The sequence below is a fragment of the Rhododendron vialii genome, chromosome 10a (assembly GCF_030253575.1).
Source record: "Rhododendron vialii isolate Sample 1 chromosome 10a, ASM3025357v1".
Classification (NCBI taxonomy): Eukaryota; Viridiplantae; Streptophyta; class Magnoliopsida; order Ericales; family Ericaceae; genus Rhododendron; species Rhododendron vialii.
This window is the reverse complement of record NC_080566.1, coordinates 21365978-21438066: the sequence shown is the minus strand read 5'-3', so window position 1 is coordinate 21438066 and position 72089 is coordinate 21365978.

Sequence of the window (72089 nt, the reverse complement as noted above, 5' to 3'; positions counted from 1 at the left end):
CGGTACCAAACCACACCAAAACGGTACAATACCTTACGAGTCCTTCGTTACGGAACCAAACCACAACAAAACGGTGGAATACCGAACGTGTACATCCATACGGTACCAAACCACTCCAAAACGGTACAATACCTTACGAGTCCTTCGTTACGGTACCAAACCACACCAAAACGGTGCAATACCGTACGAGTACATCCATACGGTACCAAACCACACCAAAACGGTACAATACCTTACGAGTTCTTCGTTATGGTACCAAACCACACCAAAACGGTGCAATACCGTACGAGTACATCCATACGGTACCAAACCACACCAAAACGATGCAATACCGTACGAGTACATCCATACGGTACCAAACCACACCAAAACGGTACAATACCTTACGAGTCCTTCGTTACGGTACCCAACCACACCAAAACGGTGCAATACCGTACGAGTACATCCATACGGTACCAAACCCCAACAAAACGTTGCAATACCGTACGAGTACATACATACAGTTCCAAACCACAACAAAACGGTACAATACCTTGCGAGTCCTTCGTTACAGTTCCAAACCACACCAAAACGGTGCAATACCGTACGAGTACATCCATACGGTCCCCAACTACACCAAAACGGTGCAATACCGTGCGAGTACATCCATACGGTACAAAACCACGACAAAATGGAACAATACCGTACGAGTACATCCATACAGTACCAAACCACACCAACACGGTACAATACCTTACGAGTCCTTCGTTACGGTACCAAACCACACCAAAACGGTGCAATATCGTACGAGTACGTCCATACGGTACCAAACCACAACAAAACGGTGAAATACCGTACGAGTACATCCATACGGTACCAAACCACACCAAAACGGTACAATACCTTACGAGTCCTTCGTTACGGTACCAAACCACAACGAAACGGTGGAATACCGAACGTGTACATCCATACGGTACCAAACCACTCCAAAACGGTACAATACCTTACGAGTCCTTCGTTACGGTACCAAACCACACCAAAACGGTGCAATACCGTACGAGTACATCCATACGGTACCAAACCACACCAAAACGGTACAATACCTTACGAGTTCTTCGTTATGGTACCAAACCACACCAAAACGGTGCAATACCGTACGAGTACATCCATACGGTACCAAACCACACCAAAACGGTGCAATACCGTACGAGTACATCCATACGGTACAAAACAACACCAAAATAGTACAATACCTTACGAGTCCTTCGTTACGGTACCAAACCACACCAAAACGGTGCAATACCGTACGAGTACATCCATACGGTACCAAACCACACCAAAACCGTACAATACCTTACGAGTCCTTCATTACGGTACCAAACCACACCAAAACGGTGCAATACCGTGCGAGTACATCCATACAGTACCAAACCACAACAAAACGGTACAATACCTTACGAGTCCTTCGTTACGGTACCAAACCATTCCAAAACGGTGCAATACCGTACAAGTACATCCATACGGTACCAAACCACAACAAAACGTTGCAATACCGTACGAGTATATCCATACGGTACCAAACCACTCCAAAACGGTACAATACCTAACGACTCCTTCGTTACGGTACCAAACCACACCAAAACGGTGCAATACCGTACGAGTACATTCATACGGTACCAAACCACAACAAAACGGTGCAATACCGTACGAGTACATCCATACAGTTCCAAACCACACCAAAACGGTACAATACCTTACGAGTCCTTCGTTACGGTACCAAACCATTCCAAAACGGTGCAATACCATACGAGTACATCCATACGGTACCAAACCACACCAAAACGGTGCAATACCGTACGAGTACATCCACACAGTACCAAACCACACCAAAACGGTACAATACCTAACGACTCCTTCGTTACGGTACCAAACCACACCAAAACGGTGCAATACCGTACGAGTACATCCATACGGTACCAAACCACAACAAAACGGTGCAATACCGTATGAGTACATCCATACAGTTCCAAACCACACCAAAACGGTACAATACCTTACGAGTCCTTCGTTACGGTTCCAAACCACACGAAAACGGTGCAATACCGTACGAGTACATCCACACGGTACCAAACCACACCAAAACGGTACAATACCTTACGAGTCCTTCGTTACAGTACCAAACCATTCCAAAACGGTGCAATACCGTACGAGTACATCATACGGTACCAAACCACACCAAAACGGTACAATACCTTACGAGTCCTTCGTTACGGTACCAAACCACAATAAAACGGTGCAATACTGTACGTGTACATCCATACGGTACCAAACCACAACAAAACGGTACAATACCTTACGAGTCCTTCGTTACGGTACCAAACCACACCAAAACGGTGCAATACCGTACGATTACATCCATACGGTACCCAACCACACCAAAACGGTGCAATACCGTACGAGTACATCCATACGGTACCAAACCACACCAATACGGTACAATACCTTACGAGTCCTTCATTACGATACCAAACCACACCAAAACGGTGCAATACCGTACGAGTACATCCATACGGTACCAAACCACACCAAAACGGTACAATACCTTACGAGTCCTTCGTTACGGTACCAAACCACACCAAAACGGTGCAATACCGTACGAGTACATCCATACGGTACCAAACCACAACAAAATGGTGCAATACCGTACGAGTACATCCATACAGTTACAAACCACACCAAAACGATACAATACCTTACGAGTCCTTCGTTACGGTTCCAAACCACACCAAAACGGTGCAATACCGTACAAGTACATCCATACGGTACCAAACCGCACCAAAACGGTGGAATACCGTACGAGTACACCCATACGGTACCAAACCACACCAAAACGGTACAATACCTTACGAGTCCTTCGTTACGGTACCAAACCACACCAAAACGGTGCAATACTGTACGAGTACATCCATACGGTACCAAACCACAACAAAACGGTGCAATACCGTACGAGTACATCCATACAGTTCCAAACCACACCAAAACGGTACAATACCGTACGAGTCCTTCGTTACGGTTCCAAACCACACCAAAATGGTGCAATACCGTACTAGTACATCCATACGGTCCCCAACTACACCAAAACGGTGCAATACCGTACGAGTACATCCATACGGTACAAAACCACGACAAAATGGAACAATACCGTACGAGTACATCCATACGGTACCAAACCACACCAACACGGTAAAATACCTTACGAGTCCTTCGTTACGGTACCAAACCACACCAAAACGGTGCAATACCGTACGAGTACGTCCATACGGTACCAAACCACAACAAAACGGTGCAATACCGTACGAGTACATCCATACGGTACCAAACCACACCAAAATGGTACAATACCTTATGAATCCTTCGTTACGGTACCAAACCCCAACAAAACGGTGGAATACCGAACGTGTACATCCATACGATACCAAACCACTCCAAAACGGTACAATACCTTACGAGTCCTTCGTTACGGTACCAAACCACACCAAAATGGTGCAATACCGTACGAGTTCATCCATACGGTACCAAACCACACCAAAACGGTACAATACCTTACGAGTACTTCGTTACGGTACCATACCACACCAAAACGGTGCAATACCGTACGAGTACATCCATACGGTACCAAACCACACCAAAACCGTACAATACCTTACGAGTCCTTCGTTACGGTACCAAACCACACCAAAACGGTGCAATACCGTACGAGTACATCCATACGGTACCAAACCACACCAAAACGGTACAATACCTTACGAGTCCTTCGTTACGTTACCAAACCATTCCAAAACGGTGCAATACCGTACGAGTACATCTATACGGTACCAAACCACAACAAAACGTTGCAATACCGTACGAGTACATCCATACAGTTCCAAACCACACCAAAACGGTACAATACCTTACGAGTCCTTCGTTACGGTTCCAAACCACACGAAAACGGTGCAATACCGTACGAGTGCATCCATACGGTACCAAACCACACCAAAACGGTACAATACCTTACGAGTCCTTCGTTACGGTACCAAACCATTCCAAAACGGTGCAATACCGTACGAGTACTTCATACGGTACCAAACCACAACAAAACGTTGCAATACCGTACAAGTACATCCATACGGTACCAAACCACACCAAAACGGTACAATACCTTACGAGTCCTTCGTTACGGTACCAAACCACAATAAAACGGTGCAATACTGTACGTGTACATCCATACGGTACCAAACCACAACAAAACGGTACAATACCTTACGAGTCCTTCGTTACGGTACCAAACCACACCAAAACGGTGCAATACCGTACGATTACATCCATACGGTACCCAACCACACCAAAACGGTGCAATACCGTACGAGTACATCCATACGGTACCAAACCACACCAAAACGGTACAATACCCTACGAGCCCGTCGTTACGGTACCAAACCACACCAAAACGGTGCAATACCGTACGAGTACATCCATACGGTACCAAACCACAACAAAACGGTGCAATACCGTACGAGTACATCCATACAGTTACAAACCACACCAAAACGGTACAATACCTTACAAGTCCTTCGTTACGGTACCAAACCACACCAAAATGGTGCAATACCGTACGAGTACGTCCATACGGTACCAAACCACAACAAAACGGTGCAATACCGTACGAGTACATCCATACGGTACCAAACCACAACAAAACGGTGCAATACCGTACGTGTTAATCCATACAGTTCCAAACCACACCAAAACGGTACAATACCTTACGAGACCTTCGTTACGGTTCCAAACCACACCAAAACGGTGCAATACCGAACAAGTACATCCATACGGTACCAAACCGCACCAAAACAGTGCAATACCGTACGAGTACATCCATACGGTACCAAACCACACCAAAACGGTACAATACCTTACGAGTCCTTCGTTACGGTAACAAACCACACCAAAACGGTGCAATACCGTACGAGTACATCCATACGGTACCAAACCCCAACAAAACGTTGCAATACCGTACGAGTACATCCATACAGTTCCAAACCACACCAAAACGGTACAATACCTTGCGAGTCCTTCGTTACAGTTCCAAACCACACCAAAACGGTGCAATACCGTACGAGTACATCCATACGGTCCCCAACTACACCAAAACGGTGCAATACCGTGCGAGTACATCCATACGGTACAAAACCACGACAAAATGGAACAATACCGTACGAGTACATCCATACAGTACCAAACCACACCAACACGGTACAATACCTTACGAGTCCTTCGTTACGGTACCAAACAACACCAAAACGGTGCAATATCGTACGAGTACGTCCATACGTTACCAAACCACAACAAAACGGTGAAATACCGTACGAGTACATCCATACGGTACCAAACCACACCAAAACGGTACAATACCTTACGAGTCCTTCGTTACGGAACCAAACCACAACAAAACGGTGGAATACCGAACGTGTACATCCATACGGTACCAAACGACTCCAAAACGGTACAATACCTTACGAGTCCTTCGTTACGGTACCAAACCACACCAAAACGGTGCAATACCGTACGAGTACATCCATACGGTACCAAACCACACCAAAACGGTACAATACCTTACGAGTTCTTCGTTATGGTACCAAACCACACCAAAACGGTGCAATACCGTACGAGTACATCCATACGGTACCAAACCACACCAAAACGATGCAATACCGTACGAGTACATCCATACGGTACCAAACCACACCAAAACGGTACAATACCTTACGAGTCCTTCGTTACGGTACCCAACCACACCAAAACGGTGCAATACCGTACGAGTACATCCATACGGTACCAAACCCCAACAAAACGTTGCAATACCGTACGAGTACATACATACAGTTCCAAACCACAACAAAACGGTACAATACCTTGCGAGTCCTTCGTTACAGTTCCAAACCACACCAAAACGGTGCAATACCGTACGAGTACATCCATACGGTCCCCAACTACACCAAAACGGTGCAATACCGTGCGAGTACATCCATACGGTACAAAACCACGACAAAATGGAACAATACCGTACGAGTACATCCATACAGTACCAAACCACACCAACACGGTACAATACCTTACGAGTCCTTCGTTACGGTACCAAACCACACCAAAACGGTGCAATATCGTACGAGTACGTCCATACGGTACCAAACCACAACAAAACGGTGAAATACCGTACGAGTACATCCATACGGTACCAAACCACACCAAAACGGTACAATACCTTACGAGTCCTTCGTTACGGTACCAAACCACAACGAAACGGTGGAATACCGAACGTGTACATCCATACGGTACCAAACCACTCCAAAACGGTACAATACCTTACGAGTCCTTCGTTACGGTACCAAACCACACCAAAACGGTGCAATACCGTACGAGTACATCCATACGGTACCAAACCACACCAAAACGGTACAATACCTTACGAGTTCTTCGTTATGGTACCAAACCACACCAAAACGGTGCAATACCGTACGAGTACATCCATACGGTACCAAACCACACCAAAACGGTGCAATACCGTACGAGTACATCCATACGGTACAAAACAACACCAAAATAGTACAATACCTTACGAGTCCTTCGTTACGGTACCAAACCACACCAAAACGGTGCAATACCGTACGAGTACATCCATACGGTACCAAACCACACCAAAACCGTACAATACCTTACGAGTCCTTCATTACGGTACCAAACCACACCAAAACGGTGCAATACCGTGCGAGTACATCCATACAGTACCAAACCACAACAAAACGGTACAATACCTTACGAGTCCTTCGTTACGGTACCAAACCATTCCAAAACGGTGCAATACCGTACAAGTACATCCATACGGTACCAAACCACAACAAAACGTTGCAATACCGTACGAGTATATCCATACGGTACCAAACCACTCCAAAACGGTACAATACCTAACGACTCCTTCGTTACGGTACCAAACCACACCAAAACGGTGCAATACCGTACGAGTACATTCATACGGTACCAAACCACAACAAAACGGTGCAATACCGTACGAGTACATCCATACAGTTCCAAACCACACCAAAACGGTACAATACCTTACGAGTCCTTCGTTACGGTACCAAACCATTCCAAAACGGTGCAATACCATACGAGTACATCCATACGGTACCAAACCACACCAAAACGGTGCAATACCGTACGAGTACATCCACACAGTACCAAACCACACCAAAACGGTACAATACCTAACGACTCCTTCGTTACGGTACCAAACCACACCAAAACGGTGCAATACCGTACGAGTACATCCATACGGTACCAAACCACAACAAAACGGTGCAATACCGTATGAGTACATCCATACAGTTCCAAACCACACCAAAACGGTACAATACCTTACGAGTCCTTCGTTACGGTTCCAAACCACACGAAAACGGTGCAATACCGTACGAGTACATCCACACGGTACCAAACCACACCAAAACGGTACAATACCTTACGAGTCCTTCGTTACAGTACCAAACCATTCCAAAACGGTGCAATACCGTACGAGTACATCATACGGTACCAAACCACACCAAAACGGTACAATACCTTACGAGTCCTTCGTTACGGTACCAAACCACAATAAAACGGTGCAATACTGTACGTGTACATCCATACGGTACCAAACCACAACAAAACGGTACAATACCTTACGAGTCCTTCGTTACGGTACCAAACCACACCAAAACGGTGCAATACCGTACGATTACATCCATACGGTACCCAACCACACCAAAACGGTGCAATACCGTACGAGTACATCCATACGGTACCAAACCACACCAATACGGTACAATACCTTACGAGTCCTTCATTACGATACCAAACCACACCAAAACGGTGCAATACCGTACGAGTACATCCATACGGTACCAAACCACACCAAAACGGTACAATACCTTACGAGTCCTTCGTTACGGTACCAAACCACACCAAAACGGTGCAATACCGTACGAGTACATCCATACGGTACCAAACCACAACAAAATGGTGCAATACCGTACGAGTACATCCATACAGTTACAAACCACACCAAAACGATACAATACCTTACGAGTCCTTCGTTACGGTTCCAAACCACACCAAAACGGTGCAATACCGTACAAGTACATCCATACGGTACCAAACCGCACCAAAACGGTGGAATACCGTACGAGTACACCCATACGGTACCAAACCACACCAAAACGGTACAATACCTTACGAGTCCTTCGTTACGGTACCAAACCACACCAAAACGGTGCAATACTGTACGAGTACATCCATACGGTACCAAACCCCAACAAAACGGTGCAATACCGTACGAGTACATCCATACAGTTCCAAACCACACCAAAACGGTACAATACCGTACGAGTCCTTCGTTACGGTTCCAAACCACACCAAAATGGTGCAATACCGTACTAGTACATCCATACGGTCCCCAACTACACCAAAACGGTGCAATACCGTACGAGTACATCCATACGGTACAAAACCACGACAAAATGGAACAATACCGTACGAGTACATCCATACGGTACCAAACCACACCAACACGGTAAAATACCTTACGAGTCCTTCGTTACGGTACCAAACCACACCAAAACGGTGCAATACCGTACGAGTACGTCCATACGGTACCAAACCACAACAAAACGGTGCAATACCGTACGAGTACATCCATACGGTACCAAACCACACCAAAATGGTACAATACCTTATGAATCCTTCGTTACGGTACCAAACCCCAACAAAACGGTGGAATACCGAACGTGTACATCCATACGATACCAAACCACTCCAAAACGGTACAATACCTTACGAGTCCTTCGTTACGGTACCAAACCACACCAAAATGGTGCAATACCGTACGAGTTCATCCATACGGTACCAAACCACACCAAAACGGTACAATACCTTACGAGTACTTCGTTACGGTACCATACCACACCAAAACGGTGCAATACCGTACGAGTACATCCATACGGTACCAAACCACACCAAAACCGTACAATACCTTACGAGTCCTTCGTTACGGTACCAAACCACACCAAAACGGTGCAATACCGTACGAGTACATCCATACGGTACCAAACCACACCAAAACGGTACAATACCTTACGAGTCCTTCGTTACGTTACCAAACCATTCCAAAACGGTGCAATACCGTACGAGTACATCTATACGGTACCAAACCACAACAAAACGTTGCAATACCGTACGAGTACATCCATACAGTTCCAAACCACACCAAAACGGTACAATACCTTACGAGTCCTTCGTTACGGTTCCAAACCACACGAAAACGGTGCAATACCGTACGAGTGCATCCATACGGTACCAAACCACACCAAAACGGTACAATACCTTACGAGTCCTTCGTTACGGTACCAAACCATTCCAAAACGGTGCAATACCGTACGAGTACTTCATACGGTACCAAACCACAACAAAACGTTGCAATACCGTACAAGTACATCCATACGGTACCAAACCACACCAAAACGGTACAATACCTTACGAGTCCTTCGTTACGGTACCAAACCACAATAAAACGGTGCAATACTGTACGTGTACATCCATACGGTACCAAACCACAACAAAACGGTACAATACCTTACGAGTCCTTCGTTACGGTACCAAACCACACCAAAACGGTGCAATACCGTACGATTACATCCATACGGTACCCAACCACACCAAAACGGTGCAATACCGTACGAGTACATCCATACGGTACCAAACCACACCAAAACGGTACAATACCCTACGAGCCCGTCGTTACGGTACCAAACCACACCAAAACGGTGCAATACCGTACGAGTACATCCATACGGTACCAAACCACAACAAAACGGTGCAATACCGTACGAGTACATCCATACAGTTACAAACCACACCAAAACGGTACAATACCTTACAAGTCCTTCGTTACGGTACCAAACCACACCAAAATGGTGCAATACCGTACGAGTACGTCCATACGGTACCAAACCACAACAAAACGGTGCAATACCGTACGAGTACATCCATACGGTACCAAACCACACCAAAATGGTACAATACCTTACGAGTCCTTCGTTACGGTACCAAACCCCAACAAAACGGTGGAATACCGAACGTGTACATCCATACGATACCAAACCACTCCAAAACGGTACAATACCTTACGAGTCCTTCGTTACGGTACCAAACCACACCAAAACGGTGCAATACCGTACGAGTTCATCCATACGGTACCAAACCACACCAAAACGGTACAATACCTTACGACTACTTCGTTACGGTACCAAACCACACCAAAACGGTGCAATACCGTAAGAGTACATCCATACGGTACCAAACCACAACAAAACGGTGCAATACCGTACGAGTACATCCATACAGTTCCAAACCACACCAAAACGGTACAATACCGTACGAGTCCTTCGTTACGGTTCCAAACCACACCAAAATGGTGCAATACCGTACTAGTACATCCATACGGTCCCCAACTACACCAAAACGGTGCAATACCGTACGAGTACATCCATACGGTACAAAACCACGACAAAATGGAACAATACCGTACGAGTACATCCATACGGTACCAAACCACACCAACACGGTACAATACCTTACGAGTCCTTCGTTACGGTACCAAACCACACAAAAATGGTGCAATACCGTACGAGTACGTCCATACGGTACCAAACCACAACAAAACGGTGCAATACCGTACGAGTACATCCATACGGTACCAAACCACACCAAAATGGTACAATACCTTACGAGTCCTTCGTTACGGTACCAAACCCCAACAAAACGGTGGAATACCGAACGTGTACATCCATACGATACCAAACCACTCCAAAACGGTACAATACCTTACGAGTCCTTCGTTACGGTACCAAACCATTCAAAAACGGTGCAATACCGTACGAGTACTTCATACGGTACCAAACCACAACAAAACGTTGCAATACCGTACAAGTACATCCATACGGTACCAAACCACACCAAAATGGTACAATACCTTACGAGTCCTTCGTTACGGTACCAAACCCCAACAAAACGGTGGAATACCGAACGTGTACATCCATACGATACCAAACCACTCCAAAACGGTACAATACCTTACGAGTCCTTCGTTACGGTACCAAACCACACCAAAACGGTGCAATACCGTACGAGTTCATCCATACGGTACCAAACCACACCAAAACGGTACAATACCTTACGACTACTTCGTTACGGTACCAAACCACACCAAAACGGTGCAATACCGTACGAGTACATCCATACGGTACCAAACCACACCAAAACCGTACAATACCTTACGAGTCCTTCGTTACGGTACCAAACCACACCAAAACGGTGCAATACCGTACGAGTACATCCATACGGTACCAAACCATACCAAAACGGTACAATACCTTACGAGTCCTTCGTTACGGTACCAAACCATTCCAAAACGGTGCAATACCGTACGAGTACATCCATACGGTACCAAACCACAACAAAACGTTGCAATACCGTACGAGTACATCCATACAGTTCCAAACCACACCAAAACTGTACAATACCTTACGAGTCCTTCGTTACGGTTCCAAACCACACGAAAACGGTGCAATACCGTACGAGTGCATCCATACGGTACCAAACCACACCAAAACGGTACAATACCTTACGAGTCCTTCGTTACGGTACCAAACCATTCAAAAACGGTGCAATACCGTACGAGTACTTCATACGGTACCAAACCACAACAAAACGTTGCAATACCGTACAAGTACATCCATACGGTACCAAACCACACCAAAACGGTACAATACCTTACGAGTCCTTCGTTACGGTACCAAACCACAATAAAACGGTGCAATACTGTACGTGTACATCCATACGGTACTAAACCACAACAAAACGGTACAATACCTTACGAGTCCTTCGTTACGGTACCAAACCACACCAAAACGGTGCAATACCGTACGATTACATCCATACGGTACCCAACCACACCAAAACGGTGCAATACCTTACGAGTACATCCATACGGTACCAAACCACACCAAAACGGTACAATACCTTACGACCCCTTCGTTACGGTACCAAACCACACCAAAACGGTGCAATACCATACGAGTACATCCATACGGTACCAAACCACAACAAAACGGTGCAATACCGTACGAGTACATCCATACAGTTACAAACCACACCAAAACGGTACAATACCTTACGAGTCCTTCGTAACGGTTCCAAACCACACCAAAACGGTGCAATACCGTACAAGTACATCCATACGGTACCAAACCGCACCAAAACGGTGCAATACCGTACGAGTACATCCATACGGTACCAAACCACACCAAAACGGTACAATACCTTACGAGTCCTTCGTTACGGTACCAAACCACACCAAAACGGTGCAATACCGTACGAGTACATCCATACGGTAACAAACCACAACAAAACGGTGCAATACCGTACGAGTACATCAATACAGTTCCAAACCACACCAAAACGGTACAATACCGTATGAGTCCTTCGTTACGGTTCCAAACCACACTAAAATGGTGCAATACCGTACTAGTACATCCATACGGTCCCCAACTACACCAAAACGGTGCAATACCGTACGAGTACATCCATACGGTACAAAACCACGACAAAATGGAACAATACCGTACGAGTACATCCATACGGTACCAAACCACACCAACACGGTACAATACCTTACGAGTCCTTCGTTACGGTTCCAAACCACACAAAAACGGTGCAATACCGTACGAGTACGTCCATACGGTACCAAACCACAACAAAACGGTGCAATACCGTACGAGTACATCCATACGGTACCAAACCACACCAAAATGGTACAATACCTTACGAGTCCTTCGTTACGGTACCAAACCCCAACAAAACAGTGGAATACCGAACGTGTACATCCATACGATACCAAACCACTCCAAAACGGTACAATACCTTACGAGTCCTTCGTTACGGTACCAAACCAAACCAAAACGGTGCAATACCGTACGAGTTCATCCATACGGTACCAAACCACACCAAAACGGTACAATACCTTACGACTACTTCGTTACGGTACCAAACCACACCAAAACGGTGCAATACCGTACGAGTACATCCATACGGTACCAAACCACACCAAAACCGTACAATACCTTACGTGTCCTTCGTTACGGTACCAAACCACACCAAAACGGTGCAATACCGTACGAGTACATCCATACGGTACCAAACCACACCAAAACGGTACAATACCTTACGAGTCCTTCGTTACGGTACCAAACCATTCCAAAACGGTGCAATACCGTACGAGTACATCCATACGGTACCAAACCACAACAAAACGTTGCAATACCGTACGAGTACATCCATACAGTTCCAAACCACACCAAAACGGTACAATACCTTACGAGTCCTTCGTTACGGTTCCAAACCACACGAAAACGGTGCAATACCGTACGAGTGCATCCATACGGTACCAAACCACACCAAAACGGTACAATACCTTACGAGTCCTTCGTTACGGTACCAAACCATTCAAAAACGGTGCAATACCGTACGAGTACTTCATACGGTACCAAACCACAACAAAACGTTGCAATACCGTACAAGTACATCCATACGGTACCAAACCACACCAAAACGGTACAATACCTTACGAGTCCTTCGTTACGGTACCAAACCACAATAAAACGGTGCAATACTGTACGTGTACATCCATACGGTACTAAACCACAACAAAACGGTACAATACCTTACGAGTCCTTCGTTACGGTACCAAACCACACCAAAACGGTGCAATACCGTACGATTACATCCATACGGTACCCAACCACACCAAAACGGTGCAATACCTTACGAGTACATCCATACGGTACCAAACCACACCAAAACGGTACAATACCTTACGACCCCTTCGTTACGGTACCAAACCACACCAAAACGGTGCAATACCATACGAGTACATCCATACGGTACCAAACCACAACAAAACGGTGCAATACCGTACGAGTACATCCATACAGTTACAAACCACACCAAAACGGTACAATACCTTACGAGTCCTTCGTAACGGTTCCAAACCACACCAAAACGGTGCAATACCGTACAAGTACATCCATACGGTACCAAACCGCACCAAAACGGTGCAATACCGTACGAGTACATCCATACGGTACCAAACCACACCAAAACGGTACAATACCTTACGAGTCCTTCGTTACGGTACCAAACCACACCAAAACGGTGCAATACCGTACGAGTACATCCATACGGTAACAAACCACAACAAAACGGTGCAATACCGTACGAGTACATCAATACAGTTCCAAACCACACCAAAACGGTACAATACCGTACGAGTCCTTCGTTACGGTTCCAAACCACACTAAAATGGTGCAATACCGTACTAGTACATCCATACGGTCCCCAACTACACCAAAACGGTGCAATACCGTACGAGTACATCCATACGGTACAAAACCACGACAAAATGGAACAATACCGTACGAGTACATCCATACGGTACCAAACCACACCAACACGGTACAATACCTTACGAGTCCTTCGTTACGGTACCAAACCACACCAAAACGGTGCAATACCGTACGAGTACGTCCATACGGTACCAAACCACAACAAAACGGTGCAATACCGTACGAGTACATCCATACGGTACCAAACCACACCAAAATGGTACAATACCTTACGAGTCCTTCGTTACGGTACCAAACCCCAACAAAACGGTGGAATACCGAACGTGTACATCCATACGATACCAAACCACTCCAAAACGGTACAATACCTTACGAGTCCTTCGTTACGGTACCAAACCAAACCAAAACGGTGCAATACCGTACGAGTTCATCCATACGGTACCAAACCACACCAAAACGGTACAATACCTTACGACTACTTCGTTACGGTACCAAACCACACCAAAACGGTGCAATACCGTACGAGTACATCCATACGGTACCAAACCACACCAAAACCGTACAATACCTTACGTGTCCTTCGTTACGGTACCAAACCACACCAAAACGGTGCAATACCGTACGAGTACATCCATACGGTACCAAACCACACCAAAACGGTACAATACCTTACGAGTCCTTCGTTACGGTACCAAACCATTCCAAAACGGTGCAATACCGTACGAGTACATCCATACGGTACCAAACCACAACAAAACGTTGCAATACCGTACGAGTACATCCATACAGTTCCAAACCACACCAAAACGGTACAATACCTTACGAGTCCTTCGTTACGGTTCAAAACCACACGAAAACGGTGCAATACCGTATGAGTGCATCCATACGGTACCAAACCACACCAAAACGGTACAATACCTTACGAGTCCTTCGTTACGGTACCAAACCATTCCAAAACGGTGCAATACCGTACGAGTACTTCATACGGTACCAAACCACAACAAAACGTTGCAATACCGTTCAAGTACATCCATACGGTACCAAACCACACCAAAACGGTACAATACCTTACGAGTCCTTCGTTACGGAACCAAACCACAATAAAACGGTGCAATACTGTACGTGTACATCCATACGGTACCAAACCACAACAAAACGGTACAATACCTTACGAGTCCTTCGTTACGGTACCAAACCACACCAAAACGGTGCAATACCGTACGATTACATCCATACGGTACCCAACCACACCAAAACGGTGCAATACCGTACGAGTACATCCATACGGTACCAAACCACACCAAAACGGTACAATACCTTACGAGCCCTTCGTTACGGTACCAAACCACACCAAAACGGTGCAATACCGTACGAGTACATCCATACGGTACCAAACCACAACAAAACGGTGCAATACCGTACGAGTACATCCATACAGTTACAAACCACACCAAAACGGTACAATACCTTACGAGTCCTTCGTTACGGTTCCAAACCACACCAAAACGGTGCAATACCGTACAAGTACATCCATACGGTACCAAACCGCACCAAAACGGTGCAATACCGTACGAGTACATCCATACGGTACCAAACCACACCAAAACGGTACAATACCTTACGAGTCCTTCGTTACGGTACCAAACCACACCAAAACGGTGCAATACCGTACGAGTACATCCATACGGTACCAAACCACAACAAAACGGTGCAATACCGTACGAGTACATCCATACAGTTCCAAACCACACCAAAACGGTACAATACCGTACGAGTCCTTCGTTACGGTACCAAACCACACCAAAACGGTGCAATACCGTACGAGTACATCCATACGGTACCAAACCACACCAAAACGGTACAATACCTTACGAGTCCTTCGTTACGGTACCAAACCACACCAAAACGGTGCAATACCGTACGAGTACATCCATACGGTACCAAACCACAACAAAACGGTGCAATACCGTACGAGTACATCCATACAGTTCCAAACCACACCAAAACGGTACAATACCGTACGAGTCCTTCGTTACGGTTCCAAACCACACCAAAATGGTGCAATACCGTACTAGTACATCCATACGGTCCCCAACTACACCAAAACGGTGCAATACCGTACGAGTACATCCATACGGTACAAAACCACGACAAAATGGAACAATACCGTACGAGTACATCCATACGGTACCAAACCACACCAACACGGTACAATACCTTACGAGTCCTTCGTTACGGTACCAAACCACACCAAAACGGTGCAATACCGTACGAGTACGTCCATACGGTACCAAACCACAACAAAACGGTGCAATACCGTACGAGTACATCCATACGGTACCAAACCACACCAAAATGGTACAATACCTTACGAGTCCTTCGTTACGGTACCAAACCCCAACAAAACGGTGGAATACCGAACGTTTACATCCATACGATACCAAACCACTCCAAAACGGTACAATACCTTACGAGTCCTTCGTTACGGTACCAAACCACACCAAAACAGTGCAATACCGTACGAGTTCATCCATACGGTACCAAACCACACCAAAACGGTACAATACCTTACGTGTACTTCGTTACGGTACCAAACCACACCAAAACGGTGCAATACCGTACAAGTACATCCATACGGTACCAAACCACACCAAAACCGTACAATACCTTACGAGTCCTTCGTTACGGTACCAAACCACACCAAAACGGTGCAATACCGTACGAGTTCATCCATACGGTACCAAACCACACCAAAACGGTACAATACCTTACGAGTACTTCGTTACGGTACCAAACCACACCAAAACGGTGCAATACCGTACAAGTACATCCATACGGTACCAAACCACACCAAAACCGTACAATACCTTACGAGTCCTTCGTTACGGTACCAAACCACACCAAAACGGTGCAATACCGTACGAGTACATCCATACGGTACCAAACCACACCAAAACGGTACAATACCTTACGAGTCCTTCGTTACGGTACCAAACCATTCCAAAACGGTGCAATACCGTACGAGTACATCCATACGGTACCAAACCACAACAAAACGTTGCAATACCGTACGAGTACATCCATACAGTTCCAAACCACACCAAAACGGTGCAATACCGTACAAGTACATCCATACGGTACCAAACCGCACCAAAACGGTGCAATACCATACGAGTACATCCATACGGTACCAAACCACACCAAAACGGTACAATACCTTACGAGTCCTTCGTTACGGTACCAAACCACACCAAAACGGTACAATACCTTACGAGTCCTTCGTTACGGTACCAAACCACAATAAAACGGTGCAATACTGTACGTGTACATCCATACGGTACTAAACCACAACAAAACGGTACAATACCTTACGAGTCCTTCGTTACGGTACCAAACCACACCAAAACGGTGCAATACCGTACGATTACATCCATACGGTACCCAACCACACCAAAACGGTGCAATACCTTACGAGTACATCCATACGGTACCAAACCACACCAAAACGGTACAATACCTTACGACCCCTTCGTTACGGTACCAAACCACACCAAAACGGTGCAATACCATACGAGTACATCCATACGGTACCAAACCACAACAAAACGGTGCAATACCGTACGAGTACATCCATACAGTTACAAACCACACCAAAACGGTACAATACCTTACGAGTCCTTCGTAACGGTTCCAAACCACACCAAAACGGTGCAATACCGTACAAGTACATCCATACGGTACCAAACCGCACCAAAACGGTGCAATACCGTACGAGTACATCCATACGGTACCAAACCACACCAAAACGGTACAATACCTTACGAGTCCTTCGTTACGGTACCAAACCACACCAAAACGGTGCAATACCGTACGAGTACATCCATACGGTAACAAACCACAACAAAACGGTGCAATACCGTACGAGTACATCAATACAGTTCCAAACCACACCAAAACGGTACAATACCGTATGAGTCCTTCGTTACGGTTCCAAACCACACTAAAATGGTGCAATACCGTACTAGTACATCCATACGGTCCCCAACTACACCAAAACGGTGCAATACCGTACGAGTACATCCATACGGTACAAAACCACGACAAAATGGAACAATACCGTACGAGTACATCCATACGGTACCAAACCACACCAACACGGTACAATACCTTACGAGTCCTTCGTTACGGTTCCAAACCACACAAAAACGGTGCAATACCGTACGAGTACGTCCATACGGTACCAAACCACAACAAAACGGTGCAATACCGTACGAGTACATCCATACGGTACCAAACCACACCAAAATGGTACAATACCTTACGAGTCCTTCGTTACGGTACCAAACCCCAACAAAACAGTGGAATACCGAACGTGTACATCCATACGATACCAAACCACTCCAAAACGGTACAATACCTTACGAGTCCTTCGTTACGGTACCAAACCAAACCAAAACGGTGCAATACCGTACGAGTTCATCCATACGGTACCAAACCACACCAAAACGGTACAATACCTTACGACTACTTCGTTACGGTACCAAACCACACCAAAACGGTGCAATACCGTACGAGTACATCCATACGGTACCAAACCACACCAAAACCGTACAATACCTTACGTGTCCTTCGTTACGGTACCAAACCACACCAAAACGGTGCAATACCGTACGAGTACATCCATACGGTACCAAACCACACCAAAACGGTACAATACCTTACGAGTCCTTCGTTACGGTACCAAACCATTCCAAAACGGTGCAATACCGTACGAGTACATCCATACGGTACCAAACCACAACAAAACGTTGCAATACCGTACGAGTACATCCATACAGTTCCAAACCACACCAAAACGGTACAATACCTTACGAGTCCTTCGTTACGGTTCCAAACCACACGAAAACGGTGCAATACCGTACGAGTGCATCCATACGGTACCAAACCACACCAAAACGGTACAATACCTTACGAGTCCTTCGTTACGGTACCAAACCATTCAAAAACGGTGCAATACCGTACGAGTACTTCATACGGTACCAAACCACAACAAAACGTTGCAATACCGTACAAGTACATCCATACGGTACCAAACCACACCAAAACGGTACAATACCTTACGAGTCCTTCGTTACGGTACCAAACCACAATAAAACGGTGCAATACTGTACGTGTACATCCATACGGTACTAAACCACAACAAAACGGTACAATACCTTACGAGTCCTTCGTTACGGTACCAAACCACACCAAAACGGTGCAATACCGTACGATTACATCCATACGGTACCCAACCACACCAAAACGGTGCAATACCTTACGAGTACATCCATACGGTACCAAACCACACCAAAACGGTACAATACCTTACGACCCCTTCGTTACGGTACCAAACCACACCAAAACGGTGCAATACCATACGAGTACATCCATACGGTACCAAACCACAACAAAACGGTGCAATACCGTACGAGTACATCCATACAGTTACAAACCACACCAAAACGGTACAATACCTTACGAGTCCTTCGTAACGGTTCCAAACCACACCAAAACGGTGCAATACCGTACAAGTACATCCATACGGTACCAAACCGCACCAAAACGGTGCAATACCGTACGAGTACATCCATACGGTACCAAACCACACCAAAACGGTACAATACCTTACGAGTCCTTCGTTACGGTACCAAACCACACCAAAACGGTGCAATACCGTACGAGTACATCCATACGGTAACAAACCACAACAAAACGGTGCAATACCGTACGAGTACATCAATACAGTTCCAAACCACACCAAAACGGTACAATACCGTACGAGTCCTTCGTTACGGTTCCAAACCACACTAAAATGGTGCAATACCGTACTAGTACATCCATACGGTCCCCAACTACACCAAAACGGTGCAATACCGTACGAGTACATCCATACGGTACAAAACCACGACAAAATGGAACAATACCGTACGAGTACATCCATACGGTACCAAACCACACCAAAATGGTACAATACCTTACGAGTCCTTCGTTACGGTACCAAACCCCAACAAAACGGTGGAATACCGAACGTGTACATCCATACGATACCAAACCACTCCAAAACGGTACAATACCTTACGAGTCCTTCGTTACGGTACCAAACCAAACCAAAACGGTGCAATACCGTACGAGTTCATCCATACGGTACCAAACCACACCAAAACGGTACAATACCTTACGACTACTTCGTTACGGTACCAAACCACACCAAAACGGTGCAATACCGTACGAGTACATCCATACGGTACCAAACCACAACAAAACGTTGCAATACCGTACGAGTACATCCATACAGTTCCAAACCACACCAAAACGGTACAATACCTTACGAGTCCTTCGTTACGGTTCCAAACCACACGAAAACGGTGCAATACCGTACGAGTGCATCCATACGGTACCAAACCACACCAAAACGGTACAATACCTTACGAGTCCTTCGTTACGGTACCAAACCATTCAAAAACGGTGCAATACCGTACGAGTACTTCATACGGTACCAAACCACAACAAAACGTTGCAATACCGTACAAGTACATCCATACGGTACCAAACCACACCAAAACGGTACAATACCTTACGAGTCCTTCGTTACGGTACCAAACCACAATAAAACGGTGCAATACTGTACGTGTACATCCATACGGTACTAAACCACAACAAAACGGTACAATACCTTACGAGTACTTCGTTACGGTACCAAACCACACCAAAACGGTGCAATACCGTACGAGTACGTCCATACGGTACCAAACCACAACAAAACGGTGCAATACCGTACGAGTACATCCATACGGTACCAAACCACACCAAAATGGTACAATACCTTACGAGTCCTTCGTTACGGTACCAAACCCCAACAAAACGGTGGAATACCGAACGTGTACATCCATACGATACCAAACCACTCCAAAACGGTACAATACCTTACGAGTCCTTCGTTACGGTACCAAACCAAACCAAAACGGTGCAATACCGTACGAGTTCATCCATACGGTACCAAACCACACCAAAACGGTACAATACCTTACGACTACTTCGTTACGGTACCAAACCACACCAAAACGGTGCAATACCGTACGAGTACATCCATACGGTACCAAACCACACCAAAACCGTACAATACCTTACGTGTCCTTCGTTACGGTACCAAACCACACCAAAACGGTGCAATACCGTACGAGTACATCCATACGGTACCAAACCACACCAAAACGGTACAATACCTTACGAGTCCTTCGTTACGGTACCAAACCATTCCAAAACGGTGCAATACCGTACGAGTACATCCATACGGTACCAAACCACAACAAAACGTTGCAATACCGTACGAGTACATCCATACAGTTCCAAACCACACCAAAACGGTACAATACCTTACGAGTCCTTCGTTACGGTTCAAAACCACACGAAAACGGTGCAATACCGTATGAGTGCATCCATACGGTACCAAACCACACCAAAACGGTACAATACCTTACGAGTCCTTCGTTACGGTACCAAACCATTCCAAAACGGTGCAATACCGTACGAGTACTTCATACGGTACCAAACCACAACAAAACGTTGCAATACCGTTCAAGTACATCCATACGGTACCAAACCACACCAAAACGGTACAATACCTTACGAGTCCTTCGTTACGGAACCAAACCACAATAAAACGGTGCAATACTGTACGTGTACATCCATACGGTACCAAACCACAACAAAACGGTACAATACCTTACGAGTCCTTCGTTACGGTACCAAACCACACCAAAACGGTGCAATACCGTACGATTACATCCATACGGTACCCAACCACACCAAAACGGTGCAATACCGTACGAGTACATCCATACGGTACCAAACCACACCAAAACGGTACAATACCTTACGAGCCCTTCGTTACGGTACCAAACCACACCAAAACGGTGCAATACCGTACGAGTACATCCATACGGTACCAAACCACAACAAAACGGTGCAATACCGTACGAGTACATCCATACAGTTACAAACCACACCAAAACGGTACAATACCTTACGAGTCCTTCGTTACGGTTCCAAACCACACCAAAACGGTGCAATACCGTACAAGTACATCCATACGGTACCAAACCGCACCAAAACGGTGCAATACCGTACGAGTACATCCATACGGTACCAAACCACACCAAAACGGTACAATACCTTACGAGTCCTTCGTTACGGTACCAAACCACACCAAAACGGTGCAATACCGTACGAGTACATCCATACGGTACCAAACCACAACAAAACGGTGCAATACCGTACGAGTACATCCATACAGTTCCAAACCACACCAAAACGGTACAATACCGTACGAGTCCTTCGTTACGGTACCAAACCACACCAAAACGGTGCAATACCGTACGAGTACATCCATACGGTACCAAACCACACCAAAACGGTACAATACCTTACGAGTCCTTCGTTACGGTACCAAACCACACCAAAACGGTGCAATACCGTACGAGTACATCCATACGGTACCAAACCACAACAAAACGGTGCAATACCGTACGAGTACATCCATACAGTTCCAAACCACACCAAAACGGTACAATACCGTACGAGTCCTTCGTTACGGTTCCAAACCACACCAAAATGGTGCAATACCGTACTAGTACATCCATACGGTCCCCAACTACACCAAAACGGTGCAATACCGTACGAGTACATCCATACGGTACAAAACCACGACAAAATGGAACAATACCGTACGAGTACATCCATACGGTACCAAACCACACCAACACGGTACAATACCTTACGAGTCCTTCGTTACGGTACCAAACCACACCAAAACGGTGCAATACCGTACGAGTACGTCCATACGGTACCAAACCACAACAAAACGGTGCAATACCGTACGAGTACATCCATACGGTACCAAACCACACCAAAATGGTACAATACCTTACGAGTCCTTCGTTACGGTACCAAACCCCAACAAAACGGTGGAATACCGAACGTTTACATCCATACGATACCAAACCACTCCAAAACGGTACAATACCTTACGAGTCCTTCGTTACGGTACCAAACCACACCAAAACAGTGCAATACCGTACGAGTTCATCCATACGGTACCAAACCACACCAAAACGGTACAATACCTTACGTGTACTTCGTTACGGTACCAAACCACACCAAAACGGTGCAATACCGTACAAGTACATCCATACGGTACCAAACCACACCAAAACCGTACAATACCTTACGAGTCCTTCGTTACGGTACCAAACCACACCAAAACGGTGCAATACCGTACGAGTTCATCCATACGGTACCAAACCACACCAAAACGGTACAATACCTTACGAGTACTTCGTTACGGTACCAAACCACACCAAAACGGTGCAATACCGTACAAGTACATCCATACGGTACCAAACCACACCAAAACCGTACAATACCTTACGAGTCCTTCGTTACGGTACCAAACCACACCAAAACGGTGCAATACCGTACGAGTACATCCATACGGTACCAAACCACACCAAAACGGTACAATACCTTACGAGTCCTTCGTTACGGTACCAAACCATTCCAAAACGGTGCAATACCGTACGAGTACATCCATACGGTACCAAACCACAACAAAACGTTGCAATACCGTACGAGTACATCCATACAGTTCCAAACCACACCAAAACGGTGCAATACCGTACAAGTACATCCATACGGTACCAAACCGCACCAAAACGGTGCAATACCATACGAGTACATCCATACGGTACCAAACCACACCAAAACGGTACAATACCTTACGAGTCCTTCGTTACGGTACCAAACCACACCAAAACGGTGCAATACCGTACGAGTACATCCATACGGTACCAAACCCCAACAAAACGGTGCAATACCATACGAGTACATCCATACAGTTCCAAACCACACCAAAACGGTACAATACCTTACGAGTCCTTCGTTACGGTTCCAAACCACACCAAAACGGTGCAATACCGTACGAGTACATCCATACGGTCCCCAACTGCACCAAAACGGTGCAATACCGTACGAGTACACCCATACGGTACAAAACCACGAGAAAATGGAACAATACCGTACGAGTACATCCATACAAAACCAAACCACACCAAAACGGTACAATACCTTACGAGTCCTTCGTTACAGTACAAAACCACACCAAAACGGTGCAATACCGTACGAGTACATCCATACGGTACCAAACCACACCAAAACGGTGCAATACCGTACGAGTACATCCATACGGTACCAAACCACAACAAAACGGTGCAATACCGTACGAGTACATCCATACAGTTCAAAACCACACCAAAACGGTACAATACCTTACGAGTTCTTCGTTACGGTTCCAAACCACACCAAAACGGTGCAATACCGTACTAGTACATCCATACGGTCCCCAACTACACCAAAACGGTGCAATACCGTACGAGTACATCCATACGGTACAAAACCATGACAAAATGGAACAATACCGTACGAGTACATCCATACGGTACCAAACCACACCAACACGGTACAATACCTTACGAGTCCTTCGTTACGGTACCAAACCACACAAAAACGGTGCAATACCGTACGAGTACGTCCGTACGGTACCAAACCACAACAAAACGGTGCAATACCGTACGAGTACATCCATACGGTACCAAACCACACCAAAATGGTACAATACCTTACGAGTCCTTCGTTACGGTACCAAACCACACCAAAACGGTGCAATACCGTACGAGTACATCCATACGGTACCAAACCACTGCAAAACGGTACAATACCTTACGAGTCCTTCGTTACGGTACCAAACCACACCAAAACGGTGCAATACCGTACGAGTACATCCATACGGTACCAAACCACACGAAAACGGTACAATACCTTACGAGTCCTTCATTACGGTACCAAACCACACCAAAACGGTGCAATACCGTACGAGTACATCCATACGGTACCAAACAACAACAAAACGGTGCAATACCGTACGAGTACATCCATACAGTTCCAAACCACACCAAAACGGTACAATACCTTACGAGTCCTTCGTTACGGTTCCAAACCTCACCAAAACGGAGCAATACCGTACAAGTACATCCATACGGTACAAAACCACACCAAAAAGGTACAAACCTTACGAGTCCTTCGTTACGGTACCAAACCACACCAAAACGGTGCAATACCGTACGAGTACATCCATACGGTACCAAACCACAACAAAACGGTGCAATACCGTACGAGTACATCCATACAGTTCCAAACCACACCAAAACGGTACAATACCTTACAAGTCCTTCGTTATGGTTCCAAACCACACCAAAACGGTGCAATACCATACGAGTACATCCATACGGTCCCCAACTACACCGAAACGGTGCAATACCGTACGAGTACATCCATACGGCACAAAACCACGACAAAATGGTACAATACCGTACGAGTACATCCATACGGTACCAAACCACACAAATACGGTACAATACCTTACGAGTCATTCGTTACGGTACCAAACTACACCAAAACGGTGCAATAACGTACGAGTACGTCCATACGGTACCAAACCACAACAAAACGGTGCAATACCGTACGAGGACATCCATACGGTACCAAACCACACCAAAATGGTACAATACCTTACGAGTCCTTCGTTACGGTACCAAACCACAACAAAACGGTGGAATACCGAACGTGTACATCCATACGGTACCAAACCACACCAAAACGGTACAATACCTCACGAGTCCTTCGTTACGGTTCCAAACCACACCAAAACGGTGCAATACCGTACAAGTACATCCATACGGTACAAAACCACACCAAAACGGTACAAACCTTACGAGTCCTTCGTTACGGTACCAAACCACACCAAAACGGTTCAATACCGTACGAGTACATCCATACGGTACCAAACCACAACAAAACGGTGCAATACCGTACGAGTACATCCATACAGTTCCAAACCACACCAAAACGGTACAATACCTTACAAGTCCTTCGTTATGGTTCCAAACCACACCAAAACGGTGCAATACCGTACGAGTACATCCATACGGTCCCCAACTACACCAAAACGGTGCAATACCGTACGAGTACATCCATACGGTACAAAACCACGACAAAATGGTACAATACCGTACGAGTACATCCATACGGTACCAAACCACACCAACACGGTACAATACCGTACGAGCACATCCATACGGTACCAAACCACACCAAAATGGTACAATACCTTACGAGTCCTTCGTTACGGTTCCAAACCACAACAAAACGGTGGAATACCGAACGTGTACATCCATACGATACCAAACCACTCCAAAACGGTACAATACCTTACGAGTCCTTCGTTACGGTACCAAACCACACCAAAACGGTGCAATACCGTACGAGTTCATCCATACGGTACCAAACCACACCAAAATGGTACAATACCTTACGAGTACTTCGTTACGGTACCAAACCACACCAAAACGGTGCAATACCGTACGAGTACATCCATACGGTACCAAACCACACCAAAACCGTACAATACCTTACGAGTCCTTCGTTACGGTACCAAACCACACCAAAACGGTGCAATACCGTACGAGTACATCCATACGGTACCAAACCACACCGAAACGGTACAATACCTTACGAGTCCTTCGTTACGGTACCAAACCATTCCAAAACGGTGCAATACCGTACGAGTACATCCATACGGTACCAAACCACAACAAAACGTTGCAATACCGTACGAGTACATCCATACGGTACCAAACCACACCAAAACGGTACAATACCTTACGAGTCCTTCGTTACGGTACCAAACCACAATAAAACGGTGCAATACTGTACGTGTACATCCATACGGTACCAAACCACACCAAAACGGTACAATACCTTACGAGTCCTTCGTTACGGTTCCAAACTACACCAAAACGGTGCAATACCGTACAAGTACATCCATACGGTACAAAACCACACCAAAACGGTACAAACCTTACGAGTCCTTCGTTACGGTACCAAACCACACCAAAACGGTGCAATACCGTACGAGTTCATCCATACGGTACCAAACCACACAAAACGGTACAATACCTTACGAGTACTTCGTTACGGTACCAAACCACACCAAAACGGTGCAATACCGTACGAGTACATCCATACGGTACCAAACCACACCAAAACGGTACAATACCTTACGAGTACATCCATACGGTACAAAACCACGACAAAATGGAACAATACCGTACGAGTACATCCATACGGTACCAAACCACACCAACACGGTACAATACCTTACGAGTCCTTCGTTACGGTGCCAAACCACACCAAAACGGTGCAATACCGTACGAGTACGTCCATACGGTACCAAACCACAACAAAACGGTGCAATACCGTACGAGTACATCCATACGGTACCAAACCACACCAAAATGGTACAATACCTTACGAGTCCTTCGTTACGGTACCAAACCAACACAAAATGGTGGAATACCGAACGTGTACATCCATACGATACCAAACCACTCCAAAACGGTACAATACCTTACGAGTCCATCGTTACGGTACCAAACCACACCAAAACGGTGCAATACCGTACGAGTTCATCCATACGGTACCAAACCACACCAAAACGGTACAATACCTTACGAGTACTTCGTTACAGTACCAAACCACACCAAAACGGTGCAATACCGTACGAGTACATCCATACGGTACCAAACCACACCAAAATCGTACAATACCTTACGAGTCCTTCGTTACGGTACCAAACCACACCAAAACGGTGCAATACCGTACGAGTACATTTATACGGTACCAAACCACACCAAAACGGTACAATACCTTACGAGTCCTTCGTTACGGTACCAAACCATTCCAAAACGGTGCAATACCGTACGAGTACATCCATACGGTACCAAACCACAACAAAACGTTGCAATACCGTACGAGTACATCCATACGGTACCAAACCACACCAAAACGGTACAATACCTTACGAGTCCTTCGTTACGGTACCAAACCACAATAAAACGGTGCAATACTGTACGTGTACATCCATACGGTACCAAACCACACCAAAACGGTACAATACCTTACGAGTCCTTCGTTACGGTACCGAACCACACCAAAACGGTGCAATACTGTACGATTACATCCATACGGTACCCAACCACACCAAAACGGTGCAACACCGTACGAGTACATCCATACGGTACCAAACAACACCAAAACGGTATAATACCTTACGAGTCCTTCGTTACGGTACCAAACCACACCAAAACGGTGCCATACCGTACGAGTACATCCATACGGTACCAAACCACAACAAAACGGTGCAATACCGTACGAGTACATCCATACAGTTCCAAACCACACCAAAACGTTACAATACCTTACGAGTCCTTCGTTACGGTTCCAAACCACACCAAAACGGTGCAATACCGTACAAGTACATCCATACGGTACCAAACCGCACCAAAACGGTGCAATACCGTACGAGTACATCCATACGGTACCAAACCACACCAAAACGGTACAATACCTTACGAGTCCTTCGTTACGGTACCAAACCACACCAAAACGGTGCAATACCGTACGAGTACATCCATACGGTACCAAACCGCAACAAAACGGTGCAATACCTTACGAGTACATCCATACAGTTCCAAACCACACCAAAACGGTACAATACCTTACGAGTCCTTCGTTACGGTTCCAAACCACACCAAAACGGTGCAATACCGTACTAGTACATCCATACGGTCCCCAACTACACCAAAACGGTGCAATACCGTACGAGTACATCCATACGGTACAAAACCACGACAAAATGGAACAATACCGTACGAGTACATCCATACGGTACCAAACCACACCAACACGGTACAATACCTTACGAGTCCTTCGTTACGGTACCAAACCACACCAAAACGGTGCAATACCTTACGAGTCCTTCGTTACGGTTCCAAACCACACCAAAACGGTGCAATACCGTACTAGTACATCCATACGGTCCCCAACTACACCAAAACGGTGCAATACCGTACGAGTACATCCATACGGTACAAAACCACGACAAAATGGAACAATACCGTACGAGTACATCCATACGGTACCAAACCACACCAACACGGTACAATACATTACGAGTCCTTCGTTACGGTACCAAACCACACCAAAACGGTGCAATACCGTACGAGTACGTCCATACGGTACCAAACCACAACAAAACGGTGCAATACCGTACGAGTACATCCATACGGTACCAAACCACACCAAAATGGTACAATACCTTACGAGTCCTTCGTTACGGTACCAAACCACAACAAAACGGTGGAATACCGAACGTGTACATCCATACGGTACCAAACCACTCCAAAACGGTACAATACCTTACGGGTCCTTCGTTACGGTACCAAACAACACCAAAACGGAGCAATACCGTACGAGTACATCCATACGGTACCAAACCACACCAAAACGGTACAATACCTTACGAGTCCTTCGTTACGGTACCAAACCACACAAAAACGGTGCAATACCGTACGAGTACATCCATACGGTACCAAACAACAACAAAACGGTGCAATACCGTACGAGTACATCCATACAGTTCCAAACCACACCAAAACGGTACAATACCTTACGAGTCCTTCGTTACGGTTCCAAACCACACCAAAACGGTGCAATACCGTACAAGTACATCCATACGGTACAAAACCACACCAAAACGGTACAAACCTTACGAGTCCTTCGTTACGGTACCAAACCACACCAAAACGGTGCAATACCGTACGAGTACATCCATACGGTACCAAACCACAACAAAACGGTGCAATACCGTACGAGTACATCCATACAGTTCCAAACCACACCAAAACGGTACAATACCTTACAAGTCCTTCGTTATGGTTCCAAACCACACCAAAACGGTGCAATACCGTACGAGTACATCCATACGGTCCCCAACTACACCAAAACGGTGCAATACCGTACGAGTACATCCATACGGTACAAAACCACGACAAAATGGTACAATACCGTACGAGTACATCCATACGGTACCAAACCACACCAACACGGTACAATACCTTACGAGTCATTCGTTACGGTACCAAACTACACCAAAACGGTGCAATAACGTACGAGTACGTCCATACGGTACCAAACCACAACAAAACGGTGCAATACCGTACGAGGACATCCATACGGTACCAAACCACACCAAAATGGTACAATACCTTACGAGTCCTTCGTTACGGTACCAAACCACAACAAAACGGTGGAATACCGAACGTGTACATCCATACGGTACCAAACCACACCAAAACGGTACAATACCTTACGAGTCCTTCGTTACGGTACCAAACCACACCAAAACGGTGCAATACCGTACGAGTACATCCATACGGTACCAAACCACACCAAAACGGTACAATACCTTACGAGTCCTTCGTTACGGTACCAAACCACACCAAAACGGTGCAATACCGTACGAGTACATCCATACGGTACCAAAACACACCAAAACGGTGCAATACCGTACAAGTACATCCATACGGTACCAAACCACACCAAAACGGTAAAATACCTTACGAGTCCTTCGTTACGGTACCAAACCACAATAAAACGGTGCAATACTGTACGTGTACATCCATACGGTACCAAACCACAACAAAACGGTACAATACCTTACGAGTCCTTCGTTACGGTACCAAACCACACCAAAACGGTGCAATACCGTACGATTACATCCATACGGTACCCAACCACACCAAAACGGTGGAATACCGTACGAGTACATCCATACGGTACCAAACCACACCAAAACGGTACAATACCTTACGAGCCCTTCGTTACGGTACCAAACCACACCAAAACGGTGCAATACCGTACTAGTACATCCATACGGTACCAAACCACAACAAAACGGTGCAATACCGTACGAGTACATCCATACAGTTACAAACCACACCAAAACGGTACAATACCTTACGAGTCCTTCGTTACGGTTCCAAACCACACCAAAACGGTGCAATACCGTACAAGTACATCCATACGGTACCAAACCGCACCAAAACGGTGCAATACCGTACGAGTACATCCATACGGTACCAAACCACACCAAAACGGTACAATACCTTACGAGTCCTTCGTTACGGTACCAAACCACACCAAAACGGTGCAATACCGTACGAGTACATCCATACGGTACCAAACCACAACAAAACGGTGCAATACCGTACGAGTACATCCATACAGTTCGAAACCACATCAAAACGGTACAATACCTTACGAGTCCTTCGTTACGGTTCCAAACCACACCAAAACGGTGCAATACCGTACTGGTACATCCATACGGTCCCCAACTACACCAAAACGGTGCAATACCGTACGAGTACATCCATACGGTACAAAACCACGACAAAATGGAACAATACCGTACGAGTACATCCATACGGTACCAAACCACACCAACACGGTACAATACCTTACGAGTCCTTCGTTACGGTACCAAACCACACCAAAACGGTGCAATACCGTACGAGTATGTCCATACGGTACCAAACCACAACAAAACGGTGCAATACCGTACGAGTACATCCATACGGTACCAAACCACACCAAAATGGTACAATACCTTACGAGTCCTTCGTTACGGTACCAAACCACACCAAAACGGTTCAATACCGTACGAGTTCATCCATACGGTACCAAACCACACCAAAACGGTACAATACCTTACGAGTCCTTCGTTACGGTACCAAACCACACCAAAACGGTGCAATACCGTACGAGTACATCCATACGGTACCAAACCCCAACAAAACGGTGCAATACCGTACGAGTACATCCATACAGTTCCAAACCACACCAAAACGGTACAATACCTTACGAGTCCTTCGTTACGGTACCAAACCACACCAAAACGGTGCAATACCGTACGAGTACGTCCATACGGTACCAAACCACAACAAAACGGTGGAATACCGAACGTGTACATCCATACGATACAAACCACTCCAAAACGGTACAATACCTTACGAGTCCTTCGTTACGGTACCAAACCACACCAAAACGGTTCAATACCGTACGAGTTCATCCATACGGTACCAAACCACACCAAAACGGTACAATAACTTACGAGTACTTCGTTACGGTACCAAACCACACCAAAACGGTGCAATACCGTACGAGTACATGCATACGGTACCAAACCACACCAAAACCGTACAATACCTTACGAGTCCTTCGTTACGGTACAAAACCACACCAAAACGGTGCAATACCGTACGAGTACATGCATACGGTACCAAACCACACCAAAACCGTACAATACCTTACGAGTCCTTCGTTACGGTACCAAACCACACCAAAACGGTTAAATACCGTACGATTACATCCATACGGTACCCAACCACACCAAAACGGTGCAACACCGTACGAGTACATCCATACGGTACCAAACCACACCAAAACGGTACAATACCTTACGAGTCCTTCGTTACGGTACCAAACCACACCAAAACGGTGCAATACCGTACGAGTACATCCATACGGTACCAAACCACGACAAAATGGTACAATACCGTACGAGTACATCCATACGGTACCAAACCACACCAACACGGTACAATACCTTACGAGTCATTCGTTACGGTACCAAACTACACCAAAACGGTGCAATAACGTACGAGTACGTCCATACGGTACCAAACCACAACAAAACGGTGCAATACCGTACGAGGACATCCATACGGTACCAAACCACACCAAAATTGTACAATACCTTACGAGTCCTTCGTTACGGTACCAAACCACAACAAAACGGTGGAATACCGAACGTGTACATCCATACGGTACCAAACCACACCAAAACGGTACAATACCTTACGAGTCCTTCGTTACGGTACCAAACCTCACCAAAACGGTGCAATACCGTACGAGTACATCCATACGGTACCAAACCACACCAAAACGGTACAATACCTTACGAGTCCTTCGTTACGGTACCAAACCACACCAAAACGGTGCAATACCGTACGAGTACATCCATACGGTACCAAACCACAACAAAACGGTGCAATACCGTACGAGTACATCCATACAGTTCCAAACCACACCAAAACGGAACAATACCTTACGAGTCCTTCGTTACAGTTCCAAACCAGACCAAAACGGTGCAATACGATACAAGTACATCCATACGGTACCAAACCGCACCAAAACGGTGCTATACCGTACGAGTACATCCATACGGTAACAAACCACACCAAAACGGTACAATACCTTACGAGTCCTTCGTTACGGTACCAAACCACACCAAAACGGTGCAATACCGTACGAGTACATCCATACGGTACCAAACCCCAACAAAACGGTGCAATACCGTACGAGTACATCCATACAGTTCCAAACCACACCAAAACGGTACAATACCTTACGAGTCCTTCGTTACGGTTCCAAACCACACCAAAACGGTGCAATACCGTACGAGTACATCCATACGGTACCAAACCACAACAAAACGGTGCAATACCGTACGAGTACATCCATACAGTTCCAAACCACACCAAAACGGTACAATACCTTACAAGTCCTTCGTTATGGTTCCAAACCACACCAAAACGGTGCAATACCCTACGAGTACATCCATACGGTCCCCAACTACACCAAAACGGTGCAATACCGTACGAGTACATCCATACGGTACAAAACCACGACAAAATGGTACAATACCGTACGAGTACATCCATACGGTACCAAACCACACAAACACGGTACAATACCTTACGAGTCATTCGTTACGGTACCAAACTACACCAAAACGGTGCAATAACGTACGAGTACGTCCATACGGTACCAAACCACAACAAAACGGTGCAATACCGTACGAGGACATCCATACGGTACCAAACCACACCAAAATGGTACAATACCTTACGAGTCCTTCGTTACGGTACCAAACCACAACAAAACGGTGGAATACCGAACGTGTACATCCATACGGTACCAAACCACACCAAAACGGTACAATACCTTACGAGTCCTTCGTTACGGTTCCAAACCACACCAAAACGGTGCAATACCGTACAAGTACATCCATACGGTACAAAACCACACCAAAACGGTACAAACCTTACGAGTCCTTCGTTACGGTACCAAACCACACCAAAACGGTTCAATACCGTACGAGTACATCCATACGGTACCAAACCACAACAAAACGGTGCAATACCGTACGAGTACATCCATACAGTTCCAAACCACACCAAAACGGTACAATACCTTACAAGTCCTTCGTTATGGTTCCAAACCACACCAAAACGGTGCAATACCGTACGAGTACATCCATACGGTCCCCAACTACACCAAAACGGTGCAATACCGTACGAGTACATCCATACGGTACAAAACTACGACAAAATGGTACAATACCGTACGAGTACATCCATACGGTACCAAACCACACCAACACGGTACAATACCTTACGAGTCATTCGTTACGGTACCAAACTACACCAAAACGGTGCAATAACGTACGAGTACGTCCATACGGTACCAAACCACAACAAAACGGTGCAATACCGTACGAGGACATCCATACGGTACCAAACCACACCAAAATTGTACAATACCTTACGAGTCCTTCGTTACGGTACCAAACCACAACAACACGGTGGAATACCGAACGTGTACATCCATACGGTACCAAACCACACCAAAACGGTACAATACCTTACGAGTCCTTCGTTACGGTACCAAACCACACCAAAACGGTGCAATACCGTACGAGTACATCCATACGGTACCAAACCACACCAAAACGGTAAAATACCTTACGAGTCCTTCGTTACGGTACCAAACCACAATAAAACGGTGCAATACTGTACGTGTACATCCATACGGTACCAAACCACAACAAAACGGTACAATACCTTACGAGTCCTTCGTTACGGTACCAAACCACACCAAAACGGTGCAATACCGTACGATTACATCCATACGGTACCCAACCACACCAAAACGGTGCAATATCGTACGAGTACATCCATACGGTACCAAACCACACCAAAACGGTGCAATACCGTACGAGTACATCCATACAATTTCAAACCACACCAAAACGGTACAATACCTTACGAGTCCTTCGTTACGGTACCAAACCACAACAAAACGGTGGAATACCGAACGTGTACATCCATACGGTACCAAACCACACCAAAACGGTACAATACCTTACGAGTCCTTCGTTACGGTACCAAACCACACCAAAACGGTGCAATACCGTACGAGTACATCCATACGGTACCAAACCACACCAAAACGGTACAATACCTTACGAGTCCTTCGTTACGGTACCAAACCACACCAAAACGGTGCAATACCGTACGAGTAAATCCATACGGTTCCAAACCACACCAAAACGGTGCAATACCGTACAAGTACATCCATACGGTACCAAACCACACCAAAACGGTAAAATACCTTACGAGTCCTTCGTTACGGTACCAAACCACAATAAAACGGTGCAATACTGTACGTGTACATCCATACGGTACCAAATCACAACAAAACGGTACAATACCTTACGAGTCCTTCGTTACGGTACCAAACCACACCAAAACGGTGCAATACCGTACGATTACATCCATACGGTACCCAACCACACCAAAACGGTGCAATATCGTACGAGTACATCCATACGGTACCAAACCACACCAAAACGGTACAATACCTTACGAGTCCTTCGTTACGGTACCAAACCACACCAAAACGGTGCAATACCGTACGAGTACATCCATACGGTACCAAACCCCAACAAAACGGTGCAATACCGTACGAGTACATCCATACAGTTCCAAACCACACCAAAACGGTACAATACCTTACGAGTCCTTCGTTACGGTTCCAAACCACACCAAAACGGTGCAATACCGTACGAGTACATCCATACGGTACCAAACCACAACAAAACGGTGCAATACCGTACGAGTACATCCATACAGTTCCAAACCACACCAAAACGGTACAATACCTTACAAGTCCTTCGTTATGGTTCCAAACCACACCAAAACGGTGCAATACCATACGAGTACATCCATACGGTCCCCAACTACACCAAAACGGTGCAATACCGTACGAGTACATCCATACGGTACAAAACCACGACAAAATGGTACAATACCGTACGAGTACATCCATACGGTACCAAACCACACAAACACGGTACAATACCTTACGAGTCATTCGTTACGGTACCAAACTACACCAAAACGGTGCAATAACGTACGAGTACGTCCATACGGTACCAAACCACAACAAAACGGTGCAATACCGTACGAGGACATCCATACGGTACCAAACCACACCAAAATGGTACAATACCTTACGAGTCCTTCGTTACGGTACCAAACCACAACAAAACGGTGGAATACCGAACGTGTACATCCATACGGTACCAAACCACACCAAAACGGTACAATACCTTACGAGTCCTTCGTTACGGTTCCAAACCACACCAAAACGGTGCAATACCGTACAAGTACATCCATACGGTACAAAACCACACCAAAACGGTACAAACCTTACGAGTCCTTCGTTACGGTACCAAACCACACCAAAACGGTTCAATACCGTACGAGTACATCCATACGGTACCAAACCACAACAAAACGGTGCAATACCGTACGAGTACATCCATACAGTTCCAAACCACACCAAAACGGTACAATACCTTACAAGTCCTTCGTTATGGTTCCAAACCACACCAAAACGGTGCAATACCGTACGAGTACATCCATACGGTCCCCAACTACACCAAAACGGTGCAATACCGTACGAGTACATCCATACGGTACAAAACCACGACAAAATGGTACAATACCGTACGAGTACATCCATACGGTACCAAACCACACCAACACGGTACAATACCTTACGAGTCATTCGTTACGGTACCAAACTACACCAAAACGGTGCAATAACGTACGAGTACGTCCATACGGTACCAAACCACAACAAAACGGTGCAATACCGTACGGGGACATCCATACGGTACCAAACCACACCAAAATTGTACAATACCTTACGAGTCCTTCGTTACGGTACCAAACCACAACAAAACGGTGGAATACCGAACGTGTACATCCATACGGTACCAAACCACACCAAAACGGTACAATACCTTACGAGTCCTTCGTTACGGTACCAAACCACACCAAAACGGTGCAATACCGTACGAGTACATCCATACGGTACCAAACCACACCAAAACGGTACAATACCTTACGAGTCCTTCGTTACGGTACCAAACCACACCAAAACGGTGCAATACCGTACGAGTAAATCCATACGGTACCAATCCACACCAAAACGGTGCAATACCGTACAAGTACATCCATACGGTACCAAACCACACCAAAACGGTAAAATACCTTACGAGTCCTTCGTTACGGTACCAAACCACAATAAAACGGTGCAATACTGTACGTGTACATCCATACGGTACCAAACCACAACAAAACGGTACAATACCTTACGAGTCCTTCGTTACGGTACCAAACCACACCAAAACGGTGCAATACCGTACGATTACATCCATACGGTACCCAACCACACCAAAACGGTGCAATATCGTACGAGTACATCCATACGGTACCAAACCACACCAAAACGGGGCAATACCGTACGAGTACATCCATACAATTTCAAACCACACCAAAACAGTACAATACCTTACGAGTCCTTCGTTACGGTACCAAACCACAACAAAACGGTGGAATACCGAACGTGTACATCCATACGGTACCAAACCACACCAAAACGGTACAATACCTTACGAGTCCTTCGTTACGGTACCAAACCACACCAAAACGGTGCAATACCGTACGAGTACATCCATACGGTACCAAACCACACCAAAACGGTACAATACCTTACGAGTCCTTCGTTACGGTACCAAACCACACCAAAACGGTGCAATACCGTACGAGTAAATCCATACGGTACCAAACCACACCAAAACGGTGCAATACCGTACAAGTACATCCATACGGTACCAAACCACACCAAAACGGTAAAATACCTTACGAGTCCTTCGTTACGGTACCAAACCACAATAAAACGGTGCAATACTGTACGTGTACATCCATACGGTACCAAATCACAACAAAACGGTACAATACCTTACGAGTCCTTCGTTACGGTACCAAACCACACCAAAACGGTGCAATACCGTACGATTACATCCATACGGTACCCAACCACACCAAAACGGTGCAATATCGTACGAGTACATCCATACGGTACCAAACCACACCAAAACGGTACAATACCTTACGAGCCCTTCGTTACGGTACCAAACCACACCAAAACGGTGCAATACCGTACTAGTACATCCATACGGTACCAAACCACAACAAAACGGTGCAATACCGTACGAGTACATTTATACAGTTACAAACCACACCAAAACGGTACAATACCTTACGAGTCCTTCGTTACGGTTCCAAACCACACCAAAACGGTGCAATACCGTACAAGTACATCCATACGGTACCAAACCGCACCAAAACGGTGCAATACCGTACGAGTACATCCATACGGTAGCAAACCACACCAAAACGGTACAATACCTTACGAGTCCTTCGTTACGGTACCAAACCACACCAAAACGGTGCAATACCGTACGAGTACATCCATACGGTACCAAACCACAACAAAACGGTGCAATACCGTACGAGTACATCCATACAGTTCCAAACCACATCAAAACGGTACAATACCTTACGAGTTCTTCGTTACGGTTCCAAACCACACCAAAACGGTGCAATACCGTACTAGTACATCCATACGGTCCCCAACTACACCAAAACGGTGCAATACCGTACGAGTACATCCATACGGTACAAAACCACGACAAAATGGAACAATACCGTACGAGTACATCCATACGGTACCAAACCACACCAACACGGTACAATACCTTACGAGTCCTTCGTTACGGTACCAAACCACACCAAAACGGTGCAATACCGTACGAGTACGTCCATACGGTACCAAACCACAACAAAACGGTGCAATACCGTACGAGTACATCCATACGGTACCAAACCACACCAAAATGGTACAATACCTTACGAGTCCTTCGTTACGGTACCAAACCACACCAAAACGGTTCAATACCGTACGAGTTCATCCATACGGTACCAAACCACACCAAAACGGTACAATACCTTACGAGTCCTTCGTTACGGTACCAAACCACACCAAAACGGTGCAATACCGTACGAGTACGTCCATACGGTACCAAACCACAACAAAACGGTGGAATACCGAACGTGTACATCCATACGATACCAAACCACTCCAAAACGGTACAATACCTTACGAGTCCTTCGTTACGGTACCAAACCACACCAAAACGGTTCAATACCGTACGAGTTCATCCATACGGTACCAAACCACACCAAAACGGTACAATAACTTACGAGTACTTCGTTACGGTACCAAACCACACCAAAACGGTGCAATACCGTACGAGTACATGCATACGGTGCAAAACCACACCAAAACCGTACAATACCTTACGAGTCCTTCGTTACAATACCAAACCACACCAAAACGGTGCAATACCGTACGAGTACATCCATACGGTACCAAACCACACCAAAACGGTACAATACCTTACGAGTCCTTCGTTACGGTACCAAACCATTCCAAAACGGTGCAATACCGTACGAGTACATCCATACGGTACCAAACCACACCAAAACGGTGCAATACCGTACGAGTACATCCATACGGTACCAAACCACACCAAAACGGTACAATACCTTACGAGTCCTTCGTTACGGTACCAAACCACAATGAAATGGTGCAATACTGTACGTGTACATCCATACGGTACCAAACCACACCAAAACGGTACAATACCTTACGAGTCCTTCGTTACGGTACCAAACCACACCAAAACGGTTAAATACCGTACGATTACATCCATACGGTACCCAACCACACCAAAACGGTGCAACACCGTACGAGTACATCCATACGGTACCAAACCACACCAAAACGGTACAATACCTTACGAGTCCTTCGTTACGGTACCAAACCACACCAAAACGGTGCAATACCGTACGAGTACATCCATACGGTACCAAACCACAACAAAACGGTGCAATACCGTACGTGTACATCCATACAGTTCCAAACCACACCAAAACGGAACAATACCTTACGAGTCCTTCGTTACAGTTCCAAACCAGACCAAAACGGTGCAATACGATAGAAGTACATCCATACGGTACCAAACCGCACCAAAACGGTGCTATACCGTACGAGTACATCCATACGGTAACAAACCACACCAAAACGGTACAATACCTTACGAGTCCTTCGTTACGGTACCAAACGACACCAAAACGGTGCAATACCGTACGAGTACATCCATACGGTACCAAACCCCAACAAAACGGTGCAATACCGTACGAGTAAATCCATACAGTTCCAAACCACACCAAAACGGTACAATACCTTACGAGTCCTTCGTTACGGTTCCAAACCACACCAAAACGGTGCAATACCGTACGAGTACATCCATACGGTCCCCAACTACACCAAAACGGTGCAATACCGTATGAGTACACCCATACGGTACAAAACCACGAGAAAATGGAACAATACCGTACGAGTACATCCATACAGTACCAAACCACACCAAAACGGTACAATACCTTACGAGTCCTTCGTTACGGTACCAAACCACAACAAAATGGTGCAATACCGTACGAGTACATCCATACGGTACCAAACCACAACAAAACGGTGCAATACCGTACGAGTACATCCATACAGTTCCAAACCACACCAAAACGGTACAATACCTTACGAGTCCTTCGTTACGGTTCCAAACCACACCAAAACGATGCAATACCGTACTAGTACATCCATACGGTCCCCAACTACACCAAAACGGTGCAATACCGTACGAGTACATCCATACGGTACAAAACCACGACAAAATGGAACAATACCGTACGAGTACATCCATACGGTACCAAACCACACCAACACGGTACAATACCTTACGAGTCCTTCGTTACGGTACCAAACCACACCAAAACGGTGCAATACCGTACGAGTTTGTCCATACGGTACCAAACCACAACAAAACGGTGCAATACCGTACGAGTACATCCATACGGTACCAAACCACACCAAAAGGGTACAATACCTTACGAGTCCTTCGTTACGGTACCAAACCACACCAAAACGGTACAATACCTTACGAGTCCTTCGTTACGGTACCAAACCACACCAAAACGGTGCAATACCGTACGAGTACGTCCATACGGTACCAAACCACAACAAAACGGTGCAATACCGTACGAGTACATCCATACGGTACCAAACCACACCAAAATGGTACAATACCTTACGAGTCCTTCGTTACGGTACCAAACCACAACAAAACGGTGGCATACCGAACGTATACATCCATACGGTACCAAACCACTCCAAAACGGTACAATACCTTACGAGTCCTTCGTTACGGTACCAAACCACACCAAAACGGTGCAATACCGTACGAGTACATCCATACGGTACCAAACCACACCAAAACGGTACAATACCTTACGAGTCCTTCGTTACGGTACCAAATTACACCAAAACGGTGCAATACCGTACGAGTACATCCATACGGTACCAAACAACAACAAAACGGTGCAATACCGTACGAGTACATCCATACAGTTCCAAACCACACCAAAACGGTACAATACCTTACGAGTCCTTCGTTACGGTTCCAAACCACACCAAAACGGTGCAATACCGTACAACTACATCCATATGGTACAAAACCACACCAAAACGGTACAAACCTTACGAGTCCTTCGTTACGGTACCAAACCACACCAAAACGGTGCAATACCGTACGAGTACATCCATACGGTACCAAACCACAACAAAACGGTGCAATATCGTACGAGGACATCCATACGGTACCAAACCACACCAAAATGGTACAATACCTTACGAGTCCTTCGTTACGGTACCAAACCACAACAAAACGGTGGAATACCGAACGTGTACATCCATACGGTACCAAACCACACCAAAACGGTACAATACCTTACGAGTCCTTCGTTACGGTACCAAACCACACCAAAACGGTGCAATACCGTACGAGTACATCCATACGGTACCAAACCACACCAAAACGGTACAATACCTTACGAGTCCTTCGTTACGGTACCAAACCACACCAAAACGGTGCAATACCGTACGAGTACATCCATACGGTACCAAACCACACCAAAACGGTGCAATACCGTACGAGTACATCCATACGGTACCAAACCACACCAAAACAGTACAATACCTTACGAGTCCTTCGTTACGGTACCAAACCACACCAAAACAGTGCAATACCGTACGAGTACATCCATACGGTACCAAACCACACCAAAACGGTACAATACCTTACGAGTCCTTCGTTACGGTACCAAACCACACCAAAACGGTGCAATACCGTATGAGTACATCCATACGGTACCAAACCACACCAAAACGATGCAATACCGTACAAGTACATCCATACGGTACCAAACCACACCAAAACGGTAAAATACCTTACGAGTCCTTCGTTACGGTACCAAACCACAATAAAACGGTGCAATACTGTACGTGTACATCCATACGGTACCAAACCACAACAAAACGGTACAATACCTTTCGAGTCCTTCGTTACTGTACCAAACCACACCAAAACGGTGCAATACCGTACGATTACATCCATACGGTACCCAACCACACCAAAACGGTGGAATACCGTACGAGTACATCCATACGGTACCAAACCACACCAAAACGGTACAATACCTTACGAGCCCTTCGTTACGGTACCAAACCACACCAAAACGGTGCAATACCGTACTAGTACATCCATACGGTACAAAACCACAACAAAACGGTGCAATACCGTACGAGTACATCCATACAGTTACAAACCACACCAAAACGGTACAATACCTTACGAGTCCTTCGTTACGGTTCCAAACCACACCAAAACGGTGCAATACCGTACAAGTACATCCAAACGGTACCAAACCGCACCAAAACGGTGCAATACCGTACGAGTACATCCATACGGTACCAAACCACACCAAAACGGTACAATACCTTACGAGTCCTTCGTTACGGTACCAAACCACACCAAAACGGTGCAATACCGTACGAGTACATCCATACGGTACCAAACCACAACAAAACGGTGCAATACCGTACGAGTACATCCATACAGTTCAAAACCACATCAAAACGGTACAATACCTTACGAGTCCTTCGTTACGGTTCCAAACCACACCAAAACGGTGCAATACCGTACTAGTACATCCATACGGTCCCCAACTACACCAAAACGGTGCAATACTGTACGAGTACATCCATACGGTACAAAACCACGACAAAATGGAACAATACCGTACGAGTACATCCATACGGTACCAAACCACACCAACACGGTACAATACCTTACGAGTCCTTCGTTACGGTACCAAACCACACCAAAACGGTGCAATACCGTACGAGTACGTCCATACGGTACCAAACCACAACAAAACGGTGCAATACCGTACGAGTACATCCATACGGTACCAAACCACACCAAAATGGTACAATACCTTACGAGTCCGTCGTTACGGTACCAAACCACACCAAAACGGTTCAATACCGTACGAGTTCATCCATACGGTACCAAACCACACCAAAACGGTACAATACCTTACGAGTCCTTCGTTACGGTACCAAACCACACCAAAACGGTGCAATACCGTACGAGTACGTCCATACGATACCAAACCACTCCAAAACGGTACAATACCTTACGAGTCCTTCTTTACGGTACCAAACCACACCAAAACGGTTCAATACCGTACGAGTTCATCCATACGGTACCAAACCACACCAAAACGGTACAATAACTTACGAGTACTTCGTTACGGTACCAAACCACACCAAAACGGTGCAATACCGTACGAGTACATGCATACGGTACCAAACCACACCAAAACCGTACAATACCTTACGAGTCCTTCGTTACGGTACCAAACCACACCAAAACGGTGCAATACCGTACGAGTACATCCATACGGTACCAAACCACACCAAAACGGTACAATACCTTACGAGTCCTTCGTTACGGTACCAAACCATTCCAAAACGGTGCAATACCGTACGAGTACATCCATACGGTACCAAACCACACCAAAACGGTGCAATACCGTACGAGTACATCCATACGGTACCAAACCACACCAAAACGGTACAATACCTTACGAGTCCTTCGTTACGGTACCAAACCACAATGAAACGGTGCAATACTGTACGTGTACATCCATACGGTACCAAACCACACCAAAACGGTACAATACCTTACGAGTCCTTCGTTACGGTACCAAACCACACCAAAACGGTTAAATACCGTACGATTACATCCCTACGGTACCCAACCACACCAAAACGGTGCAACACCGTACGAGTACATCCATACGGTACCAAACCACACCAAAACGGTACAATACCTTACGAGTCCTTCGTTACGGTACCAAACCACACCAAAACGGTGCAATACCGTACGAGTACATCCATACGGTACCAAACCACACCAAAACGGTACAATACCTTACGAGTCCTTCGTTACGGTACCAAACCACACCAAAACGGTGCAATACCGTACGAGTACATCCATACGGTACCAAACCACACCAAAACGATGCAATACCGTACAAGTACATCCATACGGTACCAAACCACACCAAAACGGTAAAATACCTTACGAGTCCTTCGTTACGGTACCAAACCACAATAAAACGGTGCAATACTGTACGTGTACATCCATACGGTACCAAACCACAACAAAACGGTACAATACCTTTCGAGTCCTTCGTTACTGTACCAAACCACACCAAAACGGTGCAATACCGTACGATTACATCCATACGGTACCCAACCACACCAAAACGGTGGAATACCGTACGAGTACATCCATACGGTACCAAACCACACCAAAACGGTACAATACCTTACGAGCCCTTCGTTACGGTACCAAACCACACCAAAACGGTGCAATACCGTACTAGTACATCCATACGGTACAAAACCACAACAAAACGGTGCAATACCGTACGAGTACATCCATACAGTTACAAACCACACCAAAACGGTACAATACCTTACGAGTCCTTCGTTACGGTTCCAAACCACACCAAAACGGTGCAATACCGTACAAGTACATCCATACGGTACCAAACCGCACCAAAACGGTGCAATACCGTACGAGTACATCCATACGGTACCAAACCACACCAAAACGGTACAATACCTTACGAGTCCTTCGTTACGGTACCAAACCACACCAAAACGGTGCAATACCGTACGAGTACATCCATACGGTACCAAACCACAACAAAACGGTGCAATACCGTACGAGTACATCCATACAGTTCCAAACCACATCAAAACGGTACAATACCTTACGAGTCCTTCGTTACGGTTCCAAACCACACCAAAACGGTGCAATACCGTACTAGTACATCCATACGGTCCCCAACTACACCAAAACGGTGCAATACTGTACGAGTACATCCATACGGTACAAAACCACGACAAAATGGAACAATACCGTACGAGTACATCCATACGGTACCAAACCACACCAACACGGTACAATACCTTACGAGTCCTTCGTTACGGTACCAAACCACACCAAAACGGTGCAATACCGTACGAGTACGTCCATACGGTACCAAACCACAACAAAACGGTGCAATACCGTACGAGTACATCCATACGGTACCAAACCACACCAAAATGGTACAATACCTTACGAGTCCGTCGTTACGGTACCAAACCACACCAAAACGGTTCAATACCGTACGAGTTCATCCATACGGTACCAAACCACACCAAAACGGTACAATACCTTACGAGTCCTTCGTTACGGTACCAAACCACACCAAAACGGTGCAATACCGTACGAGTACGTCCATACGATACCAAACCACTCCAAAACGGTACAAAACCTTACGAGTCCTTCTTTACGGTACCAAACCACACCAAAACGGTTCAATACCGTACGAGTTCATCCATACGGTACCAAACCACACCAAAACGGTACAATAACTTACGAGTACTTCGTTACGGTACCAAACCACACCAAAACGGTGCAATACCGTACGAGTACATGCATACGGTACCAAACCACACCAAAACCGTACAATACCTTACGAGTCCTTCGTTACGGTACCAAACCACACCAAAACGGTGCAATACCGTACGAGTACATCCATATGGTACCAAACCACACCAAAACGGTACAATACCTTACGAGTCCTTCGTTACGGTACCAAACCATTCCAAAACGGTGCAATACCGTACGAGTACATCCATACGGTACCAAACCACACCAAAACGGTGCAATACCGTACGAGTACATCCATACGGTACCAAACCACACCAAAACGGTACAATACCTTACGAGTCCTTCGTTACGGTACCAAACCACAATGAAACGGTGCAATACTGTACGTGTACATCCATACGGTACCAAACCACACCAAAACGGTACAATACCTTACGAGTCCTTCGTTACGGTACCAAACCACACCAAAACGGTTAAATACCGTACGATTACATCCCTACGGTACCCAACCACACCAAAACGGTGCAACACCGTACGAGTACATCCATACGGTACCAAACCACACCAAAACGGTACAATACCTTACGAGTCCTTCGTTACGGTACCAAACAAAACCAAAACGGTGCAATACCGTACGAGTACATCCATACGGTACCAAACCACAACAAAACGGTGCAATACCGTACGAGTACATCCATACAGTTCCAAACCACACCAAAACGGAACAATACCTTACGAGTCCTTCGTTACAGTTCCAAACCAGACCAAAACGGTGCAATACGATACAAGTACATCCACACGATACCAAACCGCACCAAAACGGTGCTATACCGTACGAGTACATCCATACGGTAACAAACCACACCAAAACGGTACAATACCTTACGAGTCCTTCGTTACGGTACCAAACCACACCAAAACGGTGCAATACCGTACGAGTACATCCATACGGTACCAAACCCCAACAAAACGGTGCAATACCGTACGAGTACATCCATACAGTTCCAAACCACACCAAAACGGTACAATACCTTACGAGTCCTTCGTTACGGTTCCAAACCACACCAAAACGGTGCAATACCGTACGAGTACATCCATACGGTCCCCAACTACACCAAAACGGTGCAATACCGTACGAGTACACCCATACGGTACAAAACCACGAGAAAATGGAACAATACCGTACGAGTACATCCATACAGTACCAAACAACACCAAAACGGTACAACACCTTACGAGTCCTTCGTTACGGTACCAAACCACAACAAAATGGTGCAATACCGTACGAGTACATCCATACGGTACCAAACCACAACAAAACGGTGCAATACCGTACGAGTACATCCATACAGTTCCAAACCACACCAAAACGGTACAATACCTTACGAGTCCTTCGTTACGGTTCCAAACCACACCAAAACGATGCAATACCGTACTAGTACATCCATACGGTCCCCAACTACACCAAAACGGTGCAATACCGTACGAGTACATCCATACGGTACAAAACCACGACAAAATGGAACAATACCGTACGAGTACATCCATACGGTACCAAACCACACCAACACGGTACAATACCTTACGAATCCTTCGTTACGGTACCAAACCACACCAAAACGGTGCAATACCGTACGAGTACGTCCATACGGTACCAAACCACAACAAAACGGTGCAATACCGTACGAGTACATCCATACGGTACCAAACCACACCAAAATGGTACAATACCTTACGAGTCCTTCGTTACGGTACCAAACCACACCAAAACGGTTCAATACCGTACGAGTTTATCCATACGGTACCAAACCACACCAAAACGGTACAATACCTTACGAGTCCTTCGTTACGGTACCAAACCACACCAAAACGGTGCAATACCGTACGAGTACGTCCATACGGTACCAAACCACAACAAAACGGTGCAATACGGTGCAATACCTTACGAGTCCTTCGTTACGGTACCAAACCACACCAAAACGGTGCAATACCGTACGAGTACATCCATACGGTACTACACAACAACAAAACGGTGCAATACCGTACGAGTACATCCATACAGTTCCAAACCACACCAAAACGGTACAATACCATACGAGTCCTTCGTTACGGTTCCAAACCACACCAAAACAGTGCAATACCGTGCGAGTACATCCATACCGTACCAAACCACACTAAAACGGTACAATACCTTACGAGTCCTTCGTTACGGTACGAAACCATTCCAAAACGGTGCAATACCGTACGAGTACATCCATACGGTACCAAACCACACCAAAACGGTACAATACCTTACGAGTCCTTCGTTACGGTACCAAACCACAATGAAACGGTGCAATACTGTACGTGTACATCCATACGGTACCAAACCACACCAAAACGGTACAATACCTTACGAGTCCTTCGTTACGGTACCAAACCACACCAAAACGGTGCAATACCGTACGAGTACATCAATACGGTACCAAACCACACCAAAACGGTACAATACCTTACGAGTCCTTCGTTACGGTACCAAACCACACCAAAACGGTGCAATACCGTACGAGTACATCCATACGGTACCAAACCACACCAAAACGGTGCAATACCGTATGAGTACATCCATACGGTACCAAACCACACCAAAACAGTACAATACCTTACGAGTCCTTCGTTACGGTACCAAACCACACCAAAACGGTGCAATACCGTACGAGTACATCCATACGGTACCAAACCACACCAAAATCGTACAATACCTTACGAGTCCTTCCTTACGGTACCAAACCACACCAAAACGGTGCAATACCGTACAAGTACATCCATACGGTACCAAACCACACCAAAACGGTACAATACCTTACGAGTCCTTCGTTACGGTACCAAACCATTCCAAAACGGTGCAATACCGTACGAGTACATCCATACGGTACAAAACCACAACAAAACGTTGCAATACCGTACGAGTACATACATACGGTACCAAACCACACCAAAACGGTGCAATACCGTACGAGTACATCCATACAGTTCCAAACCACACCAAAACGGTACAATGCCTTACGATTCCTTCGTTACGGTTCCAAACCACACCAAAACGGTGCAATACCGTACGAGTACATCCATACGGTACCAAACCACACCAAAACGGTACAATACCTTACGAGTCCTTGGTTACGGTACCAAACCATTCCAAAACGGTGCAATACCGTACGAGTACATCATACGGTACCAAACCACAACAAAACGTTGCAATACCGTACAAGTACATCCATACGGTACCAAACCACACCAAAACGGTACAATACCTTACGAGTCCTTCGTTACGGTACCAAACCACAATAAAACGGTGCAATACTATACGTGTACATCCATTCGGTACCAAACCAAACCAAAACGGTACAATACCTTACGAGTCCTTCGTTACGGTACCAAACCACACCAAAACGGTGCAATACCGTACGAGTACATCCATACGGTACCAAACCACACCAAAACGGTACAATACCTTACGAGTCCTTCGTTACGGTACCAAACCATTCCAAAACGGTACAATATCGTACGAGTACATCCATACGGTACCAAACCACAACAAAACGTTGCAATACCGTACGAGTACATCCATACGGTACCAAACCACACCAAAACGGTACAATACCTTACGAATCCTTCGTTACGGTACCAAACCGCAATAAAACGGTGCAATACTGTACGTGTACATCCATACGGTACCAAACCACACCAAAACGGTACAATACCTTACGAGTCCTTCGTTACGGTACCAAACCACACCAAAACGGTGCAATACCGTACGAGTACATCCATACGGTACCAAACCACACCAAAACGGTACAATACCTAACGACTCCTTCGTTACGGTACCAAACCACACCAAAACGGTGCAATACCGTACGAGTACATTCATACGGTACCAAACAACAACAAAACGGTGCAATACCGTACGAGTACATCCATACAGTTCCAAACCACACCAAAACGGTACAATACCTTACGAGTCCTTCGTTACGGTTAAAAACCACACCAAAACGGTGCAATACCGTACAAGTACATCCATACGGTTCCAAACCACACCAAAACGGTGCAATACAGTACGAGTACATCCATTCGGTACCAAACGACACCAAAACGGTACAATACCTTACGAGTCCTTCGTTACGGTACCAAACCACACCAAAACTATGCAATACCGTACGAGTACATCCATACGGTACCAAACCACAACAAAACGGTACAATACCTAACGAGTCCTTCGTTACGGTACCAAACCACACCAAAACGGTGCAATACCGTACGAGTACATCCATACGGTACCAAACCACAACAAAACGGTACAATACCTTACGAGTCCTTCGTTACGGTACCAAACCACACCAAAACGGTGCAATACCGTACGAGTACATCCATACGGTACCAAACCACACCAAAACAGTACAATACCTTATGAGTCCTTCGTTACGGTACCAAACCACACCAAAACGGTGCAATACCGTACGAGTACATCCATACGGTACAAAACCACACCAAAATCGTACAATACCTTACGAGTCCTTCCTTACGGTACCAAACCACACCAAAACGGTGCAATACCGTACGAGTACATCCATACGGTACCAAACCACACCAAAACGGTACAATACCTTACGAGTCCTTCGTTACGGTACCAAACCATTCCAAAACGGTGCAATACCGTACGAGTACATCATACGGTACCAAACCACAACAAAACGTTGCAATACCGTACGAGTACATCCATACGGTACCAAACCACACCAAAACGGTACAATACCTTACGAGTCCTTCGTTACGGTACGTAAACCACACCAAAACGGTGCAATACCGTACGAGTACATCCATACGGTACCAAACCACAACAAAACGGTACAATACCTCACGAGTCCTTCGTTACGGTACCAAACCACACCAAAACGGTGCAATACCGGACGAGTACATCCATACGGTACCAAACCACAACAAAACGGTGCAATACCGTACGAGTACATCCATACAGTTCCAAACCACACCAAAACGGTACAATACCTTACGAGTCCTTCGTTACGGTTAAAAACCACACCAAAACGGTGCAATACCGTACAAGTACATCCATACGGTTCCAAACCACACCAAAACGGTGCAATACAGTACGAGTACATCCATTCGGTACCAAACGACACCAAAACGGTACAATACCTTACGAGTCCTTCGTTACGGTACCAAACCACACCAAAACTGTGCAATACCGTACGAGTACATCCATACGGTACCAAACCACAACAAAACGGTACAATACCTAACGAGTCCTTCGTTACGGTACCAAACCACACCAAAACGGTGCAATACCGTACGAGTACATCCATACGGTACCAAACCACAACAAAACGGTACAATACCTTACGAGTCCTTCGTTACGGTACCAAACCACACCAAAACAGTGCAATACCGTACGAGTACATCCATACGGTACCAAACCACACCAAAACAGTACAATACCTTATGAGTCCTTCGTTACGGTACCAAACCACACCAAAACGGTGCAATACCGTACGAGTACATCCATACGGTACCAAACCACACCAAAATCGTACAATACCTTACGAGTCCTTCCTTACGGTACCAAACCACACCAAAACGGTGCAATACCGTACGAGTACATCCATACGGTACCAAACCACACCAAAACGGTACAATACCGTACGAGTCCTTCGTTACGGTACCAAACCATTCCAAAACGGTGCAATACCGTACGAGTACATCATACGGTACCAAACCACAACAAAACGTTGCAATACCGTACGAGTACATCCATACGGTACCAAACCACACCAAAACGGTACAATACCTTACGAGTCCTTCGTTACGGTACGTAAACCACACCAAAACGGTGCAATACCGTACGAGTACATCCATACGGTACCAAACCACAACAAAACGGTACAATACCTCACGAGTCCTTCGTTACGGTACCAAACCACACCAAAACGGTGCAATACCGGACGAGTACATCCATACGGTACCAAACCACAACAAAACGGTGCAATACCGTACGAGTACATCCATACAGTTCCAAACCACACCAAAACGGTACAATACCTTACGAGTCCTTCGTTACGGTTCCAAACCACACCAAAACGGTGCAATACCGTACGAGTACAACCATACGGTACCAAACCACACCAAAACGGTACAATACCTTACGAGTCCTTCGTTACGGGACCAAACCATTCCAAAACGGTGCAATACCGTACGAGTACATCATACGGTACCAAACCACAACAAAACGTTGCAATACCGTACAAGTAAATCCATACGGTAACAAACCACACCAAAACGGTACAATACCTTACGAGTCCTTCGTTACGGTACCAAACTACAATAAAACGGTGCAATACTGTACGTGTACATCCATACGGTACCAAACCACAACAAAACGGTACAATACCTTACGAGTCCTTCGTTACGGTACCAAACCACACCAAAACGGTGTAATACCGTACGATTACATCCATACGGTACCCAACCACACCAAAACGGTGCAATACCGTACGAGTACATCCATACGGTACCAAACCACACCAAAACGGTACACTACCTTACGAGTCCTTCGTTACGGTACCAAACCACACCAAAACGGTGCAATACCGTACGAGTACATCCATACGGTACCAAACCAGAACAAAATGGTGCAATACCGTACGAGTACATCCATACAGTTCCAAACCACACCAAAACGGTACAATACCTTACGAGTCCTTCGTTACGGTTCCAAACCACACCAAAACGGTGCAATACCGTACAAGTACATCCATACGGTACCAAACCGCACCAAAACGGTGCAATACCGTACGAGTACATCCATACGGTACCAAACCACACCAAAACGGTACAATACCTTACGAGTCCTTCGTGACGGTACCAAACCACACCAAAACGGTGCAATACCGTACGAGTTTATCCATACGGTACCAAACCACAACAAAACGGTGCAATACCGTACGAGTACATCCATACAGTTCCAAACCACACCAAAACGGTACAATACCTTACGAGTCCTTCGTTACGGTTCCAAACCACACCAAAACGGTGCAATACCGTACGAGTACATCCATACGGTCCCCAACTACACCAAAACGGTGCAATACCGTACGAGTACATCCATACGGTACAAAACCACGACAAAATGGAACAATACCGTACGAGTACATCCATACGGTACCAAACCACACAGACACGGTACAATACCTTACGAGTCCTTCGTTACGGTACCAAACCACACCAAAACGGTGCAATACCGTACGAGTTCATCCATACGGTACCAAACCACACCAAAACGGTACAATACCTTACGAGTACTTCGTTACGGTACCAAACCACACCAAAACGGTGCAATACCGTACGAGTACATCCATACGGTACCAAACCACACCAAAACGGTGCAATACCGTACGAGTACATTCATACGGTACCAAACAACACCAAAACAGTACAATACCTTACGAGTCCTTCGTTACGGTACCAAACCACACCAAAATGGTGCAATACCGTACGAGTACATCCATACGGTACCAAACCACACCAAAACGGTACAATACCTTACGAGTCCTTCGTTACGGTACCAAACCGTAGTAAAACGGTGCAATACTGCACGTGTACATCCATACGGTACCAAACCACACCAAAACAGTACAATACCTTACGAGTCCTTCGTTACGGTACCAAACCACACGAAAACGGTGCAATACCGTACGAGTACATCCATACGGTACCAAACCACACCAAAACGGTGCAATACCGTACGAGTACATCCTTACGGTACCAAACCACACCAAAACGGTACAATACCTTACGAGTCCTTCGTTACGGTACCAAACGGCAATAAAACGGTGCAATACTATACGTGTACATCCATACGGTACCAAACCACAACAAAACGGTGCAATACCGTACGAGTACATCCATACGGTTCCAAACCACACCAAAACGGTACAATACCTTATGAGTCCTTCGTTACGGTTCAAAACCACACCAAAACGGTGCAATACCGTACAAGTACATCCATACGGTACCAAACCACACCAAAACGGTGCAATACCGTACGAGTACATCCATTCGGTACCAAACCACACCAGAACGGTACAATACCTTACGAGTCCTTCGTTACGGTACCAAACCATACCAAAACGGTGCAATACCGTACGAGTACATCCATACGGTACCAAACCACACCAAAACGGTACAATACCTAACGAGTCCTTCGTTACGGTACCAAACCACACCAAAACGGTGCAATACCGTACGAGTACAACCATACGGTACCAAACCACAACAAAACGGTGCAATACCGTACGAGTACATCCATACAGTTCCAAACCACACCGAAACGGTACAATACCTTACGAGTCCTTCGTTACGGTTCCAAACCACACCAAAACGGTGCAATACCGTACGAGAACATCCATACGGTACCAAACCACACCAAAACGGTACAATACCTTACGAGTCCTTCGTTACGGTACCAAACCATTCCAAAACGGTGCAATACCGTACGAGTACATCATACGGTACCAAACCACAACAAAACGTTGCAATACCGTACGAGTACATCCATACGGTACCAAACCACACCAAAACGGTACAATACCTTACGAGTCCTTCGTTACGGTACCAAACCACACCAAAACGGTGCAATACCGTACGATTACATCCATACGGTACCCAACCACACCAAAACGGTGCAATACCGTACGAGTACATCCATACGGTACCAAACCACACCAAAACGGTACAATACCTTACGAGTCCTTCGTTACGGTACCAAACCATTCCAAAACGGTGCAATACCGTACGAGTACATCATACGGTACCAAACCACAACAAAACGTTGCAATACCGTACAAGTAAATCCATACGGTAACAAACCACACCAAAACGGTACAATACCTTACGAGTCCTTCGTTACGGTACCAAACTACAATAAAACGGTGCAATACTGTACGTGTACATCCATACGGTACCAAACCACAACAAAACGGTACAATACCTTACGAGTCCTTCGTTACGGTACCAAACCACACCAAAACGGTGTAATACCGTACGATTACATCCATACGGTACCCAACCACACCAAAACGGTGCAATACCGTACGAGTACATCCATACGGTACCAAACCACACCAAAACGGTACAATACCATACGAGTCCTTCGTTACGGTACCAAACCACACCAAAACGGTGCAATTCCGTACGAGTACATCCATACGGTACCAAACCAGAACAAAATGGTGCAATACCGTACGAGTACATCCATACAGTTCCAAACCACACCAAAACGGTACAATACCTTACGAGTCCTTCGTTACGGTTCCAAACCACACCAAAACGGTGCAATACCGTACAAGTACATCCATACGGTACCAAACCGCACCAAAACGGTGCAATACCGTACGAGTACATCCATACGGTACCAAACCACACCAAAACGGTACAATACCTTACGAGTCCTTCGTGACGGTACCAAACCACACCAAAACGGTGCAATACCGTACGAGTTTATCCATACGGTACCAAACCACAACAAAACTGTGCAATACCGTACGAGTACATCCATACAGTTCCAAACCACACCAAAACGGTACAATACCATACGAGTCCTTCGTTACGGTTCCAAACCACACCAAAACGGTGCAATACCGTACGAGTACATCCATACGGTCCCCAACTACACCAAAACGGTGCAATACCGTACGAGTGCATCCATACGGTACAAAACAACGACAAAATGGAACAATACCGTACGAGTACATCCATACGGTACCAAACCACACCAACACGGTACAATACCTTACGAGTCCTTCGTTACGGTACCAAACCACACCAAAACGGTGCAATACCGTACGAGTTAATCCATACGGTACCAAACCACACCAAAACGGTACAATACCTTACGAGTACTTCGTTACGGTACCAAACCACACCAAAACGGTGCAATACCGTACGAGTACATCCATACGGTACCAAACCACACCAAAACGGTGCAATACCGTACGAGTACATTCATACGGTACCAAACAACACCAAAACAGTACAATACCTTACGAGTCCTTCGTTACGGTACCAAACCACACCAAAACGGTGCAATACCGTACGAGTACATCCATACGGTACCAAACCACACCAAAACGGTACAATACCTTACGAGTCCTTCGTTACGGTACCAAACCGTAGTAAAACGGTGCAATACTGCACGTGTACATCCATACGGTACCAAACCACACCAAAACAGTACAATACCTTACGAGTCCTTCGTTACGGTACCAAACCACACCAAAACGGTGCAATACCGTACGAGTACATCCATACGGTACCAAACCACACCAAAACGGTGCAATACCGTACGAGTACATCCTTACGGTACCAAACCACACCAAAACGGTACAATACCTTACGAGTCCTTCGTTACGGTACCAAACGGCAATAAAACGGTGCAATACTATACGTGTACATCCATACGGTACCAAACCACAACAAAACGGTGCAATACCGTACGAGTACATCCATACGGTTCCAAACCACACCAAAACGGTACAATACCTTATGAGTCCTTCGTTACGGTTCAAAACCACACCAAAACGGTGCAATACCGTACAAGTACATCCATACGGTACCAAACCACACCAAAACGGTGCAATACCGTACGAGTACATCCATTCGGTACCAAACCACACCAAAACGGTACAATACCTTACGAGTCCTTCGTTACGGTACCAAACCATACCAAAACGGTGCAATACCGTACGAGTACATCCATACGGTACCAAACCACACCAAAACGGTACAATACCTAACGAGTCCTTCGTTACGGTACCAAACCACACCAAAACGGTGCAATACCGTACGAGTACAACCATACGGTACCAAACCACAACAAAACGGTGCAATACCGTACGAGTACAACCATACAGTTCCAAACCACACCAAAACGGTACAATACCTTACGAGTCCTTCGTTACGGTTCCAAACCACACCAAAACGGTGCAATACCGTACGAGTACATCCATACGGTACCAAACCACACCAAAACGGTACAATACCTTACGAGTCCTTCGTTACGGTACCAAACCATTCCAAAACGGTGCAATACCGTACGAGTACATCATACGGTACCAAACCACAACAAAACGTTGCAATACCGTACGAGTACATCCATACCCGACCAAACCACACCAAAACGGTACAATACCTTACGAGTCCTTCGTTACGGTACCAAACCACACCAAAACGGTGCAATACCGTACGATTACATCCATACGGTACCCAACCACACCAAAACGATGCAATACCGTACGAGTACATCCATACGGTGCTAAACCACACCAAAACGGTACAATACCTTACGAGTCCTTCGTTACGGTACCAAACCACACCAAAACGGTGCAATACCGTACGAGTACAACCATACGGTACCAAACCACAACAAAACGGTGCAATACCGTACGAGTACATCCATACAGTTCCAAACCACACCAAAACGGTACGATACCTTACGAGTCCATCGTTACGGTTCCAAACCACACCAAAACGGTGCAATACCGTACAAGTACATCCATACGGTACCAAACCATTCCAAAACGGTGCAATACCGTACGAGTACATCCATACGGTACCAAACAACAACAAAACGTTGCAATACCGTACGAGTACATCCATACGGTACCAAACCACACCAAAACGGTACAATACCTGACGAGTCCTTCATTACGGTACCAAACCGCAATGAAACGGTGCAATATTGTACGTGTACATCCATACGGTACCAAAGCACACCAAAACGGTACAATACCTTACGAGTCCTTCGTTACGGTACCAAACCGCACCAAAACGGTGCAATACCGTACGAGTAGATTCATATGGTACCAAACCACACCAAAACGGTGCAATACCGTACGAGTACATCCATACGGTACCAAACCACACCAAAACGGTACAATACCTTACGAGTCCTTCGTTACGGTACCAAACCACAACAAAACGGTGGAATACCGAACGTGTACATCCATACGGTACCAAACCACTCTAAAACGGTACAATACCTTACGAGTCCTTCGTTACGGTACCAAACCACACCAAAACGGTGCAATACCGTACGAGTACATCCATACGGTACCAAACCACACCAAAACGGTACAATACCTTACGAGTCCTTCGTTACGGTTCCAAACCACACCAAAACGGTGCAATACCGTACGAGTACATCCATACGGTACCAAACCACACCAAAACGGTACAATACCTTACGAGTCCTTCGTTACGGTACCAAACTATTCCAAAACGGTGCAATACCGTACGAGTACATCATACGGTACCAAACCACAACAAAACGTTGCAATACCGTACAAGTACATCCATACGGTACCAAACCACACCAAAACGGAGCAATACCGTACGAGTACATCCATACGGTACCAAACCACACCAAAACGGAGCAATACCGTACGAGTACATCCATACGGCACCAAACAACACCAAAACAGTACAATACCTTACGAGTCCTTCGTGACGGTACCAAACCACACCAAAACGGTGCAATACCGTACGAGTACATCCATACGGTACCAAACCACACCAAAACCGTACAATACCTTACGAGTCCTTCGTTAGGGTACCAAACCACACCAAAACGGTGCAATACCGTGCGAGTACATACATACAGTACGAAACCACAACAAAACGGTACAATACCTTACGAGTCCTTCGTTACGGTACCAAACCATTCCAAAACGGTGCAATACCGTACGAGTACATCCATACGGTACCAAACCACAACAAAACGTTGCAATACCGTACGAGTACATCCATACGGTACCAAACCACACCAAAACGGTACAATACCTGACGAGTCCTTCGTTACGGTACCAAACCGCAATGAAACGGTGCAATATTGTACGTGTACATCCATACGGTACCAAACCACACCAAAACGGTACAATACCTTTTGAGTCCTTCGTTACGGTACCAAACCACACCAAAACGGAGCAATACCGTACGAGTACATCCATACGGCACCAAACAACACCAAAACAGTACAATACCTTACGAGTCCTTCGTGACGGTACCAAACCACACCAAAACGGTGCAATACCGTACGAGTACATCCATACGGTACCAAACCACACCAAAACGGTACAATACCTTACGAGTCCTTCGTTACGGTACCAAACCATTCCAAAACGGTGCAATACCGTACGAGTACATCCATACGGTACCAAACCACACCAAAACGGTGCAATACCGTACGAGTACATCCTTACGGTACCAAACCACACCAAAACGGTACAATACCTTACGAGTCCTTCGTTACGGTACCAAACGGCAATAAAACGGTGCAATACTGTACGTGTACATCCATACGGTACCAAACCACAACAAAACGGTGCAATACCGTACTAGTACATCCATACGGTTCCAAACCACACCAAAACGGTACAATACCTTATGAGTCCTTCGTTACGGTTCAAAACCACACCAAAACGGTGCAATACCGTACGAGTACATTCATATGGTACCAAACCACAACAAAACGGTGCAATACCGTACGAGGACATCAATACAGTTCCAAACCACACCAAAACGGTACAATACCTTACGAGTCCTTCGTTACGGTACCAAACCATTCCAAAACGGTGCAATACCGTACGAGTACATCCATACGGTACCAAACCACACCAAAACGGTGCAATACCGTACGAGTACATCCATACGGTACCAAACCACACCAAAACGGTACAATACCTAATGAGTCCTTCGTTACGGTACCAAACCACACCAAAACGGTGCAATACCGTACGAGTACATCCATACGGTACCAAACCACAACAAAACGGTGCAATACCGTACGAGTACATCCATACAATTCCAAACCACACCAAAACGGTACAATACCTTACGAGTCCTTCGTTACGGTTCCAAACCACACCAAAACGGTGCAATACCGTACGAGTACATCCATACGGTACCAAACCACACCAAAACGGTACAATACCTTACGAGTCCTTCGTTACGGTACCAAACTATTCCAAAACGGTGCAATACCGTACGAGTACATCATACGGTACCAAACCACAACAAAACGTTGCAATACCGTACAAGTACATCCATACGGTACCAAACCACACCAACACGGTACAATACCTTACGAGTCCTTCGTTACGGTACAAAACCTCACCAAAACGGTGCAATACCGTACGAGTACATCCATACGGTACCAAACCACAACAAAACGGGGCAATACCGTACGAGTACATCCATACAGTTCCAAACCACACCAAAACGGTACAATACCTTACGAGTCCTTCGTTACGGTACAAAACCACACCAAAACGGTGCAATACCAAACGAGTACATCCATACGGAACTAAACCAGACGAAAACGGTACAATACCTTACGAGTCCTTCGTTACGGTACCAAACCATTCCAAAACGGTACAATATCGTACGAGTACATCCATACGGTACCAAACCACAACAAAACGTTGCAATACCGTACGAGTACATCCATACGGTACCAAACCAAACCAAAACGGTACAATACCTTACGAGTCCTTCGTTACGGTACCAAACCGCAATAAAACGATGCAATACTGTACGTGTACATCCATACGGTACCAAACCACACCAAAACGGTACAATACCTTACGAGTCCTTCGTTACGGTACCCAACCACACCAAAACGGTGCAATACCGTACGAGTACATCCATACGGTACCAAACCACACCAAAACGGTGCAATACCGTACGAGTACATCCATACGGTACCAAACCACACCAAAACGGTACAATACCTAACGACTCCTTCGTTACGGTACCAAACCACACCAAAACGGTGCAATACCGTACGAGTACATTCATACGGTACCAAACCACACCAAAACGGTACAATACCTTACGAGTCCTTCGTTACGGTACCAAACCATTCCAAAACGGTACAATACCGTACGAGTACATCCATACGGTACCAAACCACAACAAAACGTTGCAATACCGTACGAGTACATCCATACGGTACCAAACCAAACCAAAACGGTACAATACCTCACGAGTCCTTCGTTACGGTACCAAACCGCAATAAAACGGTGCAATACTGTACGTGTACATCCATACGGTACCAAACCACACAAAAACGGTACAATACCTTACGAGTCCTTCGTTACAGTACCAAACCACACCAAAACGGTGCAATACCGTACGAGTACATCCATACGGTACCAAACCATACCAAAACGGTGCAATACCGTACGAGTACATCCATACGGTACCAAACCACACCAAAACGGTACAATACCTAACGACTCCTTCGTTACGGTACCAAACCACACCAAAACGGTGCAATACCGTACGAGTACATTCATACGTTACCAAACCACAACAAAACGGTGCAATACCGTACGAGTACATCCATACAGTTCCAAACCACAACAAAACGGTACAATACCTTACGAGTCCTTCGTTACGGTTCAAAACCACACCAAAACCGTGCAATACCGTACAAGTACATCCATACGGTTCCAAACCACACCAAAACGGTGCAATACCGTACGAGTACATCCATTCGGTACCAAACCACACCAAAACGGTACATTACCTTACGAGTCCTTCGTTACGGTACCAAACCACACCAAAACGGTGCAATACCGTACGATTACATCCATACGGTACCAAACCACAACAAAACGGTACAATACCTAACGAGTCCTTCGTTACGGTACCAAACCACACCAAAACGGTGCAATACCGTACGAGTACATCCATACGGTACCAAACCACAACAAAACGGTGCAATACCGTACGAGTACATCCATACAGTTCCAAACCACACCAAAACGGTACAATACCTTACGAGTCCTTCGTTACGGTTCCAAACCACACCAAAACGGTGCAATACCGTACGAGTACATCCATACGGTACCAAACCACACCAAAACGGTACAATACCTTACGAGTCCTTCGTTACGGTACCAAACCATTCCAAAACGGTGCAATACCGTACGAGTACATCATACGGTACCAAACCACAACAAAACGTTGCAATACCGTACAAGTACATCAATACGGTACCAAACCACACCAAAACGGTACAATACCTTACGAGTCCTTCGTTACGGTACCAAACCACACCAAAACGGTGCAATACCGTACGAGTACATCCATACGGTACCAAACCATACCAAAACGGTGCAATACCGTACGAGTACATCCATACGGTACCAAACCACACCAAAACGGTACAATACCTAACGACTCCTTCGTTACGGTACCAAACCACACCAAAACGGTGCAATACCGTACGAGTACATTCACACGTTACCAAACCACAACAAAACGGTGCAATACCGTACGAGTACATCCATACAGTTTCAAACCACACCAAAACGGTACAATACCTTACGAGTCCTTCGTTACGGTTCAAAACCACACCAAAACGGTGCAATACCGTACAAGTACATCCATAGGGTTCCAAACCACACCAAAACGGTGCAATACCGTACGAGTACATCCATTCGGTACCAAACCACACCAAAACGGTACATTACCTTACGAGTCCTTCGTTACGGTACCAAACCACACCAAAACGGTGCAATACCGTACGAGTACATCCATACGGTACCAAACCACAACAAAACGGTACAATACCTAACGAGTCCTTCGTTACGGTACCAAACCACACCAAAACGGTGCAATACCGTACGAGTACATCCATACGGTACCAAACCACAACAAAACGGTGCAATACCGTACGAGTACATCCATACAGTTCCAAACCACACCAAAACGGTACAATACCTTACGAGTCCTTCGTTACGGTTCCAAACCACACCAAAACGGTGCAATACCGTACGAGTACATCCATACGGTACCAAACCACACCAAAACGGTACAATACCTTACGAGTCCTTCGTTACGGTACCAAACCATTCCAAAACGGTGCAATACCGTACGAGTACATCATACGGTACCAAACCACAACAAAACGTTGCAATACCGTACAAGTACATCCATACGGTACCAAACCACACCAAAACGGTACAATACCTTACGAGTCCTTTGTTAGGGTACCAAACCACAATAAAACGGTGCAATACTGTACGTGTACATCCATACGGTACCAAACCACAACAAAACGGTACAATACCTTACGAGTCCTTCGTTACGGTACCAAACCACACCAAAACGGTGCAATACCGTACGATTACATCCATACGGTACCCAACCACACCAAAAGGGTGCAATACCGTACGAGTACATCCATACGGTACCAAACCACACCAAAACGGTACAATACCTTACGAGTCCTTCGTTACGGTACCAAACCATTCCAAAACGGTACAATACCGTACGAGTACATCCATACGGAACCAAACCACAACAAAACGTTGCAATACCGTACGAGTACATACATACGGTACCAAACCAAACCGAAACGGTACAATACCTTACGAGTCCTTTGTTACGGTACCAAACCGCAATAAAACGGTGCAATACTGTACGTGTACATCCATACGGTACCAAACCACACCAAAACGGTACAATACCTTATGAGTCCTTCGTTACGGTACCAAACCACACCAAAACGGTGCAATACCGTACGAGTACATCCATACGGTACCAAACCACACCAAAACGGTGCAATACCGTACGAGTACATTCATACGGTACCAAACCACACCAAAACGGTACAATACCTAACGACTACTTCGTTACGGTACCAAACCACACCAAAACGGTGCAATACCGTACGAGTACATCCATACGGTACCAAACCACAACAAAACGGTGCAATACCGTACGAGTACATCCATACAGTTCCAAACCACACCAAAACGGTACAATACCTTACGAGTCCTTCGTTACGGTTCCAAACCACACCAAAACGGTACATTACCTTACGAGTCCTTCGTTACGGTACCAAACCACACCAAAAGGGTGCAATACCGTACGAGTACATCCATACGGTACCAAACCACAACAAAACGGTACAATACCTAACGAGTCCTTCGTTACGGTACCAAACCACACCAAAACGGTGCAATACCGTACGAGTACATCCATACGGTACCAAACCACAACAAAACGGTGCAATACCGTACGAGTACATCCATACAGTTCCAAACCACACCAAAACGGTACAATACCTTACGAGTCCTTCGTTACTGTTCCAAACCACACCAAAACGGTGCAATACCGTACGAGTACATCCATACGGTACCAAACCACACCAAAACGGTACAATACCTTACGAGTCCTTCCTTACGGTACCAAACCACACCAAAACGGTGCAATACCGTACGAGTACATCCATACGGTACCAAACCATACCAAAACGGTGCAATACCGTACGAGTACATCCATACGGTACCAAACCACACCAAAACGGTACAATACCTAACGACTCCTTCGTTACGGTACCAAACCATACCAAAACGGTGCAATACCGTACGAGTACATTCATACGGTACCAAACCACAACAAAACGGTGCAATACCGTACGAGTACATCCATACAGTTCCAAACCACACCAAAACGGTACAATACCTTACGAGTCCTTCGTTACGGTTCAAAACCAAACCAAAACGGTGCAATACCGTACTAGTACATCCATACGGTTCCAAACCACACCAAAACAGTGCAATACCGTACGAGTACATCCATTCGGTACCAAACCACACCAAAACGGTACATTACCTTACGAGTCCTTCGTTACGGTACCAAACCACACCAAAACGGTGCAATACCGTACGAGTACATCCATACGGTACCAAACCACAACAAAACGGTACAATACCTAACGAGTCCTTCGTTACGGTACCAAACCACACCAAAACGGTGCAATACCTTCCGAGTACATCCATACGGTACCAAACCACAACAAAACGGTGCAATACCGTACGAGTACATCCATACAGTTCCAAACCACACCAAAACGGTACAATACCTTACGAGTCCTTCGTTACGGTTCCAAACCACACCAAAACGGTGCAATACCGTACAAGTACATCCATACGGTACCAAACAGCACCAAAACGGTGCAATACCGTACGAGTACATCCATACGGTACCAAACCACAACAAAACGGTACAATACCTTACGAGTCCTTCGTTACGGTACCAAACCACACCAACACGGTGCAATACCGTACGAGTACATCCATACGGTACCAAACCACACCAAAACGGTGCAATACCGTACGAGTACATCCATACGGTACCAAACCACACCAAAACGGTACAATACCTTACGAGTCCTTAGTTACGGTACCAAACCATTCCAAAACGGTGCAATACCGTACGAGTACATCATACGGTACCAAACCACAACAAAACGTTGCAATACCGTACAAGTACATCCATACGGTACCAAACCACACCAAAACGGTACAATACCTTACGAGTCCTTCGTTACGGTACCAAACCACAATAAAACGGTGCAATACTGTACGTGTACATCCATACGGTACCAAACCAAACCAAAACGGTACAATACCTTACGAGTCCTTCGTTACGGTACAAAACCACACCAAAACGGTGCAATACCGTACGAGTACATCCATACGGTACCAAACCACACCAAAACGGTACAATACCTTACGAGTCCTTCGTTACGGTACCAAAGCATTCCAAAACGGTACAATACCGTACGAGTACATCCATACGGTACCAAACCACAACAAAACGTTGCAATACCGTACGAGTACATCCATACGGTACCAAACCAAACCAAAACGGTACAATACCTTACGAGTCCTTCGTTACGGTACCAAACCGCAATAAAACGGTGCAATACTGTACGTGTACATCCATACACTACCAAACCACACCAAAACGGTACAATACCTTACGAGTCCTTCGTTACGGTACCAAACCACACCAAAACGGTGCAATACCGTACGAGTACATCCATACGGTACCAAACCACACAAAAACGGTGCAATATCGTACGAGTACATCCATACGGTACCAAACCACACCAAAACGGTACAATACCTAACGACTCCTTCGTTACGGTACCAAACCACACCAAAACGGTGCAATACCATACGAGTACATCCATACGGTACCAAACCACACCAAAACGGTACAATACCTTACGAGTCCTTCGTTACGGTACCAAACCATTCCAAAACGGTGCAATACCGTAAGAGTACATCATACGGTACCAAACCACAACAAAACGTTGCAATACCGTACAAGTACATCCATACGGTACCAAACCACACCAAAACGGTACAATACCTTACGAGTCCTTCGTTACGGTACCAAACCACAATAAAACGGTGCAATACTGTACGTGTACATCCATACGGTACCAAACCACACCAAAACGGTACAATACCTTACGAGTCCTTCGTTACGGTACCAAACCACACCAAAATGGTGCAATACCGTACGAGTACATCCATACGGTACCAAACCACACCAAAACGGTGCAATACCGTACGAGTACATTCATACGGTACCAAACCACACCAAAACGGTACAATACCTAACGACTCCTTCGTTACGGTACCAAACCACACCAAAACGGTGCAATACCGTACGAGTACATTCGTACGGTACCAAACCACAACAAAACGGTGCAATACCGTACGAGTACATCCATACAGTTCCAAACCACACCAAAACGGTGCAATACCTTACGAGTCCTTCGTTACGGTTCAAAACCACACCAAAACGGTGCAATACCGTACAAGTACATCCATACGGTTCCAAACCACACCAAAACGGTGCAATACCGTACGAGTACATCCATTCGGTACCAAACCACACCAAAACGGTACATTACCTTACGAGTCCTTCGTTACGGTACCAAACCACACCAAAAGGGTGCAATACCGTACGAGTACATCCATACGGTACCAAACCACAACAAAACGGTACAATACCTAACGAGTCCTTCGTTACGGTACCAAACCACACCAAAACGGTGCAATACCGTACGAGTACATCCATACGGTACCAAACCACAACAAAACGATGCAATACCGTACGAGTACATCCATACAGTTCCAAACCACACCAAAACGGTACAATACCTTACGAGTCCTTCGTTACGGTTCCAAACCACACCAAAACGGTGCAATACCGTACGAGTACATCCATACGGTACCAAACCACACCAAAACGGTACAATACCTTACGAGTCCTTCGTTACGGTACCAAACCACACCAAAACGGTGCAATACCGTACGAGTACATCCATACGGTACCAAACCATACCAAAACGGTGCAATACCGTACGAGTACATCCATACGGTACCAAACCACACCAAAACGGTACAATACCTAACGACTCCTTCGTTACGGTACCAAACCACACCAAAACGGTGCAATACCGTACGAGTACATTCATACGGTACCAAACCACAACAAAACGGTGCAATACCGTACGAGTACATCCATACAGTTCCAAACCACACCAAAACGGTACAATACCTTACGAGTCCTTCATTACGGTTCCAAACCACACCAAAACGGTGCAATACCGTACAAGTACATCCATACGGTACCAAACCGCACCAAAACGGTGCAATACCGTACGAGTACATCCATACGGTCCCAAACCACAACAAAACGGTAAAATACCTTACGAGTCCTTCGTTACGGTACCAAACCACACCAAAACGGTGCAATACCGTACGAGTACATCCATACGGTACCAAACCACAACAAAACGGTACAATACCTAACGAGTCCTTCGTTACGGTACCAAACCACACCAAAACGGTGCAATACCTTACGAGTACATCCATACTGTACCAAACCACAACAAAACGGTGCAATACCGTACGAGTACATCCATACAGTTCCAAACCACACCAAAACGGTACAATACCTTACGAGTCCTTCGTTACGGTTCCAAACCACACCAAAACGGTGCAATACCGTACGAGTACATCCATTCGGTACCAAACCACACCAAAACGGTACATTACCTTACGAGTCCTTCGTTACGGTACCAAACCACACCAAAACGGTGCAATACCGTACGAGTACATCCATACGGTACCAAACCACAACAAAACGGTACAATACCTAACGAGTCCTTCGTTACGGTACCAAACCACACCAAAACGGTGCAATACCTTACGAGTACATCCATATTGTACCAAACCACAACAAAACGGTGCAATACCGTACGAGTACATCCATACAGTTCCAAACCACACCAAAACGGTACAATACCTTACGAGTCCTTCGTTACGGTTCCAAACCACACCAAAACGGTGCAATAACGTCCGAGTACATCCATACGGTACCAAACCACACCAAAACGGTACAATACCTTACGAGTCCTTCGTTACGGTACCAAACCATTCCAAAACGGTGCAATACCGTACGAGTACATCATACGGTACCAAACCACAACAAAACGTTGCAATACCGTACAAGTACATCCATACGGTACCAAACCACACCAAAACGGTACAATACCTTACGAGTCCTTTGTTACGGTACCAAACCACAATAAAACGGTGCAATAATGTACGTGTACATCCATACGGTACCAAACCACAACAAAACGGTACAATACCTTACGAGTCCTTCGTTACAGTACCAAACCACACCAAAACGGTGCAGTACCGTACGATTACATCCATACGGTACCCAACCACACCAAAACGGTGCAATACCGTACGAGTACATCCATACGGTACCAAACCACACCAAAACGGTACAATACCTAACGAGTCCTTCGTTACGGTACCAAACCACACCAAAACGGTGCAATACCTTACGAGTACATCCATACTGTACCAAACCACAACAAAACGGTGCAATACCGTACGAGTACATCCATACAGTTCCAAACTACACCAAAATGGTACAATACCTTACGAGTCCTTCGTTACGGTTCCAAACCACACCAAAACGGTGCAATACCGTACGAGTACATCCATACGGTACCAAACCACACCAAAACGGTACAATACCTTACGAGTCCTTCGTTACGGTACCAAACCATTCCAAAACGGTGCAATACCGTACGAGTACATCATACGGTACCAAACCACAACAAAACCTTGCAATACCGTACAAGTACATCCATACGGTACCAAACCACACCAAAATGGTACAATACCTTACGATTCCTTTGTTACGGTACCAAACCACAATAAAACGGTGCAATACTGTACGTGTACATCCATACGGTACCAAACCACAACAAAACGGTACAATACCTTACGAGTCCTTCGTTACAGTACCAAACCACACCAAAACGGTGCAGTACCGTACGATTACATCCATACGGTACCCAACCACACCAAAACGGTGCAATACCGTACGAGTACATCCATACGGTACCAAACCACACCAAAACGGTACAATACCTTACGAGTCCTTCGTTACGGTACCAAACCACACCAAAACGGTGCAATACCGTACGAGTACATCCATACGGTACCAAACCACAACAAAACGGTGCAATACCGTACGAGTACATCCATACAGTTCCAAACCACACCAAAACGGTACAATACCTTACGAGTCCTTCGTTACGGTTCCAAACCACACCAAAACGGTGCAATACCGTACAAGTACATCCATACGGTACCAAACCGCACCAAAACGGTGCAATACCGTACGAGTACATCCATACGGTCCCAAACCACAACAAAACGGTAAAATACCTTACGAGTCCTTCGTTACGGTACCAAACCACACCAAAACGGTGCAATACCGTACGAGTACATCCATACGGTACCAAACCACAACAAAACGGTACAATACCTAACGAGTCCTTCGTTACGGAACCAAACCACACCAAAACGGTGCAATACCTTACGAGTACATCCATACTGTACCAAACCACAACAAAACGGTGCAATACCGTACGCGTACATCCATACAGTTCCAAACCACAACAAAACGGTACAATACCTTACGAGTCCTTCGTTACGGTTCCAAACCACACCAAAACGGTGCAATACCGTACGAGTACATCCATTCGGTACCAAACCACACCAAAACGGTACATTACCTTACGAGTCCTTCGTTACGGTACCAAACCACACCAAAACGGTGCAATACCGTACGAGTACATCCATACGGTACCAAACCACAACAAAACGGTACAATACCTTACGAGTCCTTCGTTACGGTACCAAACCACACCAAAATTGTGCAATACCGTACGAGTACATCCATACGGTACCAAACCACAACAAAACGGTGCAATACCGTACGAGTACATCCATACAGTTCCAAACCACACCAAAACGGTACAATACCTTACGAGTCCTTCGTTACGGTTCCAAACCACACCAAAACGGTGCAATACCGTACAAGTACATCCATACGGTACCAAACCGCACGAAAACGGTGCAATACCGTACGAGTACATCCATACGGTACCAAACCACAACAAAACGGTACAATACCTTACGAGTCCTTCGTTACGGTACCAAACCACACCAAAACGGTGCAATACCGTACGAGTACATCCATACGGTACCAAACCACACCAAAACGGTGCAATACCGTACGAGTACATCCATACGGTACCAAACCACACCAAAACGGTACAATACCTTACGAGTCCTTCGTTACGGTACCAAACCACACCAAAACGGTGCAATACCGTACGAGTACATCCATACGGTACCAAACCACACCAAAACGGTGCAATACCGTACGAGTACATTCATACGGTACCAAACCACACCAAAACGGTACAATACCTAACGACTCCTTCGTTACGGTAGCAAACCACACCAAAACGGTGCAATACCGTACGAGTACATTCATACGGTACCAAACCACAACAAAACGGTGCAATACCGTACGAGTACATCCATACAGTTCCAAACCACACCAAAACGGTACAATACCTTACGAGTCCTTCGTTACGGTTCAAAACCACACCAAAACGGTGCAATACCGTACAAGTACATCCATACGGTTCCAAACCACACCAAAACGGTGCAATACCGTACGAGTACATCCATTCGGTACCAAACCACACCAAAACGGTACATTACCTTACGAGTCCTTCGTTACGGTACCAAACCACACCAAAAGGGTGCAATACCGTACGAGTACATCCATACGGTACCAAACCACAACAAAACGGTACAATACCTAACGAGTCCTTCGTTACGGTACCAAACCACACCAAAACGGTGCAATACCGTACGAGTACATCCATACGGTACCAAACCACAACAAAACGGTGCAATACCGTACGAGTACATCCATACAGTTCCAAACCACACCAAAACGGTACAATACCTTACGAGTCCTTCGTTACGGTTCCAAACCACACCAAAACGGTGCAATACCGTACGAGTACATCCATACGGTACCAAACC